This window comes from Neltuma alba, unplaced genomic scaffold (genome assembly GCF_004799145.2).
Source record: "Neltuma alba isolate B1F8T4 unplaced genomic scaffold, ASM479914v2 tig00003442_pilon, whole genome shotgun sequence".
Classification (NCBI taxonomy): domain Eukaryota; kingdom Viridiplantae; phylum Streptophyta; class Magnoliopsida; order Fabales; family Fabaceae; genus Neltuma; species Neltuma alba.
Genome location: NW_021633285.1, coordinates 1 through 62732, shown reverse-complemented (window position 1 = coordinate 62732; position 62732 = coordinate 1). Strand labels below are relative to the sequence as shown.

At 37.6% G+C, this 62732-nt stretch overlaps 8 protein-coding genes, 1 long non-coding RNA gene, 1 other non-coding gene and 1 pseudogene across 10 annotated transcripts; 3 read left to right on the top strand and 8 right to left on the bottom strand.

The window, feature by feature from the left end:
- Positions 1–2040: 2040 nt before the first annotated feature.
- On the bottom strand, positions 2041–3602 carry LOC114741602 (uncharacterized; annotated as a pseudogene).
- Positions 3603–4267: 665 nt separating this feature from the next.
- LOC114741607 (glycine-rich cell wall structural protein 1-like) lies at positions 4268–5151 on the bottom strand. The gene is made up of 2 exons (XM_028929874.1): positions 4641–5151; positions 4268–4557 (listed from the first exon to the last, which is right to left on the bottom strand). The coding sequence occupies exons 1-2, from the start codon at positions 5149–5151 to the stop codon at positions 4268–4270; spliced, it is 801 nt and encodes a 266-aa protein (XP_028785707.1).
- A 6937-nt stretch (positions 5152–12088) lies between these two features.
- Positions 12089–14061, top strand: LOC114741610 (membrane metalloprotease ARASP, chloroplastic-like). Its single transcript, XM_028929876.1, has one exon. The coding sequence runs from the start codon at positions 12317–12319 to the stop codon at positions 13688–13690; it is 1374 nt and encodes a 457-aa protein (XP_028785709.1). The 5' UTR covers positions 12089–12316; the 3' UTR covers positions 13691–14061.
- Positions 14062–20243: 6182 nt separating this feature from the next.
- Positions 20244–22013, bottom strand: LOC114741606 (2-alkenal reductase (NADP(+)-dependent)-like). The gene is made up of 6 exons (XM_028929873.1): positions 21759–22013; positions 21467–21647; positions 21213–21379; positions 20941–21023; positions 20720–20846; positions 20244–20596 (listed from the first exon to the last, which is right to left on the bottom strand). Exons 1-6 carry the CDS (start codon positions 22011–22013, stop codon positions 20393–20395), a joined length of 1017 nt encoding a protein of 338 aa, XP_028785706.1. The 3' UTR covers positions 20244–20392.
- A 1323-nt stretch (positions 22014–23336) lies between these two features.
- LOC114741603 (2-alkenal reductase (NADP(+)-dependent)-like) lies at positions 23337–26125 on the bottom strand. The gene is made up of 6 exons (XM_028929870.1): positions 25815–26125; positions 25517–25697; positions 25208–25374; positions 24050–24132; positions 23824–23950; positions 23337–23731 (listed from the first exon to the last, which is right to left on the bottom strand). The coding sequence occupies exons 1-6, from the start codon at positions 26055–26057 to the stop codon at positions 23471–23473; spliced, it is 1062 nt and encodes a 353-aa protein (XP_028785703.1). The 5' UTR covers positions 26058–26125; the 3' UTR covers positions 23337–23470.
- Positions 26126–28114: 1989 nt separating this feature from the next.
- TRNAN-GUU (transfer RNA asparagine (anticodon GUU)) lies at positions 28115–28188 on the bottom strand. The gene has a single exon. It is a non-coding gene; the product is annotated as a tRNA-Asn (tRNA).
- Positions 28189–29808: 1620 nt separating this feature from the next.
- On the top strand, positions 29809–30993 carry LOC114741605 (uncharacterized). The gene is made up of 2 exons (XM_028929872.1): positions 29809–29931; positions 30449–30993. The coding sequence occupies exon 2, from the start codon at positions 30458–30460 to the stop codon at positions 30740–30742; it is 285 nt and encodes a 94-aa protein (XP_028785705.1). The 5' UTR covers positions 29809–29931; positions 30449–30457; the 3' UTR covers positions 30743–30993.
- A 262-nt stretch (positions 30994–31255) lies between these two features.
- On the bottom strand, positions 31256–33415 carry LOC114741604 (autophagy-related protein 8d). Its single transcript, XM_028929871.1, has 6 exons — positions 33300–33415; positions 33121–33167; positions 32463–32518; positions 32329–32381; positions 31721–31839; positions 31256–31623 (listed from the first exon to the last, which is right to left on the bottom strand). The coding sequence occupies exons 2-6, from the start codon at positions 33155–33157 to the stop codon at positions 31526–31528; spliced, it is 363 nt and encodes a 120-aa protein (XP_028785704.1). The 5' UTR covers positions 33158–33167; positions 33300–33415; the 3' UTR covers positions 31256–31525.
- A 7911-nt stretch (positions 33416–41326) lies between these two features.
- Positions 41327–45632, bottom strand: LOC114741601 (probable beta-1,3-galactosyltransferase 2). Its single transcript, XM_028929869.1, has 11 exons — positions 45204–45632; positions 43995–44091; positions 43710–43783; positions 43410–43621; positions 43212–43275; positions 42832–42904; positions 42537–42657; positions 42164–42251; positions 41951–42076; positions 41740–41849; positions 41327–41610 (listed from the first exon to the last, which is right to left on the bottom strand). The coding sequence occupies exons 1-11, from the start codon at positions 45311–45313 to the stop codon at positions 41462–41464; spliced, it is 1224 nt and encodes a 407-aa protein (XP_028785702.1). The 5' UTR covers positions 45314–45632; the 3' UTR covers positions 41327–41461.
- Positions 45633–51582: 5950 nt separating this feature from the next.
- Positions 51583–57258, bottom strand: LOC114741608 (NEDD8-activating enzyme E1 regulatory subunit AXR1-like). The gene is given in 16 exon segments (XM_028929875.1): positions 51583–51886; positions 51973–52070; positions 52351–52531; positions 52630–52713; positions 52820–52905; positions 53413–53575; positions 53661–53734; positions 54023–54111; positions 54815–54908; positions 54992–55142; positions 55299–55378; positions 55761–55871; positions 55978–56010; positions 56013–56143; positions 56216–56388; positions 57108–57258. Coding segments are annotated over 15 exon segments (1572 nt in total). The 5' UTR covers positions 57146–57258; the 3' UTR covers positions 51583–51886; positions 51973–51986.
- Positions 56777–61025, top strand: LOC114741609 (uncharacterized). Its single transcript, XR_003739789.1, has 3 exons — positions 56777–56849; positions 58688–58690; positions 61013–61025. It is a non-coding gene; the product is annotated as an uncharacterized LOC114741609 (long non-coding RNA).
- The last annotated feature ends 1707 nt before the right edge of the window (positions 61026–62732 follow it).

Here is a 62732-nt window from a genome sequence, read left to right as displayed (position 1 = left end):
AATTTTTGTTTCTGACTCAGATAGTAGGGGTCTATATCATAACTTGTCCTCATATAAGACAGAGTTTCCTACATCACACTTGTGTTTACCATTTTATGGTCTCACTGATTGTTAATCGTTCTTGCCTACCTTGGTGTCCTCTGTTACGTTGGATGCACGAAAATGGGTTTGAACTTCTGTTAAATAACATCTCTAAATTCGTATTATCATGTTTGACAAAACAAAATCTTTCCTCCGCATGATTTGTCTTTAAATTTTTTAGTTTTAACCCATTCAAGTGAACAACGGAGAAATTGATCTAGAAACCTGTAGCTCTTGAACATTCTAGTTTAATCTTGTATTTTATTGAATTCCATTTCCACATGATCAGCTCTAAAATATACCATATACTGCACTCAAGACTATTTTTGTTAGAAACACACTTTACTGGTGTATTAAGCTGTCAGAAACGGCAAATAAATCTCAGGTCTTAGCATCAATCATGAGTGTACGTCTAAAAATGTATATCATGTGTCACGTGAAAGAAACACCAAGTGTGTTGTTAGTACAAATCCCCAAAAGCAATCAGTTAGTCTATGAAAATTTAAATAGTGAACTTTTTCTTACTACTTAAAGACACCCCATGTCAATATAATGTCGCAAATGGTAAAATTCTCTCAATTGGATTATGGTATGCAAAAGAGTTGGTATTTGAATTCAGCAACTTGTTTTAAGTTCGCTCTAATTTTGGGTTAAACATTATCAAACAACATAGGGGATGGTGAAAGATTATTGATTTATATTTGTCTTCTTTACCTTTTGAGGTTGAAGAAAAGAAAAAGAGTGACATGATAAGTGCAGTAGCAGATGCCAAACTTGAAACTACAGAAGATCAACCTATTAAAATGACAAATACCATGATCATATTCATATATTGGACTCGAACCCTCAAAACAGTAAAATGATGAAGGATTTAGTCATACGCACGTCCACGTTTCACATTACTATATAAAGACTAAGATGATATTCAAAAGGCATTGAAATTTAATGACCATCAGAAGAATTGGAGCAAAGTAATAGACAAGCGGACGATAGAGTAAGTAGTATTGGGATCATAGTATATAAGTCTCCAACGCAGCGTATCCCCTGGCAAAGCGAAACCTGCCAGTCCCTGAAACCACAGAAACCTCTCTGTAATTCTCACTTTGACGGCTAACGCCTTGAATCTGCAAAGTGCTCCCATTATACTGCAAATTGGTGAACACAATTGAGAGAAAGATGTTCACATTAGACCCATCCAAAGCACCTGTTTGCAAGCAGACCCTGAGCCCCTCCCAACTGGGGCTGAGTTCCTATTAGGACCCGCTGTTACGAGATCATCAACCGCATAAATGGTTCCAAATGTGTTATAGGAACCCTTCCTTACCTTTTACTACGCGCCGGCCACTGGGGCCACTGTTGCGTTAGGTCCTATTGACACATCTTGCAGGAAGAACACCAGGTTCTGTTTGTTCTCCACTGCCTTCCCAAGGGTTCAGAGCTAAGTTTTATGAGAGGAGCAATGAGAAGGAAATGATCTTGGATGGTTTTTGGAAATGTAGAGCCATTATGAATTACCAACAATGAAAGGAGATGAATTTGGTCTGTAAATGGCTTCTCTATTTATAGCTGTTCGAGTGGCAGGGTCGACGGTTAAAGCAAGACATTATAATGATCTTTTTAGTCGTTAAGTACTTCATTTTTACAAGTATCAATGTAGTTATCACGTGAATTTGACAGTTTTAAAAAACACGAACGCTTCAACTGGTAACTGATAAGCTTCAAGGGGAAGGTCAGTGTGACTACTGCACTTTTATCAAACAAGAAAAAAAGGCCAGTTTTAGTTTACTGAGATCACGAAGAGAATCAGTCTAAAATCTTTATACACATAAAAATATAACTCCATCGATGACCTCCCCATTCTGGGTTTGGAAACCTGAACGTTTCAACAGGACGAAATCTGATAAAACTGAAAGGAAAAATTAACTGGTTTGCAATGTATTTGTTTGTTGTTATCACTTATCAGGCCTCCAGCTGAGACCGGAGATTCTGATTGTCTGCCAGAGTTTATTGTATTCCACGAGTAATCCCTCAGATTGCTTCTTAAGAGACTCTACTTCAACTTCCAAAGCCTTAGCCTTGCCATCTTTTCACCTCACATTCAGATTCCAGCTGCTTAACTTTGGGCCTCAATACGGCTACCTCTCTTCAACCAATGGTTTTTCCTCTTCAGTACTCACTTTTTACCATCCTGGACACTTCGAATTTGCTTCTTAGCCGCCTCCATGCTGTTCCTCAGCGTCCGAAGCTCTCTTATGTAATTGTGGAATCTATCAATCATCAGAGAGAGGCACAGTGCAAACCCTGAAAATATCAAATTCGCCATATAACATACACAACACACACATATATGTACGGTATTCGATCTGAGATATACTAACAGAAGAACAAATTGCTTATGCAAGGAGAAACAAGATATTGACACAGAACCAATTTTGTTGCATGAAATATAATCTTATCCAGTATAAAGAAAACTATAGGGGTTTACAGCAAACTGCCTGTAAACAATGAATAATATGCAATACCAAAATCCTGCCATGAGAGGGTAAATCTATAATCAAAGAATATTTTAAAATCCCTTCCAGCATCCCAAACAAGAAATCCCTATATTACAGTGATTTGAACTAGATACTTAACCAAGGCAAGCATTACTGTGATACATATGCGTAAGAAACTTGTATCACTTTTCTCTGCTCATTCTTTTCCAATTATGCACTCCTCACATTCCGCAGTTCAAATGATGAACTAACACTTAGAAGCTGAATGATCTAATGTCCAAAAAGCCAGAATGAACTAATTGTCACATCATAATTATATCTTTGTCGACTTTTCCAATTCCTTCAAAATGTTCAATTCCTATCAAAACAATTTACCTTTCGCAGTGTTTTTCGTTTAGCGTCATCATTTTTCCAGAGATAATGTTGCGTTTTTAAAATTCGTTTTATCAAAATGGAATTTGACTTGGCTGAGAGACGTTATAACAACTGCGAACGTTCACATGGGGCATGACGCTGCTTTCATTAGTTCAGATATGAAGAGAGCAAGGCCCAATGCTCTCCTATATGGGCTTAAACTTGTTGGTTCATTCTTTTAGATGGGCCAGAAGCCCAATAAGATAACTACGATATGGCCATTGTCATGCTCAGTTTTGGCGGGGATGAAATTGTCGATCAGGGTAGGATGGTCAGATTGAGAGGATGGTAAAAAGAAAGAAGAGGGAGGGAGATGGAAAATCACCGATGGCAGAAGCTTCGAGCAAATGCTTATACATAAGGAACTGATCGGTGGGGTTGACGGCGGTAGAGTCGCTAACGCTGCGCTGGTGGATGGAGACGACGTTATAGAGGCTGGAAGCAAAGAGCACGAAGAGTGTGCCGTCCACAGTCCTTAACGACGACGGGGCCCCGACCCTGCTTCAGCCGATCCAAGCTCATGATCACCACCTGCCTCAGCGCGTCCTTGAATAGCAGAAGCAGTATCACAGTCAACTCCCCAGCTATCACCGAAAACACCGGCACCAACATCTTCTTCTGCAAATAACAATATACGAAACCCTAAGAATGAAGGACGCGAGTGAGCGGCTTGTTTTTGAATCGGCCGGAGTTGCAGACTGTGCTGTGCCTATGCCTTGTACGTGCCAAATAGATGGTTGGTTGGTTAATGACAAAGAAACTCTTGCTTCTCTACGACGTTCAAATGTGAAACTTGATAAAGACCGCAGTTAGTCATTCCCATCTTATTTTTGATGTCCGCAGCATGTTAGTTAATTTATTTCTCCAGCATTTTTCCTGGCCATTTAGTTTAGCTGCAGATGCGCCTCTCCACTCATTTTCCGGTTTCCTATTTTTGGTATGCAACATTCTTTTTCCAAAGGCTCCCAAATGCATTTGACTTTCTCAACTCCTTTAAACTGTCCGCCTTTCTAGAATAATTTGCCTTTGAAAAAACTATCGTTAATCTCCCATGCAATATAATCTGCACTCTTAGACTGCATGTAATGTCCGTCAAATATCAAGGGTTAGATATTTTGATGGAATTTTTATAATATTTATTAATGATAATAACAACATGACCTGTCTTCGCCCCAAAACGACCGCTCAAAATGAAGCAGTGGCTAAATAGAAGTCGGGCCAAACCAGCGATATGGAAAAAATACGTGAACTGCAACAAGGGAATAACAACATTAAGCTTAATGTCGACCGCCGCCGCCACTGCCAGAGCCCGTGCCAGATCCATGGCCATTGCCAGCTCCTACTCCTATTCCAATCCCGATTCCTATTCCAAATCCTCCCCCTCCTCCTATTCCTCTGCCCCTACCATCCCCTACTCCTCTCCCACCACCACCACCTAAGCCCCCTGCGCCTCCACCAACACCACCCCCAGCTCCAAAGCCTCCTCCATGTCCTGAACCGCCACCCAACCCACCACCGCCACCTCCCCCTCCTCCCCCACCACCTCCTGTGCCTTCAGAACCTCCACCTATACCACCTCCAGCTCCCAAAGCCTCCACCACGCCCCAACCGCCACCCACACCCCCCCACCACCTCCTCCCCCTCCCCCACCTCCACCCCCACCCCCCGTGCCTCCAGAACCTCCACCTATACCACCTCCAGCTCCAAAGCCTCCACCATGTCCTGAACTGCCACCCAATCCTCCCCCGCCGCCTCCACCTCCTCCCCCACCGCCACCACCTATGCCTCCAGAACCTCCCCCGACACCACCTCCAGCTCCAAAGCCTCCACCGTGTCCTGAACCCCCACCCCCACCGCCACCTCCTCTACCCCCACCTCCACCAGCACCAATGCCTCCTCCGCCACCAAAACCCCCTCCTCCTCCTCCGACTTCTCCCCGAGGACCACCACCAAATCCACCTCCTCCACCGCGAGGGCCGCGAGGCCCACGAGGACCAAACCAACCTCTGCAGCGTGGTCCAGGTCCAAATCGGCAGCCACCGTCTCTGAACCTAGCCTCCTCAAGCCTGCTATTATCTCCAACAGTAATCCAACTTAATTGAAGAACAATGCAGAGAACGAGAACAGCCGTCAAGAGCGATTTTCGACAGAAACCTGCCATTGCTTCTTCTCACGAAAGTGTCTAAAGGAAGGCAAAGCAATGTGTATGAGCTTGCAGTTCCTTGCTATCAGTCTATGCCTTTTATAGGCTTCGTCCGCTAGCCTCCATGACTGTTCCATTGGGCAACCATTAATTGGTGCATGTTCTGAACCGTTGGGGAGTGGCCCTAACATTTAATGTTGTGACGAAACAAGGAAATTCAAATATACATGCAATGGTAGATATAATGCACTTCAATCCACTACGAATAACTTCCATGGTGCATTAGCGGCACATCAGAAAATGACTATATAGTTTAGCAGACGCAGTGCTAAGATCATCCCAGAGGACGCATGCTCTGATCGATCATCAAAGACATTTTAAAGTTTCTCGAACTTCTGTGTGTGGGTGTTAACCTTTAAGAAGCTGCTCAATTTTTCGTCGTCTCTTAGCCTTTGTTAAACTGCATGTCGTCCTGAACTCAGAAATATTTTGCAAGTTGAGGAACAAGTGGATAAGAAGTCAAACGCGGAGTAATTACTAATTTAGACAAAGCAGTATGTATGGAAGGGCAGCACCCTTACTTCTGCATGAAGTAGATGGATGTTGTTGAGTTAATTTGAGCTGGTCAACTCTGCCAACGCGCCTTCATTTGCTAACGCTCTGTGTGGAATTAAATTGCGGACGGTTCTGAATGGGCATATCAGAAAATTAACTCAGAGCAAAGTGGTAGGTTTCAATGATCATTCTTTGCCGATATTGGACTTTCAATTCACCTTATATATATATATATCACCATCCCGTCGACCTATTTTCTTTTTCAGCGGAGGCTTGTAAAGCGGTACTATTTTGATAATCATTTCAATCAATATAGGAAGGCACCATGTTTGAACAAAAACTAAACAGAACAGAATAAATTCCATTACCGTCCAAAGTACAAACCAGCTAATTACGACGTTATGGCTGATCTGGGCACAATACTGAGTTAAGTGACTCAAACGGCTAACAAGTGGGCATGCCTATTATCGATGATCGATCCATTTGGAGAAGTTGACGAGGTCCATGAAAAGTGGGCCCAGAGATGGGAAGCAAGGACAAGACTCAGCCCAGCATACAGTAGACCCTTAATTGGGTATCATTGCTTCGGCCCGAACTCCTTCCCCTCATACGATATTTCTCCTCCCCATTCGTACAATTATAAATTATTCCAATAATCAGTTTTAGGTTCGTATATTGTTTTAGTTCTAAAATTAAAAAATTTAGTTGAAAATTGTAGACAATACAGTTGCAAACTATAGAGGTATTTTGGTGCAACTGATTTCCTATCAGCCAAGGACTTGAGTGTTTTCTTTTAATGTCGTTTTTAGGATGTAAGGTCTTTAAATGTCATTATCTTTCGGCGGACTTTAATTTGTCATTTTTCAAAGGAAAAAAAAAATCACGCTTCGCACTTCTCAAATAGCTTTATGCTCAAACCCATAAAATTAAATTACAATATAGCATTTTTTTTTCACCCAAAAATGTTTTGGACTATATTGAACTTATTCATGCATTCATAATAACTAGGACACATTTTTCATGTATACATTACATAAAGTGCGCAAGAACGGAGCACAGCTCACGAGTCCGCTATAGGGATTTTGTTAATATATCATTATTTATGATTTTCATTTTAAGTATTTCTTCACTTTTTAAAGTATTTAAAAACATGGTACTTGAGTTGCTGCTTCCTTTGTTAGATGTAAAAGGAATATGTACCATGGTGGTATCAGGAATCGAGTTCAACATTGAGGTACGTGAATAAAAATGACTTGAACATCACACGTATTCTTCAAAGTCAGAGCTGGAAGAAAAAAATATAAAAGAAAAAGAATACAAAAAGAACTCGAACTGGGAAAATTGTGGAGGACGAGAATCCAGGAAAGGGGATCAAGGTTTAAAAGAGGAAAATATAGATCAGACATGGATTTCCTAAACGTCCTTTCAGTTTATTCCTGCGCAAGTACTCGGTTGGAATAACAATAAATATAATTTTCGCTTTAATTTGCATTATTATGTTTGGTCGAGTTAGCTCAATTTGCACTTGTTATCATCCATAAATTGTTAGTTTCTAAGCCGAGAAATAATGATGACTTATATTAGGAGCTAGATTCACTATAAAGAGAAAATCAGCATAACTAGCATGTAATTTATACCTCTCTGATCCCTATAAAAAGAATATCACAAGAGGCAGTACCACTTTTGGCCTTCCAAAATAAAAACTAAGCAGTATGTAGCAGCCACTAAATGGAATCCTAAGATGAAAAGCAACAAGACGGAGGATCTGCGATTAACAATAATGAAAACAGTCGCAGAGGAAGTCAAAGCAGAAAGAGACGGATAGTGATTGACCTATCAAGAATCTGCAAGGTGTTTATGAATGGGACATATCTAAATCCACAATGCAATATACAAAGAGAGAATAGGGCTTTAATTTCCAAGAGTTAGGTGAGTAGGTGTTTCCCCAAGAGATTTGTGACAGTATGAAAATTGAGCAATTTGCGGGTCTCCCCATTCTTGGCTGGTCCGTGACTACCCCACTGCCCCAAGGGAAAAAACAGACACAGAGAGGGAGAGAGTCCATTCTCACAGTACAAATTATACATGCTCTTTTAATTTACAGATAGTTAAATACGCTGGATTTCTTAAAACGAATGAAGTGGTTTTTTCTTGGAACTCATGGCTAACCTAATAAGATAGGAGGAAGGGATATCATAATTGATATATATGGTATGTGTAAGAGAATCATAAGTTCGGAAAACTTGATGATGGCATACTACATATGTATATTCTCTAACAGTTAGAAAACGATGTATATCAATTTTAGTGGTCCACAATGTTGGGTAAATTTTATGACAATTTAAATAAAAAAATAAAGAGGAGGAACTATGGACATCAGCTCTACTTCCCAATACCATAGGCATCTATGTCCAGTTATACAGTAATGATCTTGTTTAAATTATTTTACACGTCAAAATAAGAAGTGTTGTCTCTCCTGGAAAGGTGAGGACTAGCATACTAGGCACAATATGTCGATATATTTGGAGAATTCATTATATTATTTATCCTGGAATCTTGAGTTTTAATTGAAAAGAGGCTTCTAGTTAATTTGATTCGAACAGAAGCCAAACTTGATGCGGGGAGAGGCATCAATCATAAATCATGGTGGATGCCATACCACTAGGTGACCTAGCTATGTATATAGTAAATAGGAAACAGTGTAGAATGAGGAAAAGAAGTGGTAATGCACTGAAAATAAGGAGCCAAAAAAACCAGAACAGACCAATGAAAGCAAAAGGAAAACTGGTCCCTACGTGGAGATGGGGGAGAAAAAAGGTCAGTCAAATAGTGCAAACGTACATAACCACACATAAGCAGTGTTTGATTATTCTTTCGGCTTTTTGGCGCGGATCTCACCAAGAGAATCGCTGCTGTACCCATTAAAAGCCACTCGACTCTTCTGTAAAGCTTCCATATCATGAGCATCTATCTCCCATTATTGCTTTCTATCTTTTCTTGGCTGAAGAATATGTCTGTGTGTACTGTGCACGGTGCTTTTGGATTCCGAGAGGTGATGGGGAAGGGGGAAGCATGAATAAAAGGTATTGGCGCGCCTCAATTTGAAGACATGGTTATATGTGAAGAAGAAGCCATGTAGTTTAATTGAGCCGCGTCAATATCTCATTTTGCACTTCTCTTCCCTCCAACTACATATATAAATATCACATGTCGACTACTTCTGCAGGTATGTTCATTTATTCTCTGCTAAGTCATATTCTCTTTTCTTTTCCTTCTTTCCCTCTCATTCATTCCTCTGTTCTTGTCCTTTATTTTCTCTTTTCTCTTTTTCTTTTGATTCCTATGCAAAGAATGTTACTTTTCTTCCGCTTGCCAATATATCCGCCGAGTTCATTTGTGTTATGTGTAGATAACAGATAGAAAGCTTGCAGATCGCATTTACAGTCATATTAGATTTAATTAGTTCAGTTACTGGTTTAGTAACTGTGCTACTACCTCCGGTCCTAATTATAAGAGTTAATTGACTAATTTGAGGAGATTAAGAAAAGAAGTTAAGTTAGTTATTTGTCATAAAGAAGTGTTATCTTTCCTAAAATATCCTTACTAATCAAGTTTATTGGCTAGAACTACCATTATTAAAAGGACTATTTTGAAAAAGAATGCATAAATATTAGACACAAAGTGAATTAGGGTCTTATATTTAGGACCAAAATAAGAGTCAAACGAGATCCTATATTAAGAACTGAAAGTAGTATTTTGAACTCCAGCAAAAGCAATAAATATAATATATATCAAACCCAAAGCTTGCAGTTATTGGAATAAGCCATGGTGTAAAAGTGAGTACTGAAGACATTAAATTAAGCAAAAGACGTATATATTAATGCAGGATTTCGTAATATTTAAGCATAAAAGGATGTCAAGACTGAACATGCTTATCGGTGCTTCTGTCGGATAGGAAGTGTGTGTGTGGTCTATTTGATCTCTGACTAGCTACCAAGTTTTCTTATTTTTTCTTCAATTCCTGTCTAGATAGATCTGTCTTGTATAGACTTGTCGTCTCTCTTTCATCTCCTGCATATTGTTTTTTCAGAGGAAAAAAAAAAAAGAAATGTCAATACATCAAATCATTAATAATTGCAATTACATATCCTTGAGCTTGAGGTACGGCCTGAGCTATCTAGCTAGAGATAAGGAGCGCTATATATTGCGTAGCCTAACAATCATGCATACAAACGATGAGAAAGCCACAAAAACCAAGATAAGATATATATAATTGGATCAGCCTCTCAGTTGGAGTGGGTAAAAAATGGCTTATCATGTTGGCCATCACAGCTTGCACCAACAGTTTATCTTTTTTTATTGTCAACAAGAGATATGGATGTCAAAAGAAAAGATGTGGAAAGACAAAGAAATAGAGCTCCGCCTTTAAATATGGTGGAATTGACGCGATTGAGATTCTGATTTGATTGTCCTAAAGCAGTTTGAGATATATACTGAGAGAAAATAGAGTCTCCGCACTAGCCAGTTCATCAGAATTATTGTTGGATTAATTAATTTCCAAATGACTGGCCCATGTGTTTGTATGCTTAAAATGCTATCCTCATTCCATACGCTTGATATGGAAGCCGCGTGGGACTCAGAAGAAAAATGATGGTGATGAGAGTCATTTCATTTGCAAGGTAATGAAGGGAATCCTTCAGGAGCTTGCTAGTATTAAGACCACTCGAAGCTCCAATAATTCAGGCGTGTGCTTTCTGTATTGATTTGCTTTAACTACTTCCATCAGATTCATGATCTCGTGTACATGTAATACATACAGGTACAAGCAGGTATGTTATTTAATTATGTTTCATTACCAGTTACTAGTAATATATCTTCTTCCATGTATGATTTTATTTTTGTAAATTATTTGCACAGAAAATTGCAGAGGAGGGGTGTGATTTCAGCATTCAGGAAGAGTTAGCAAGTGACCAGCACGAGAGAAGGTACATGGAGAAACCCTTATCACATAATGGACACACAAACTTTTAACCCCGTAGATTCATACCAAAATAGTTAAAAGTTGAAACTTTATTTTTTTGGAATCTGTCAATTCAAATGCAGTGATCGCATGCGTTTTATTTCAAGAAAACCTTTTTAAGGGTGTTTGGATAGAAACCAAACCATGTTTCAGAAGTGCTTTTACGGATTACGAAGTAAATATGAGGAGATTATTTCGTTTTGCGGAAAAGTGCTTCTGAAACCATTGGGTTCCCAAACACTCCCTAAGTCGATGATTCCCATTGATGTTCCACCACGCAAACTCAGACCTTTTTGTCTTGACATCTACATATAATAAAAAATCAATATATAGCCTCTCCCTAATATCCCGTTTTTAATTTGTAGTAATCACAACCCCTTTTGGTTGGCTCTTTTTAAGGCTTGGAACTTGCAATAATAATGCATAAGAAAACTGGTTCAACTTTAATTTCCATGTCACCTTCAAAAGTTGAAGGTATTAAATTTATGAGTTATTTCATTTATATACTTATTTTAGTCTCATACCATTTAACATACGACTTCTTTATTTCTCCCCATTATAAAAAGGGACAGTATGAAAAATAATGAACAGTATAATTTTATTCCTCAAACTTCATATAACACACACACACACATATAAAAAATGTAATCGTTTACCCAGTCACAGTAACTCTATTATTTAGTTGCATAATATCAAGTAATAATAATGCTAAAGGGGGTGATACAAATGTGATGAGAAGTCAATGATATAATCTTTCTGCATGTTTTTATAAGGGATCCCCATCTAATTATATTTAAAGACTAGCCCATATCCTTCCCCTCGCACGCGCTCGAATTCAACTGCGCCGACGTAACAGTAATATTTATCAATATCATATATATAATTTAAAGTGTTTTTTTAAAAATTAACGTAATTAATATGATATATATCAATCACCATTAAACTCTCTCTTGCCTATATACCATGCAAAAATAAAAATATGAAAGCCCTATTAACATTTGTAAAATGTAAAATATGAAGGCAAAATTAGTGAAAACTGTATATTTTATAAGTACATATAGTTTCTTTTAATTTTTAATTTAGTATTTATACATTTTTTTTAGTTAAAGCATTTACTTTATTAATACCGTTATTCCTGTATAAGGGTTAACGGTATTCACAAAACAGCATCATAAGGCTGATAATGTTGAAACAATAAAATTACAGGATTTAATGAAAAATAATAATATAAATGCAAAATTAATTAAAAATTATTGGAAAGTATCTTGCAAAATAACACATGCGCGCATGATTGGACGGCTCAAGAAGAGCCGCGTATTCATTTTTGGTCTTTTGGTTTTTTCTCATAAGATGCCCAACGGAATCAGACAGGATCCAGTAGTTTGAGCGAGATGAGCCGCTAGTTTCACACGAGCTCACGGCTTTGGGCTGCCTTTTGTGGATAACAAATACGGATTCATGCAATCCAACTTGTGGAAAATTAGAGGGAGACATCTCTCTCGCTTCTCCTCCACAGGTCCCAAGAAATGAAAAAGGTGCTGTATTATCCGATCCCGCTGTCCATGCCTTTCCTTCTTCCCTCGTCACTCCTTTACTATCTCAGAAGCCATGGTTATAAACCTTTCCCCCTCTCCTCCCTCTTATTCCAGTTCCATCATTAGATTAGCCAATTGTAAGTCCCCTATCTCAGAACGTTCTTTGAACCTCAATATCCACTTTCCAAAACCTCATTCTTCCCGCTCTTCTATATGCTGCTCATTTGCTTCCCCACACATTAATTTCACTTGCAAGAAGCGGTTTTTGTTTGAGAAGAGTAGGTGTACACATGGAAATAGGGTGGATTTCAGAACTTGGGCCATCCCTGGGTTTGATTATGGGAATTTCGAAGGCCCTCAGTCTGTACTGGAGGCTGCTGCTGTTTTAACAGCGATTATTATTGTTCACGAGAGCGGTCACTTCCTTGCTGCCTGTCTTCAAGGCATCCATGTAAGTAAATTTGCAATTGGGTTTGGTCCTATTTTAGCTAAATTCAATTCAAAAAATGTAGAATACTCTATTAGAGCTTTTCCTCTTGGTGGTTTTGTGGGGTTTCCTGATAATGATCCAGACAGCAACATTCCGGTTGATGATGAAAATTTGCTGAAGAACAGGCCAATATTGGACAGAGTAATTGTAGTTTCAGCTGGTGTGATTGCTAATACAATTTTCGCCTTCCTTATTATCTTTGCTCAAGTCCTGTCCGTTGGTTTGCCTGTGCAAGAGGTCTTTCCTGGTGTCTCTGTACCTGAGGTTCGACCCTTTTCGGCTGCTTCTCGAGACGGCTTGCTTCCTGGTGATGTCATTCTCGAGGTTAATGGAAACGATTTGCCTAAACCTGGCCCCAATTCTGTTACCGAGGTTGTTGACGTCATCAAGAAGAACCCGAAAAAATACGTGTTGCTCAAGGTTAACAGGGGAGGACAAAACCTTGATATTGGAGTCACGCCAGATGAAAATTATGATGGAACTGGTAAGATTGGAGTGCAGTTATCACCAAATGTAAAGATAGAAAAGATTATACCGAAAAATCTGTTGGAAGCTATAAACTTTTCAGGAAAAGAATTTTGGGGTCTGGCTTCTAATGTTCTAGATGGGTTAAAGCAGACATTTTTAAACTTCTCACAGACAGCTGGTAAGGTTTCTGGTCCTGTGGCTATTATTGCTGTTGGGGCAGAAGTTGCAAGATCCAACATTGATGGTCTCTACCAATTTGCTGCCATACTCAATCTTAACCTAGCTGTTATAAACCTGCTGCCTTTACCTGCTTTAGATGGCGGTACATTGGCTTTGATACTGATTGAGGCAGCCAGGGGCGGGAGGAAGCTCCCTCTGGAAGTGGAGCAACGGATCATGTCATCAGGAATTATGCTTGTCATTCTTCTGGGTCTATTTCTTATAGTTCGTGATACGTTAAATCTTGATATCATCAAAGACATGTTGTGACTGGTTGGGAGTTTAATGGTCAGTGGACTTCCAAAAATGTTTCATCTGAAGATGCTATTGGACTGGTTTGGTAGCCTGTGATTTATCGAAAGAGGAGGAATGATCTATTCGGGATGCCATAGTGGGTTGTCTGTGTTTCTTATTCATTGGTCTAATCAAGATCGTCCCTGTGATACCATATATAAGTTCACAAGTTACGAATACTGGTTTCGTTTACGATATTAGATTCTTCCCTGCCTGCACTTCTATACAATTCATGAAGTTACTGATTAGCCATTTATTATTCAGTCTTAGTCCCGTACGTTTTTGTTAGTTGCAGTGTGATGGAAATCCTGTCTTTGCAAATATGATCTGATTTAGTTATGCTTCTTTGTAACATTCTAAATACTTGGCAAATTTGCGATAACAAATGAAGGGAACTGTGAAGAAGGCCTCATCTTTAATAAAACCCCTCATCTCATATCTGTTTGATAGTGTGCTTAGTGATATTTTTGGAGCTTTAAAAAAAAAAAAGGAGAGGAGAAGAATCATTGCCCGTACTCTATCTAGCATATTTCAGCTATGAATTTTTGGGGACATGATTTAATTATGTCTGAAGTATTCTTCTCTTCAGAACGAGACCTCCTAATTAACAACATATCTAAGGATTGGGTTGTTGACAGAGCACGATAGCGTCGTATGATTCATGTAGCCGACCCCACCTAGTGGGATAAGGCTTGTTGTTGTTGTTGTTGTTGTATTCTTCTCTTCAAAAGAGCTGTCAGCTGTGGCATAACGTGCCATTTCGTCAACCAACAACGAAGTGATGAGTTGTCGTCTTAAAGACGGGACCTTCTTCACAGTTCCCTTCATTTGTTAAGGCTATGGAAAAATCGAAAGAAAAGAAAATTGAGAGGCGGGATGACGCTATTGCTGCTGCTATTTCAACTGAGAGCGAAACTGGGAAGTATTAATATTTATCTAAGTTCACAAGAATATTGAAACAGAGGATTGTTCGTAATTTGCTTCGTGGCAAAATCTGGAGATGTGCATCACAAATTTCTATGTCGAGCATTATCTTGTCTCTTTTCCTTTGCGCTCATATTCGCATTTTTCTTTTATGGGTTTGGCTGCTGAAATGCCTAGCTGCCTCTCATACAGCTGCCATCACCTTGCTGGCTTCCAAATATTGCCATTTTCAATTTAACTATACGTTCAATGTTGTGCTTTTCTTTTGGTGAGATTGTGTTTTCCCTTTGAAATTACGTTATCAATCTTAAGCCCGGGCTCGTCACTACGTAATAGATTAATTCTTTGATAAAATTCTCTCTGCCCTTTTCTTTGTTTGATGTAAAATTGTAAATAGCTTAGGTAGAAATCGAGACCATGAACCCACGATTAGTTTCCTTTGATTTTTGACTAATTCTCATATGTATAACGCAGGATACCAATCAATTAGACAATTATTCAGATTCTGTTCATTTTCTAGCGCCGAAATATAGGGGGGGAAAACTTATGTTTATTTCACTAATGGAACTCTAGGTCGAGGAACAAGATGACTTGTGGACTTGGGAGGCCCAAACAGAGAACCGTTACTAAATTAGCCTGAAAGAGAATGTGTTGCATTTTACTCAACCGGTTTTCATTGAAAGAATAAATTTATTGTCTCGCTTGTCTTTTTATAAACAGAAAATCTTCAGGTTGGCCCCAAAAAAAAAAAGTTCTGCAGGTCCAAAAATTAAATTCGATCCTTACAGGAGGATTTGCACATAGCATCCGAAGAGACATTCAAGCTTACTCCATCTGGATCACCGGTTCACCACTCACTAGCCCACCCTAAAACCAGTTCTTATCCTTTTTTTAAAAAAAAAAAATTGCGGAGGATCGAGTCGAGGGGAACCTTTTTTTTTTTTTTTAAATATTTTTTCTTTGTCCCCCCCCCCCCCAACCAGTATTTGACATCACCCTAGCTGTCTAATAGAACCTCTAAGCCAGATATGACTTTAATCCCAAGTCCCAACCTACATTACAATCAGGCTGATTTCTTTCTCTGTCTTTGGTTTTTTAGAAAGAGCTATGTATGCGCTCTAATCTTTGATCCTGTACGATGAAGCTTACCCTACACATACATATACATACATACATGCATATTATATATATAGTAGCTTGTACTCTCTTGTTGCAGATGCTGAGCAAGCAATTTAGCACACTGGAGGCAGGTTGCTCCGGAGATTTCCAAGATCCCAAGGAAATTCCTGAGCAGCAGGGCCAGGAAAAGCGCTTGATTGGCCTTCCCCTCCACACGAATCAAGCATTGGCATTTCTGATGAAAAACTGCCAAGCAAGCTTGACAAGTCATGGTCCTCCCCCACTGCATCCTCATCGGCACTCTGTCTATTCACCCCTGTGAATTCACATACAACAACATGGTGCACCAGTTTAACTTAACGTTAACACGAGTTGTGATCAATTAATTAATGAGTGAAAAAAGGAGCCAAATACATGCGTAACGCATAAAAAAAGAACGCCGGCGTACCCGTGGATGATGGGAAAGAGAGAGAATCATGCCTGTGGTTAGATAAGTCACTTGGTATGGTTGAGTCGTCGTTGTGAGGAAGTGCAAGAGCCTGACCAAGAAGATCCTCCCGCAGGCCGTTGTCTGGTTGAGGTGGTAATAATGGCGCCGCTTGAGAGTAATCATTCAGAGCGATGGTTGAAGCAGGAGATGGGGACGCCGTTGGCGGAATTTGGGAGGGACACATGTCAGTATTGCAGGCATTCGAACAAGGAAGGGATTTAAGAGGACAACCAATGATGCTAAGACTGGGCAGGGAGGGCATTGGAGAACCAAGAGTTGAGAGAAGACCCTCCAGACTTGCAGCAAGCTGAGCGGTGCTGAGATGAGGAAAACTGGTGGTGTTATGGAGAGGAAGGTTGGGGAAGGGATCAGGAGAAGAGGGAGAGGAGGAAGAAGGAGGGACGTTGATGGGTTGAAGTGAAGGAGGATAAAGAGGCGCGCCATCTTTCAGGCATCTTTTCGTCCTCGTATTCCAGAAATTCTTTATCTCGATCGTTGTCGGTTCTTCCACGTAACTGCAACTCCAGGGAACATATAAGTGCAATAGAAAGGAAATATTAAAATATGGGACAAGTAACTGAAAGCGTTTGATTCTGTGCAAGATTAGGAGCTATAGTGGATAAATATTAAAAAAAGAACGGCAACAATAATTTGATGGACGCATGATGAAGGTTCAAATAGTTGGCAAAACATTGACTCCCAAAGGAGGAGGGAATAGGGTAGGGAAAAATGAAGGAATTAATGAAGGGCAAGCAATGCAAATAACACAGAAAAATGGACAAAGTGGGGAGGGGGAAAGGGGGGAAGAGAGAGAATATTCATGAACTATATGCCAGATTCATATTAAAAACCAACATCCGGAAAACTGATAGGCCCAGGAAACATCACCATTCACCATCATCAGAACAGTTGGTGTCAGATTATGCCGAAAAAGAAGACAATTACAGCAGATTGGGAGGGACAATGAAATCATGGACAGGACCAAACATAAAAAAACCAGTCGATGAATGAAGCAGTTACCAGAGAGGCAATGCGAGACCATTTGTTACCGATCTTGGAGTGCATGTAGATGATCATATCTTGCTCGTCTGGAGAAAAAGAGCCTTTCTTGAGGTTAGGCCGAAGATGATTTGTCCATCGGAGCCTGCAACTTTTGCCGCTACGAGCCAGCCCCGTGTTGTTGTGCACCTTGTTCCAGTTTCCTTCGCCATGCTTCTTCACGTATTCTATCAACATCGCATCTTCTATCCTCTTCCAGGGTCCCTTCTTCATCTTCTTTGCGCCTCACAGCACACTTTGTTTCTTTGAGGGTGTTTCTGGGAATGCGATTCATCAAGAACAAGCTGGTTATATATATAGAGTTTTGTTTGTCTCTCTCGAGACGATCGCCAGAAAATGAGAAGAGAGATGGAGGGAAAATTTGTGAAGATTTTGTCTTTTCAGGCCAAGACAGAGACTGCAACAGAAAGGAACATTTTAGAAGCTTTGATTCATGGTAGAGACAGAGAGGTGTGGGACCAAGGAGTGAGGGGAGAAGGAGGGAGAGGGAACTATACTTACAATAAGAGCAAGGGTGGCCAACTGTCTTTCCTGCTGTTTGAAATATCATGGATGTTACGTTGAGTTCTTGATTTCAAAGTTCTTCTTGGAGAGTTAAGAGGGGAACAGTGACAAAACCGGAAAAAGAAGCGGGCAAGAGATTTTTTTCCCCTTGAAATTGATTCCAAAACTTCACTATCAAAGTTGAAAAATTCCAAACTCTATTTTTTTTCCCCCAAAGTGCAACCAACACTTAATATTAATTGATTTCAAAGTATATTAAAGTTAATTTATTTTTGTCCCATGTCATTGATTAAAGTCAAGTGTTTTAATTGCGTATCGTAGGCAATAAATTCAGAAGTCTTTATTAAACGTCTTTCGCATATTAGTTATGAAATCAAATCTTTATTCTGTTACACAAACCATAACAACACGTGTCAAGAAACAAAATGTAAAAATTTTAAGTATTTTATTATATATTTATATGATGATCAGGGGATAGGATCGTTGTATTTTGAAAGAGGATCGTCGTATCTATCTCATCAATATTTAGTGCTAATTCATAAAATAAGTATAAAAGATGTATTTTGGGGAAAAAAAACATATCAAACTAAAAGAACATAATAATAAGACGTGCTGTGTACACACACCTTGGCATAATGGAGACGATCCAATTTAGACAATTTGAGAGCCATGTTACGCATATCACTTTCATGTGGATCCAATATGATCACTTTGCCTCCACCATTTCAGATGTCCTTACTATGCTCTTATTATCACCTGCTCATATTGTTTATTTAGCTCACTGATTAAGTGAGTTAACCTGTTTAACTAACACAATATATTTTTAAAAAATCCCAAATAAAAATACGTCCCAAAATATAAATTAACATATAAAATCAAAAGACAATTCTAAATAAAATCTTCCAAAAACTCCAAAGTCTCTAGACGTTTTGCATTAAACGTTTCCAATGAAAACTAACCTCGCACCATCTCCCTCTCATTTCAAAACTGGCTTTGACGGTCGTATGTCGTCATCTCACCGTTTCACTGTTAATTTTTTTCTAACCACACATTGTTTGCTAAGCTCTCAAAAAAAATTGAAGAAGAAAGAGAGAGAGAGAAATAAATTAAACCTTGATGGTCGTACATGGCTCCTTGACCAAAAGCGGTAGGCCCTACCACAAAATTAGCTTCGCCAGCACACACATAAGCCCACGTTAATTATAAAAGGCTGCTAAATGTGAGACGAAGTTAGAAGCAAAGAAAACACCGATGCTTATTTGGTCAACACGATTTGTCTTTGCATAAATTTTTATTTATTTTGGCCTAAAAATTCCTACGTGTGTATTAGTAAAGCGAAGAATGAGAACAGAAATCAAAACAGACCGCTAGGCGCTAGCCCCATAGAATTCACGTTGGGAAAACAAAAATGGCGGAAATAATCCCTATGAACGGACTCTTTCTGAAAGAGGACCCATGTAAGATGAGATTCAGCTAGAGCTGGAAAAATGGACCAAATCCGTCGAGCCGGCCCATTTAGCCTTTGAAATTATAAGAAGTGGGCTTGATATTTTTCTTTTCAAATAGGAAATAAGCCTTGGAGGGCCAAGGGCTTAAAAGGACCGGCCCTTTTAAGTCTTTTTATAATTTTTTTTTGTTTTTTAAATTTTTTTATATAATTCTAATGTTATTAATTTTTTACATTATTAATAATATTTCAAATATTTAGTTATTATTATCATTTTAAAATTAAATTTAGTGTTAGACAATAATTTATCCAATTAAATTTTTAAAAAATGGGTTAATTTGGACTTTAATAATGATTTGATTTATATTATATACGTTGATATTTTTAAACTATATATATATATATTTGATAATAGAGTATTTTTATACTTATATATTTGTGATTCTATAATTTGAATTAGAAATTTATGAGTTTCAACAACAATGTTTCTCACATTAAAGTAAAATAATAGTTAGATTGTAAAATTTAAAAGTAAAATTCCTATAAAGAAGAAAAATTTGATATTTTTGTTATGAAAAAAAAGCATATTTATGAAGAAGAGTAATTAATTATAGTGATGATGAAGTTTCAAAAAATTAATGATAGTATTTATTTATTGCACTATAGATAAAACTTTTGGATGTTGTTATTTTCTTAATGAATGTTTTAGATGTTCTTAGATGTTGATGGATATTTATATATGATGATATTTTATATTTGTGACTTAATTTTATTCATATTTATGTCTTTTTTTAATAATTTCATTGGTTTATTTTTATTGTTTTATAAAAAATATGATAAATATAAAAAATAGTATTTTTTTTTTTAAACGGGCCAAAAACCCGCGGGCCGGCCCTGAGCCCTGTAGTTTAAGGGTCGAGCCTAGTAAATTGGGGTATTTTTTAAATTTTAGTCCTAGAGGACCGGTCCTGATTTCCACCTCTTGATTCAGCAGGAAAAAAACACACCATCGTTAATTACTTTCAAATCAGGTAAGTTTCATAGAAGGACATAAATAAGACAGTGTTCAAAACACTTTACAAGCTGAATCTGAAGCTTTAGACCGTCACAAACACGACATGAATCATATCTCGAATTATGGCTTCACCTGAACAACAACTTTGCCAACATTGGAGCTTGTGAATAAGGAGGCTAAGCTCTCTAAAAAGCTCTCGATCTCCATTACTTCAGCGAATTCTACAAATCGATGAGAATATGAAGCCAGCATAAAACCCTCCATCCTCACTTCCTTCCCCACCATGTTCAGCAGATTCCTCACCCCTTCCCTTTCTGTCCAAACCTGCATTTTCACATACATTCACATTCATACTTGACATTGCACTGTATTTAGAATTATAGCAAGCCAAAAAAAAAAAAAGTCACAGATTATTTAATACTGGAGCTTTATTGGTTGATTGATTACCTTGTTGTACTGGGATATCATTCCGCAAAGTGGTATGCGTGCGTACTTGTTGACATGATTAAGCACAGCTTCAAGCATCCTGCCCCCAACATTATCAAGGTAAACATCTATACCGTTTGGGAAATACCTGCATAATTCAACGTCCAACTCAAATGATGGAGTAATGAGGCGAAGGGTAAAAGACTGAAGTTGAACGAAGGCATAAGATTAATGAGGGACACCTGCTTAAAGCAGCGTCATAATCTGTTTCCTTGTGGTAATTGAATCCGTCATCATACCCAAATTCCTCTTTCATAAGCTTTATCTGTGAAACTCGCTCATTGGGTAATGAAATTTTTTATGGTAGGATAATCGCAATGAACAGAAGTACAGTGTCTATTTTTGGGTAGGGATGCCCAATTATTTTTATCCCTTAAATTAAAGTGGCTGAAAAGGAAATTAGCGAACGAAATGGAAGCAATGGATGATGTTGGTGTTGGGTGGAGCAGAGTACCTTATCATCAGAGCCAGTACTTCCAATGACCCTGCAACCTCGAAGCTTAGCAAGCTGGCCAGCATACATTCCCACAGCTCCAGAAGCAGCAGAGACGAACACATTTGATCCTGGCTTTGGATCTCCCAGCACCTCTATGCCCACCCATGCCGCAAACCCTGGTACTCCTGAATCCAAACAAGCCAACCCATTCCGATGTTTATTTTACTGTATTCTCTTCTCAAAAGGAAGAAAAATTGACATTAAAAACCAACCCATGGAGCTTATGTAGTCAGGCAACGATATTCCAGAGTTTGGATCGAACTTTCTGAGCATCAAAGAGGACGTGACGCAGTACTCAGCAATGGGACAATTCGGATGAACCACAATATCACCCTCTTCATACTTACTGTCCTTGGATCGGATCACCCTTCCAATCCCAAAAGCTGATATCACCTGCACAAACACACACACACACACACACAGAGATATATCTTCAGTTGAAGAATCTGGGTTCATCTTAGTTCATTTGTCAATTAAAGAGTGGAGTGGAAGAAACAGGTGTACGTGGTTAAGTTCAAATTGGACGGGGTCGCGAGAGCCACTCATTCTGGTGCGAAGGTATGGATCCACCGAAACAAAGAGGAGCTCCAGGGCAACATGGCCATCGGGGATTGAATCGGCGGCCACAGATAGCTTCACCGTTCGGAGTTTCAGATGATCGGAGGTCGGAACCCCCTCCGCTGCATAAGCTGCCATGTACCATTCTCTGCTTTCCAATTCCACCTCTGTTTTCGCTTCATTTCCACCACCACCTCCCATTCTGTTCGTTGCTTTACCTGTTTCTTGGGATGTGTCTCCTTGTTCTAATGATCATAATCAACCATTATCATCCATTCGTTCTAACTTCTAATCTCCATTTTCATTTCATTAATTATTATCATCATTATTCTTCCCGCTGCTTTACCTGTGGATATGATCAAGAGCAACTTTTTTGACAAGTGCTGATGTGATTCACGTTTCACATCTGAATAAATCACATATTTTTTTAATTTTACAACAGTTTAGTTATATATTTTTTATTTAAAAATTTTGAATGTCGTTTTCCGAAGATTAGAAGATACTGATACTTTAACCCCCCCCCCCAAAAAAAAAAACGAAAACGGTAGAATCATCATTATATTTATTACTTTTACAAAAAGGTGAATTTAAAAAAGAGATGGATGCATGAAAAAGACAAAACTGTGAATTGGACATTCCAAACGGGCCCTTACTTTGGGAAGGTTATGCAGCTGGCCTGGTGCTGTGTGGGGGGTCTATCAAAAATCAAAATTAAAAAGAAAAAGAAACCTTTATGCGCCATTGTCCAGCAGAATATGACATCTTAAATGGCTATGCTGTGGGTCCCACGATGGTTTACAAATAATGCAATGGTCTATTATTAGATGTAACATTAATTAGTATTTGTTTTTTTTTCCACTTAATTTATTTAAATACCGCAGTAGTATATTCAGTGGATTTTATCTAATTATTTAACAAGAATGTGTTGAACAAAGCATTTCAATTGACTTGAGTGAGCTGCATATATTTGTATAAAGATTAGGATGACCAATGCTCTTTCCACTCATCAACAATGTAATTTGTTACAGTTTTAATTTCATACATACGTTAATGACAATGATTTAATCATAAAATGTTGTACCATATATGCATAAACACGTACGCATATTTCGAAAAGATCCAATCACAACGAAATAATGAACTGCTTTTTATCCAATCTGGTAATTATCTAATGTATACTTAATAATAAATATTTATATAAATATGAATTTCATCATCTATTGGAGCATGCAATTTCAAAACGCCGAAAAAATGCGGGAATTGTTTGTTTTATATAAATATACAAGCGTGTACTTTTAATCTTTATCTTTTTTCATTTTTCGTGATTTGATATAAAAAGGAAGTGAATTAAAAGACTGCTCAATACAAAATACATATTAGTAAAACTACGATCAGCACGTAAGCATATTATTTGGCTAAAAAAAAATTAAGTTGAAAGGCTTAACATAGATCTTCTGTTCGTGCTCCTCGATCGACTTTGAACAAGTAAAATGCATAATGCTGTTAGTTTTCATAGTTTTGTAATTAACCACATGTTTTGATATTATTGAAAACAACAAAAGTCAACCACAAATACAAAAGTCTGGTTCACAAAAGTCAGATAATTAAGTTTCATACATAAACAGGAGGCGTGATTAATTAAACAGAAATGGGATTAACTAAACACGTGGCTTAACCTGAATAATCACTTTGCCATCATTGGAGCTTGAGAAGACAGAGGCTAGGCTGTCTAAAAAGCTGTGAATGCCCAGGTTGATTTTATTCCTGGACTTCACTTTCCCTTGTTTCATGTAACCTTCCATTGCCGCAGCGAACTCTCCAAAACGATGCAAATGGGAGCGAACCATAAAACCCTCCATCCTCACTTCCTTCCCCACCATGTTCAGCAAATTCCTCACCCCTTCTCTTTCCCTCCAGACCTGCATTAAATATGAACAGGATTATTCGATAATTACACACACACACACACACATATGTACTGCAGTTTTATTGATTAATTGAAATGGATTACCTTATTGTATTGAGATATCATTCCGCAAAGCGGTATGCGTGCAAACTTGTTGACGTGGTTAAGTACAGCTTCCAGCATCTTGCCTCCCACATTGTCCACGTAAACATCTATACCATTTGGGAAATACCTGCAAATATCTCATTTTAATTCCCAACTTAGTTAATCATGTACGCCTGCTAATCAAAACAGAGAGAGAAAAAGATGAAGCAGGCATATACATATATACCTGCTTAAAGCAGCATCGTAATCTGTTTCCTTGTGGTAGTTGAATCCGTCGTCGTAACCAAACTCCTCTTTTATCAGCTTCACCTGCCAATTCGTTCGATTATTATACTCATCAACTGCTACTTGTTTTATTTTCAACTATGATTTTAGGAGTAATTTTTATATTTTAGCCATATATAACTATAGCAGTTTAATTGAAGACTAAAATTAACGAAGCAAATAATCGAAGAATCAAAGAAGTAGCCCTCCTTTTTCTCTCTTAGCTATGTTGGCTCTTGAATCTTGCCCTGACACGATGCGTTTAAATGTGTGTGTGAATCGTTTGTGTATGTTATACACTTAGTACATTTTGATATGTTTCAATTTTAAAAGATGCTGAATATATAGTAAACATGACCTTTTAATCGGCAGCTATATATTTAAAAGAATAATGATTTGTGACAAAATTATAGTCTTCGTATATTATGAAGAGGCTAAAACTCACATCATGCTAACTCTCCGTACATAGATCGAGAGGCGTTGTTATTTAATGATTTTTTTTTTTTTTTGTGGTTCAAAAGCTGTTGATATGATATTATGATTTGAGAAATCATGTTCTTGGCCATGCATTAAGATTTCCGACACAGGGGCCAACTTTTGCGCACATATCTGGATTTTCATTGCACCTCTCCTTGAGATGTGACAACCCAACAAATCTCCACCAGCTTATTTTCTCATTTTCCTACTGACTTTTGTAAATATCTGTCCCATGACCTGGTATGCCACTAATAATCCAATTTAAACCATCATTATTGTGCGAGAATTGTCCGCGTGTTTGGTGAACTGTGCATGAAAAACCATCTGACTCATGTATCAGGAGAATAGCACAAACTACCTCACAAAAACCATCATTACGATGTATGATCAAAAAGCGCAGCTCATGAGGCGTATTATTTTTTTTTTTTCGTGATACCATGAGTGCGTATTAAAATATAGAGATAATTACAATCAAGTCCTAAAAAAATATAATTATTAAAAATTCTTCATAACAATCTAAAAAACTTATGATGAAAACTTTTAAAATAGAAAATAATAATTTTTTAGACTTATTTTGTAATTATCTTTTAAAAAAAAACGTATTGTAATTCTCCCAAAAATATACGAGTGTCTGTGTAAGTACCTTGTCATCGGAGCCAGTGCTGCCAATAACCCGGCAGCCGCGGAGCTTGGCGAGTTGGCCGGCAAACATTCCCACACCACCGGACGCAGCAGAGATGAAGACATTGGATCCTGGCTTTGGTTCCGCCAGCACCTCTATACCCACCCACGCTGCAAACCCTGGCACTCCTGCGTCCAACCATAGCTTTCATGCTCAACTTATTTCCCAACATGTTTAAGTAATTTTGCGTTATATGGTAAAGTGCAACAATAATTTTTTTTTTTAGGTTGTATCCAAACCAGCAATAAATATTATCATCCTGAAACCTACCCAAGCAGCTTAGGAAATCAGGCAATGAAATGGCAGTGTTGGGATCAATTTTTTTGAACATGTGGGACTTCACCACGCAGTACTCTGCTACGGGTATAAATGGATGAAGCACAATGTCGCCCTCCTCAAACTCACTGTTCTTGGATCGTACCACCTTCCCAATCCCAAAAGCCGTGATCACCTGCATACATACGCACATGTATATATAAATCAAAATCTGCAGGGTTCTTTTTTTTTTTTTTTTGGACCAGCAAGGGTTCTCGTTTATTTTAAGTATCAAATAATTGCCAGAGCGTACCTGGTTGAGTTGGTACGGGTCAGAGTGGAGGCCGTCGAGGAGGCCGGTCATTCTGGAGCGAAGATATGGGTCGATGGAAACGAAGAGGAGCTCGAGGGCGAGGTGGCCGTCCGGGATGGCGTCGGCGGCTAGCGATAGCCGGACTGTTCGGAGCTTGAGATGATCGGAGGTGGGAACACCCTCCGATGCATACGATGCCAAGTACCATTCTCTGCTCTCAACCTCATCACATATCTCTCCCATTCTTCCACTTTTTTCCTTCTTTGGCCACCAGACGCTTCTTCCACTTTAATACTCTCTCGCAAAGCAGAGGTACTCACATGGCCTATTTTTTATAATTATATCGTATAAAAAAGAAAAGAGAGAGTGGTATCAAAAAGTAATCACCGCAACACACACGAGACACTAATTTATAGGGAAAAAAAAAATACAAGGCAACATATAAAAACTATAAAATGATACTACCGCCATCTTTGAGCACGAGTAAGACTGAGATTACAAGCCTATGCTCGCATCCCTTATTTCCACCGTCAGGTCCCTTCCCTGTTAGACAGAAGATAATGCATTCACATAGATAAAGACTGGCAGTAATCAATTTTAAAATATATAAATAATATGTATGCAAATGAGGATACAATTTTTTTTATTATATTTGCTAAAACAAAATTGGAAAATAATTTAAAGATATGAACCTAAGCTATTATGTACCTAGTCTTAAAAACTAATATGATAGAGACATTTTATGTTCATCTTTCTAATTTCTACTGCACAATAATATTTATGACTTTTTCTGGAGTGCGATATTCTGTTTCCTAGTATGCCCACCATGCGGAACAGTGAACGCAGCGAAGACAGTGATTTTCGTTTTTTTTTTTTTTTTCAAAACGGGACTCCACGAAGTTCAGGGCTGGAGCCCACACACATTATTTTTGATAATTTCCTTTCCAGCTAAATGGCGGGAGACGTCTGATCATCCAGATGTTAAGAGGTAGACAGTGGATATCACGAGAGTAAACTCTTTTTACGTACGCCAACCCGTCGTACGTAGTTCATACTTCGTAGGCGTGAAACAACCAAGTTTCATACAAAGGTACAGAAGAAATAAGGTTCGAACATTATATGAATAAAAAGCATGTATTAATCAAATGCCGGGCTTAACCTGAACAATCACTTTGCCAACTTTCTTTCAATTCCCAGTTAGTTGACTCTACTATATTGTTGGACCACACTTTCCCCTCTTCGACGCGTCCTTCCATTGCGGCAGCCGAGTCCCCAGAGCCATGAAACAAGAAGCAAGCATAAGGCCCTCCATATCCTCACCGGTCCCCATTCGGTGCTCCTTAGGTGATGACCTGATGAGCAATCTAGAGATCTGAACGGTTCAGATTTAATATTATTAAATAATTATTTTAAAATAAAAAAATTATATTTTTAAAGAATGATAGTTAAGAGATTATTTTTATTTTTTATCCTCTACCTATTAAAATAATTATTTTTAAAAAATAAAAATAAAAATAAATCTGGAGGGTCCAAATCTGATGAGCATTGGGTGCTCATCAAAACTGATGAGCACCCAATGTAAATCGTATCCTTACCACCTTCTACACCATGTCCGCCAGATTCCTCGATCATTCCCTCTCTTTCTGTCCGCACATTCGTTTTCACACTGTAAATTAGTGTTACTTGAAACTGTTGCAGGAAGAGGAAAGAAACGCAGGTTGGTGATACAGCAGATATGAATGGAGATTCATGAATATTGTTACCTTATCATATTGAGATATCATTCCGCAAAGAGGAGTGCGTGCGTGCGTACTTGTTGGCATGATTAAGTACAGCTTCAAGCATCTTCCCACCAACACTGTTCAGATACTTGGGAAGTACCTGCAAATTGAAGTCATTATAATTTCCAATTCATTTAATCAGTCTGGTAAAATTAAAAAATTGAAAGGGACGCATTGGTGAGAGAAAAAGATGAACTATATAGGGATACCTCTGTATCAATTAATAGCCAAGCTCAGAAAACTGGTAATGGGAACTATCGCAAGTTAGTTGCCGAATGGTGTGAACTACACAGGAGCGCAGGTGCATTGCGGCTTGCCCCAAAGGAAGATATCATGTGAGCAGGCGACCTTGCCAGTCTGCCCAATAAAATTTGACAGGCAGCTGCGAGAGAAGGAGCCTTGTCTGAGACTTGGCACTTTGTCCGTTGCGGAGAAGGTCATTGTGAAGCAGGCATTTTTTCATCCTTAACTGTGGCCCCCTGGTTGAAAAATGAAGATGCGAAAAATGCATTAATAAATCGCTAGAAGGAGGGCTTGAACCTCCGACCTTGTGGTTAACAGCCACACGCTCTAACCAACTGAGCTATTCCAGCAGCTGATACCCCGAATCATCAGTTCTATAGATAAAGAGTAACTTGGGATTTTTTTTCCCCGCAGCTTAACACAACTAAGAAATTAAATATTAATTAAATGTGATTTTAATTCCAATATAGAGCTTATAAATTCAATTTGAAAAAGAAAACAACAAGAGGATAAGCATTTTACATTTTTAAGTTATGGATACATATTTTTTAATTGTGAAAATATAAATCTCTGTGATTATTTTTTTAGGATTTGAAATTTGAATTATATTGTTTTTTCCGATCATGTTGGTTGAAATATAACCTTATACATTATCGATGATTGAGTCGATAACAAAAGGGGAATATATCGGAAATATTATGAGTGATTTCTTTTAAAAATAAGAAATTTGACGTCTCAGACTTTTCTTTGGGGCCAAATTTGACGTATAAAACTGGACGTTCAATTCGAATTTTCGTTTCGGCCATATTTTTTGGACTAACAATGTTATTATCTTTTCTCCCCTTGAAATTAGATAAGAGATAAAATCTATATACACGGTATTTAATATAAGATTAGTTAATTAATTAAACAAATTTAAAAAATTAATTAATTAGTTATTTGTAATAAATAGGTACTATTTTTTCTAAGATATCTCTATTAATTACACATATTAGTTAGAACTACATGGATAAAATTTTAACATATACAACAACTATAAAAATTAAGGACTACCTTAAAAAAAAAAAAGACACAAAGTAGATTGTAATCTTATTTAAAACTAAATTAAATATCAAACTTAGTCTTATACTTAAAACTAATTCTAACTCTTATATGAAGAAATCAAACTAGAATTAAAATTGAAGATGAAAAAAGTGTTACCATGATGAGGGTTTTTTTCTTTTTTGGCGAATAAAAGTTTAGATAATTGGTCTCGGAGACTTATCAGAATCAGAAATGTCTCTTATAAGATATGAACTGATTTCTTATTAACCACACCAATTCTTATTAGTGTTACACTGAGGAGTTGAGGGAACAGGAAAATTAAAATGAGAGGATTTTTTTTTTTTGGGAAGAAAAAAGAAACCATTACTAAAAATAATCATATTGACGTGACAGGCGTGTATATTATATATATATATATATATATATATCTTTCTCTCTCTCTGCGAGGACCAAAGATTTGCATCTAGAAGATTAATTAGAAGAGAATCAGGGGAAATCAAAGATCTGCATTTAAAAAAAAAAAACTATATAAGCAATATTTTTATCAGCCAAAAAATTCTATCGGATAGTGATATTTATCGATTTTTAATATTTACTGGAAAAGGGTTAATTGAATGTATTCATTATCTTTTTGGGATTTATTCATCCATAGATAATTTTTTTAGATGAAATAATATCTAAATACAAAGGGAGTAAATGGCGTTTGAATTACATTACTGGTCAAAAAACTGGCGATATGAATTATTATGAAATAGACAAAATCAGAGAAAGAGAGAGATGGCGTGGTGGAAGAGGAATCCTCTTTTCCGCTCGCACACGTAAGGCAGTGAAACTGTGAAAGTGATCCCACCGCGTGCTGACCTGTGCCCATTTATTATTATCTATATATTTACCAGCGCAAGTCTTTTTCCCTCGCACGCGCCAAACTCCAAATCTACCTGCACCCATCCTCTCAAATCAATCAATCTTCCCAGTTCCTTCATTTGCTGTCGGAGCTTCTTTGGGCCCTCCGCCACCCTCCTCCTTCCTCCAGATCATCCCCACCAAAGGTATATATTCACCGTTTGTTTTATCTCTTCTCTCTCCTTATTTACCCCTCTCTCTTCTGTTCATTCCCCGCTCTTGATTTTTCTGGATTCTGGACTCCTCCGTCTCACTTGTTCCCTCTTTTCTAACCACGTCGTAATTCCTTTTTCCCTTCACCCTCGCCAATGTTTTCAAGCACGAATCCATCATGCAATCCACCGAATGGTATATTGGCCTTTGGGTGAATAGATCCCACTTTGAAAACCCAAGAAATCTTCCCCAACATAAACCCTCGATTTCTCTGTTGGCTGTGGCCAGCTTTTATAAACAAATCTCGTTGATTTCTCATATCGGATGTCACAATCCACTCCCCCAGGCTTGGACTAGGTGTTTTTGACTGAATTTATTGCTACCTGCACTCCAAATAAGCTAATGAATGATTATTTACTCAATTTCCTTTGATATTCTATTGTTAGTTGTCCATAGTCTTCAATTAGCATGCATAATTATTGATTAGCTTTTTATTTTTTGGAATCGAAGAAGAACCTAATGGGAAGCAAAGCTCCGAATTGGGCAGACCAGTGGGGAGCGGGTGGGTTCGGGAGTGAGGACGAGAATGAGCAGGTGAAGAAGCGAAGCGGCAGCAGCAAGATGGCCGATGCGAAAGCAAAAGCATCGGCGGGAATGGACAAAGCCAAAGCGGCGGCAGTGGTGGGCGCTGACAAAGCCAAGGAAGCGGCAGTAGTGGGAGCCATGAAACTCAAGAGCGGCACCTCCGCTGGTCTCAAATGGGTCAAGAATCAATATCAAAAGAGGGCTTCTTCCTCCAAGTGAACCTTCCCCATTCTCTCCCTCCACCTTCCGACACTGTGATTCCACCATACCTATAATTTCATCCTCCTCCGACTGTCTTTTGTTCTTTCTTATAGCTTTTACTGGCCTTTCCATATGCACTAGAGATCTAATTTTGCTTCAGACTTTACTTGAACATGAACGTATTTTTTCTTATTTTACCTGAATACTTTGCATTTCGAATGTCATATCCTTGATTAATTAATCTTTTAATTCAAGTTGCATCGGTAGCACTTCTCCACTTTGCCATCCCTTGACTTTTTAACGGCTTTCAACGCCGGCAGAACTCGCCTTCGTGCACTACTTTCCCAATCAAATTAAATACAAACCATAGCGTGTTTCAACCAAGTATCATTTATTCGCATCTAATTTATTTTTCTCTTTTTTTTTTTTTGCCAACTTTCTCTTTTTGGTAGGTATTCAGATGTAATTTACTAATTTCTGTTAAGGGCTTACGCAACTTTCTCAATAATGAACATGATGAGCAATGACATGTTTTTAACATATTAAAATTAAATAAATTCATAAATTGTCGCACAGGACTTAATGCGAATAGTACCCCTTCAGCATAATCTTACATCTGAATGCAATTGCAAGCCTATATTCAATATCCTGTTACAGTCGTTTCAGAAAAAGCCGCAGTATTCATAAAGAAAAACAAAGTTAAAAATACAGAAGAATTTACAACCATACTAGCTTCTTCCCACAGCTTATTTATTTTCTTTTTGGGAAGACGTATTTACATGGATTGCTGCACGCCATAATTCAGATCAAAGTCCCAAATGTGTTTTCCCCGCTGTAAGTCATATACAGGAATCCATCTTCATCCTTATTTTCCTCGTAAACCGCAGACATAATAGCAGCTACATGGACAGAAACCACTTTATCAGATCACAAATTACCAACAAAAATACCCACCACTCAAACAAAATGAATACAGAAAAGTCCTGTTTAATTTACCAGTTGGAGGTAAAATGTTCTTGACAAAAATGAAGATGGCTTTCTCAGGACTCAACTTGATTCTCTTCCGAACTACATACACAAACTGGCCAACAGTCAAATCAGCCGGAACCAGATACCTACAGGGGAAAAAGTTTTATACAATAAATAAAATTGAAAAGGGAGTGAAACAAGATATATAAAAGGTGAACGTAGGTCATCCTGATCCTAACATCCATAGCAGAACATAGAACACTCAGGATTGATTGCCAAGAGAATTCAAAGCATCTATGAGAGATAATACTAAAAGAATACTATTTCTTCCATGCTTAAAAAAGGCTGTAGAACATTTGGTTGGATTAAGTCAAAGATCAATTGCGATGCTTCATTCATTTCTAGGAAGGACCCTATGTTAAGAGGTCTAACAATTAGAGGGAAGATCCATTAAGAGTTAAGATCAGTGCAGGCGAAAACTAGTAAGACCAGATTTGGACATTCTGACCAAACTGCTGAGAGCAAAGCTCCTTGCATTGAACACCATGAGAACGCTGTCAAATCAGTGCACGCTTACAAAACATCAGATCATGCAATAGGCCATGTTAAAGAGTAAAACAGAGGCAGAAACTAACTTTTTCTTGTCAATCTCAGGAACATCGCTCTTTTCAGCCCTTTCAACAATCACCTATGCCAAAATATCAACCAATTTAATAAGCAATAAGTAAGAATACAATGACAAATTCACACAACTGAAATGAAATCTCACTGGTATTCTATCTGGATACTTCTCTCTAATTCGAGCCGCTTCAGCCTGTCTCCTTTCTGCCACATAATATTTGTATATTTAATACTGAACAGAAGTTGGACAAACAGAGAGGGGGGGTTTGAAAGCCTTAACGAAGCTAGGGATGACGTTTATTCGATACAGACTTTTAGAAAGCTTCATATGGATAAAAACACGATGACATATATATCAAAACACCAGTAAGCAATAAAATGGTATAACCCACACCTTAACAACCGACCCCATTCAAAACTATTTCGGGCACCAAGTATATATATTTCAATGCACAAACTCAACATTTCTGCCCAAGGTAGATGGAACCAGCGCGGGGAAAGAAACCCTCGATTGATTAAAACTTTGTATCTTTTTTTTCCCCAGAAAGGGACGAGCACTGGGATTCCAAAATACTAAGTCTCGCAAATGAAATTTCGCACTTTAATACATATATTTTGGATAATTATGAGATAGAAACAAAATTTCATATTTTAACAAATTCCAACAAGGAAATAAAAAGGCCGATGTCTACAAACTGGCTCGAACAAAATACAGGTTTCTCATATACGAAATCCTATCCAACAATCTAAAAAACATAACCAAAATTAAAGAAACGGGAACCAAAAAAAAAAAGATAAAAACAAACCAAGGGGATGCTCCATCTTGAACGAACTCTTTGCCATGGCAATGGTTCTGCGAGAATGAAAACAGGTAAAGACCTTATAACTGAGTTAGGGTTTTCTATGAATGGAGCGATTGATCAATCAAAGGAAGGAAGGAAGAGCAAATTAACTTAAAACACAAGGGTGAACCAGTAATGCTAACCAGACGAAAAAAGAACGGCAACGAGAGAGAAAACGAGTAGAGCTGGAGGAACTCCAGAATAATCACATCGAGCGAACGCCCAGAGGACGAATTCGACTGCAAGTTAAGGAAAAGCTTGTTAATTACGTTCCGACTTCCGTCTTGCATACGCTGCCTGTGCGCGCGCGAGCGCCTTTTTCTTTTTGGGCCTGAGCCGCTGTGGCCTGTGGTTATTGGAGGTCCATTTTAATCCATCATTCCCGGGGTGCTTTCTGGGGGAGTGGGGGGACTATAAATCATTAAATTGTACTGCAAAATGTAAGAAAATAAACTTATATGCATTATATATATTTAAATTACAGAATTGAAATACCCTACTAAATATATGTATAATTTATAATAATAATAATAATAAAACATGCGTATACTTTTTATAATTTTTAGTTCAGTTATTGATTCTTTATCTTTTAAATATAGTGTTTTTTTATTAAAACAGTAACAATACAGCGCGTTATTTTTAAGCAAATAATTCGGTGTTGAATTTAAAAATAAATTTTGTAGGAATGAGACAAATAGGTATTGATTCTATTGGAACGAGTGACTCTATATTAGTAGATCTTTAAGCATCAACTTTTAGGTTAAATTTCATGTGAATGTAAAAAAGCCTTGAGCAAATCTACTTTGATTGGATCTAAGAATAATGGAATGTAATCCAAGAGTTGTGGAAATACGATATGGTATTAAAAAATTAGGAGGAAAAAAAACTAAAAATATTTTTAATTAGAAGAATAGACATTAACTACCTAAAAATACAAGAAAGATCAAACTGGTGATCTTCATGTGACTAGTCATAAGAGGTGGGCCCAAAAAGAGACAGAGAGTATGCGAGTGTGGGCCTTGTGGTGACGGGTCGTGAGGTTGGGTCGCCCCTTCTAAACCGACCCTTCACCGCCCTTTGCTCCTTCACGCTTTACCGTACTTAGCTTCATGTTGGCATGGCTTGTTTTAATCTCACGCCACGCTTTTCACAATCTTCCCATTTCTCTCTTTATATATAGAAGCCTGGGCTGGACGAGGCCTCCATCTCGTAGTAACATGGGAAGGTGTTTGTGCTCCCAAAGACGAGAAGGTGATGAGCAGCAATATTACAGCAGAGGATCCTGCGGGGAGACATGTTTGATGAGAACCCTAAAGGAGTATAGGGGCCGCTTTTACATAATCCGTAGATGCCTCCTTTTCTTACTCTGCTCCCACAAGTATGCCCCCTCTCTCCCTCTCTCTCTCTCTCTCTCTCTATATATATATATATAGCATCTCTCAACTTACTTCGATTTCATGCAAGTAAAAACGTTTAGCTTCCTAGTCTTTAATCGCCCCTCCCCCTGAAAAAAGAAAAACAGAAGAAACGTAGCTATTATAGGTGGACAGTCCTGATTTGTTCAGGCTGCTGGGACCTTGCTACAAATGGACACACACATACATCAAAGCCTTCTTTAGTCCTGAGTTTTGACGCGGTTTAGTAATAAATGTCTGGCTTTCTCTTGCTGGTAGTTTTAGTGGGTGAACCCCCCATGCTCCTCTTTTTTTTAACTAAACCCTCATTCTGCTCCCTAATGGAATGCTAATTTACTGCCAAGTCATCGTTTTCTATTTTCATCTCCGACTATACTTTTCTGAATCTTCTTCTATGATCGAGGTTACCATTTCCATTTTAGTAATGGTGCTATGCCAATGAGGAGGTGAAATTTACGCATCTGCACATATGATTGGCAGAAACTAGGCCTTGCTATTCCTCAGGATCTAAGTTTTTAAAAAAAAACTCGTACAAGCAAATTAAAACCAAGTCAAAGTAGAAAATGAAACCAACTCCATGTGGGCAAACAAGAAGCAAGGAATGTTTATCTACCCTGAGAGTAAGAATTGCCTAATTTAGTATCTTGAAAAGGTTGTAGCGCTCAAAGAGAAATTTGTGCGTTTTATGCGCATCCGTCTAATCATGAAACTCCATAATAGACGATGGTGGCTGCTCACTTGCCCCCTTCCACAACTGATACTTTCTTCATCGGTTAATCCCAAACCACGACATTAATTGGAACCTAAATAGGTTTTGCTGATAACTATCTGCATATTTCATTTTTCTTTACAAAACTTATTTATTTGTACATAGCTATACAGTGTACATAAATCATGTTCAGATTTATAGATATTATATAGTCAAGGTTTTAAAAAAAAAAAAAAAAATCTGCAAGTAAGTATAGCTGATATGCCCCACCCCTGAACAGCTGGTCAATGGAACCTGGTCAATGGTATAGTAATATCCTAAAAGATAATTATTTTTTATAGAAGATATCGTATGCGCAATTTGAAGGTTTTTACTTCAAATCTTTCCTTTTTTCCAATATTTGTGACAAATTATTTAATATATTGACCAATTTTTATTTGATTAGGTCATATTTCTGTTAAATAGAAGTTTTATAGCATGATTTTTTTAAAAAAAATTTGTCAAAGATTACTTAAATTGACAACAAGCCGGAGGCTTTTCTCTGGAGCAGGAAGATTCGGTCAGGTCATTGATATCCAATTCCAAAACCAACAAAATATAAAATACAGTAAGCCGAAAGAAATTATAACTCAGCTAGTTTTAGCAGAACTCGTGGACATGCCTAGCTAGTTCTTATTATTCCACACTTTTTACAAGAAAACAATTACGGGCAACGGAGAGGCATTTCGGAAAACTTACACGGATGTAAGCTCATCAGTCCTGTACTTTATATCTTCATTTACTGCTTGAGACAATTATTTGTGGTCTTTCTGAAACATGTGAAGAAATTAAATCAGAGATATAGTAAATGTTGTGCAAGCTTTCCGACCCGTTCCTGTGCCTGTTCAATTAAGGCCAAGCTTGAGAAAATGATCAATTAGTCAACCAATATCGAAAGCTCTAATGGAACCTACCAAATGCCTTGTCAGAGAGGAGGCGATCAGGGTGATTGATGACAATTGAGTTGCAAAAACCAAAACCCATAAAGCAAAAGGTTGTTTGTTGCGTTATGGTATTTTCATTTTGAATTTGAAATTGGAGAGTTTGATCCATAATTCCATATAGAGGGCATGGTGATGAAGTGATGAACCGAACCAACATCCCTCTCACTCTCTCCCAGGACCCATAAATGCAGGCATTAAAAGCTCCAGATTCGTCTGCTCTAACCCATATCACGATTCCTGTACTCCTTAAATTAATATTCCAACTTCCTTAGTTGTGAGGTGGTTGGGAATTTAATGCATCTCCTTCAATGCTCCCATCACCTGCCATGTTTCGTGCTCTCTTATGTTGGCCCCTACCCTCTTCCTTTAAAACCTCCACTCATCCCTGCTCCCTTCCTCTCTCCCTTCCTCTCTCTCTCTCTACCTCTCTGTTCTGTTCTGTACATCAAACTCCTCAACCTCCATGCTGTGATTCTTCTCCATTCATACTTCGCTGTCATTCCCATCCCCACCCTTACGATGGTACGTGAATTCCCACTTCTCAGAGAAGGCCTTTTATGAGCTTTTCATCAAAACATTGATGCTTGAATTGAGTCTGTGATTATCTATCTGGAACAGTGAAAACTTGCATGGCGAGGAGGAGAGGAGGGGGGTGAAGGATAGGCTTCACGGGATATTGGTGCGGTTCAATAAGAAAGCAATGCTCTAGATGGTGAGGGGGCTCTGCTTTTTGATTGAGCCGTGCCAATATCACGTGCCACTGCTCCCCCGGCCACCTCGGCGCCTGTTCTTCTGGTATTCTTTTTCTTGTTTTACGTTGTCTGTTGGTTTCATGTTAATGTCATTACTTCACTGCGATTTCCTGGCAATAAACGAATTCTTTTCAAGCGATGAATCACCTTTCTGGAAAGAAACTGGTGGAAGTTAAATGAAAGGAACACCAAAGTTCTGTTCAAGTTTCATGTTGAGTCCAAGCAACATCTTGGCTAAGTGCCTTGTGCGGTTCTTTATCCATTGGCACTCTCTTCTCCCTTCCTCTGCATATAGTATTCACACATTTTATTTTATCTTATGGGTAGTGTTGCCTTCTTCTCTATATAGACCAACACTTCAAGAATTGAGGATGCTTTCGTAATGACAACCTTGAATACTGAACTCACACAAGCCATTTTTAAATCTGTGATTTTTTTTCTTTTATATTTGTATTTAACTTATAGTCAGTTCTAAGTTTTTTTTTTTTTTTTGGTGTCTATATGTTTCACATGTTATGGCTAGATTGACCCGTGTAGAAAAGAAATTGATTAAGCGATATCCCATATTTTGGCTGTGATTTGTTTTGAATTTTGAATGACTCGATAGCTGAGGCCACTTGAACATTCTGTTGTTTATTGTGGGCAAAAACTAAAATTTGATGAACTAGTTGAATCTCAAGATATAAATAAGATAACTATTTCATGTTTGTCCGATTAAGGAGGAAAACTATTGAATGCAACGCAATTGTGATGTGCGTTTTCATTGACTTAACTTGCCTCGCAAATAGGGAATGTCAGATATGAAGATAATGGAGGAAAGATAAAATTTTAACGAGTAAAATACTGAAAAAGTAAGGTTATAAAATTTTAATATAGAAAAAATAAAAGAATGAAAAAATTAATTAAAAATATTTAAATTTATTTCTAAATTAAATTTATAAAAATTTATCATGCTAAAAATCAGACCAGTTGAGGTAGGGTTAGGGATGATCGGTTGAGGCAGGGTTAGGTTTTAGATCGGAGTCAACCGTCAAACTGATGAAAAAAATAAAAAATAAAAAATAATTTAAATTTTCATATCATATGGATTAAATATTAGTTTATTAACTTGAATCACTAATAAAACAATTATATACTAACAATATTTTTCCAATCTTCCATACAACTCTTTTGGCAAATTAAAATCATAATATTATGCAACAAAATTACTAAATATTCATCTTAGTAAAATATTAAAATAAATCTACGATAACAAAATATTCAAACAATTTTTTAATCACTAAATTATAATTATCAACTAGCTAACCCAGTAAATTGGTTTTTTAGCCAGGCTGTTTTCGGGTTGGTTGAGTCACGTCAGGTCATCTTGAGCCAAGTTTTCCCCATTCATATGGGCTGACCTCTCACCTGATGACGTTTGATGAGTTGTTGAGCTTTCTTGGAGTTGATGACTGAAGAACAAAAAGTGAAGTTTCTTAAATATTACTCTTTCAATCTTTACTATTAAACTTAATTAAATTAGTTAATATAATTTTTTTAAAACATCTTAAATATTATTTTTAATTTTCTCCCTCACTCCTATACTTAATTATTAAATAAGATTTATATATATGATTAATATTAATCTTTTAGCTTATATTAAGGACGGTGTACATTATTTTAGTCTGTAATTTTATTTTTCTAGAACAGTGCTTTGAGTACGATTTGTGGGACATAAGCAGTTGATGATTCCTCAAACGCATGCCATGGAGATGTGCCCTTGTTAAATATTCCCGACGGTGCATGCCCTGCTATTTACGGCAATAAATATGTACCATCCCCCCCCCCCCAATGGAAAGCCATCTCAACCTATTTTTCCTTTTTGTACCTTCGTCGTCTTTGTTTCCTGTAACTTGGCATAGCTTACATTATGACAGTGCTTAATCCCTTGACCAAAGGGATATTAATATCACGTTTAGTATTACTTCTGCTTCTTAATATAAAATCTTGTTTGATTTTTATTTTGTTCCTAAATATAAATATAAGGCTTTAATCTATTTTGTTTTTTATATTTAAGTATTTTTTTTTAAGATAATCTTTTTAACAATAGTTGTTCTAACCAATACACTTGATTAGTAAAGGTATTTTAGAAAAGATAACATTTATTTATTACAAATAATTAGTTTAACTTATTTTTTTTAATCTTTTTAAATTAATCAACTGAAAACCGGAGGTAGTATGAAACATTAAAAAAGATAAATAAGACTTGGGATTGTAACTATAAAATTATGTTAAAAAGGCGTTTAGTACTAGTGCTCGTGGTATTAAACATATCCATGTACATGAGATTAGAAAACATTACAAAGAGAGGTAGTATTCTCCAATCCTATCTATATAAAATTATCTAATCTTATATAATCAAAAGTTACTCATACTAAACATTTTTTCATAACTTTTCTCAAACCCAATTATAATCTTAATCTTTATCTTTTATTTTTAATGTTTCATATTAAACTGAGATCGGACCTTTCTCACCATACCCAACATCGTAATTCCAAATTTCAAAATTTCCTTTTTTTTTTTTTTTTAAAAAAAAAGATCGTCCGGTCTTAGGCGTGCATTTTTCAGCAACTTTCAGATTCACTCATTAGTAGAGCCGGGAATCAGGGCCGGCCCTTCAGGGCTGGCGGGCTTAAAAGGGCCGGCCCTCCAGGGCTGAAATTTTAAAAATACCTCAATTTGCTAAGCCCGGCCCTTAAGCTACAGGGCCAGGGCCGGCCCGCGGGCTTTTGGCCCGTTTAAGGAAAAATACTATTTTTTATATTTATCAAAAAAATTTATAAAAATATAAAAATAAACCAATGAAATTATTAATAAAAGACATAAATATGAATAAAATTAAGTCACAAATATAAAATATCATCATATATAAATATTCATCAACATCTAAGAACATCTAAAACATTCATTAACAAGATAACAATATCTAAAAGTTTTATCTATAATGCAATTGTGCAATAAATAAACACTATCATTAATCTTTTGAAACTTCATCATCACTATAATTAATTACTTTTCTTCATAAGTATGCTTTTCTTTCGTAACAAAAATATCAAGTTTTTCTTCTTTATAAGAATTTTATTTTTGAATTTTGCAATCTAACAATTATTTTACTTTAATGTGAGAAACATTGTTGTTGAAACTCATGAATTTCTAATTCAAATTATAGAATCACAAGTTATATAAGTATAAAAATATTCTATTATCAAATATATATATAGTTTAAAAATATCAACGCATATAATATAAATCAAATCATTATTAAAGTCTAAATTAACCGATTTTTTAAAAATTTAATTGGATAAATTATTGTCTAAAACTAAATTTAATTTTAAAATGATAATAATAACTAAATATTTGAAATATTATTAACAATGTAAAAAATTAATAACATTAATATTATATAAAAAAATTATAAAAGGGTTTAAAAGGGCCGGCCCGCGGCCTTCCAGGGCCGGCCCTTTTAAGCCCTCGGCCCTCCAGGGCCAGCCCTCCAGGGCTTGTTTATCATTTTAAGAGAAAAATATCAAGCCCAGCCCTCGTAATTTCAGGGCCTAAACGGGCTGGCCCGATGGGCTCGGCCCGTTTTCCCGGCTCTACTCATTAGGCTGTCTTTGTTGACCTGTTATCATGCCCTAACATAGAAAAGGTCCAAAGAAAAAAGGGGATTGTATCATATGTCCTAACTCCGGAGGGAGGTTCGAAGAATTTTAGGCTTGCATTAACTCGGTGTCAGAAAAAGCGGACGGGCACATTGTATCTGTCCAAAGATCTTAGCCTTGCGTTGCCATAATCGTCCTGAGATTCTATGAAGGACTTGCAATGCTTACTGAAGAGTGTACCGAACATGAAAGCTCAAGCAATATATGTTCTGCAGTGGAATTATCCTTTTAGTGGTTCAGTACGCTGGGAGGGTAAATCCAAGTAATGGAAGAAGACTGACACGCAAATGTAACGGAAAGATCGTTAAGATTAACTTGGAAGAGTTTGTAGGTAGACAGAAAGATCAGATTAAGGCAGAAGGAGAGGCAGCCACTCCCAGCCAAATATATCTCTGCATTTATTAGGAGCTTGATTAGCCTTGCAACTATTAACATAGGAGGTGGCCCCTCAAGCATCAAAGAATTGTTGGTGTGAGTGTTGACTACATCAATACCCTTTTCTGGCCGCTACCATGGTCAATCTCTCGTATTAAAATGCAGAATGTCCATGGGACGCGCCCTCTCTCTCTCTCTCTCTCTCTCTCTCTCTCTCTCTCTCTCTCTCTCTCTCGTAAGATGATATTTTAATTTCACTGACAAAAAATAGAGGGGGAAAAAGAAAAAAAGAAAAATCTTGCAGCCACGATTCATAGCCGTGGACCGTGGTGATAATCTTCCTGAGTTAGGAAGAACTGCAAGTTGCCTCCTAGAAAGAGGCTTTCCACAGCGCCTTCTCACCTTCTCCACATCGCCTATGAATCTCTTTGATCCTCTCGGCAGACCTGCAAATTCCACTGCAGGTCCAATCAAATGAAGCAACACATGCATTGCCTGCTTGGGCCTTCCACTCACAATCTGCAAAAGGAACCAACTCAGTAATTCAAAACTCCATTCTTCTCGTAAGAACCTCGAACCAGATAAAGACTGATGCGATCCAATTATTTACTGATCACAGAAAAGTGTACAGTCAACAAAAATATTCACCTGGAGGTGTGCCACAGCAAAGTCTTCGATCATCTATATGCTCCACGTCAAGTCCAATAAACCAAGCTCCCAGTGAGACATCCTCATTAGCATACTTGTGAAGAACTTGCCTGAGACAATCATAATTTCAAACCCCTTCAGCTCAAAATTTTGATTCCACTTACATTTTCTTCATTTTCACATCTCACAAGCTTGGTGGAGTAGGACTTACTGGTTATTTGATATATATGTAGCCAAATCTTTTGAAATGGCATACAACTGTCCCGTGGCATGACGGAAGTATTTGTTTCCGTTCTCACCAAATTTCCAATATTCGGGCTCATGGTACCTCACACCTCTGTGCAACAGACAAGGCAGGTAAGAACTTAGAAATTGAATCTATCCTTCCACAAATAGCAAAAGATAAAAGGCAAGTTGTTCTCACTTTTGAGAAAGGACGGGGCCAGATTTCATGCAACCAATGTATATCCGTGGTTTTGGACGGTGTCTAACTAGAGTTTCTCCTAGTGTTCCTGAAACAGATTAAATACAGCTTTAAGATAAAGATCTCATCAAGCACAAATGATGCATGCATACAAGGGAAGCATAAACCCACGGGAATCAGGAACGGATCTTGTAGATTTATGGAAGTGTATTTATTTGCTTAGTTGGTAGATATGTTCAATAAGCTTCGTTGGTGGATATGTTCAATAAGCCAAGAGCTTCAATTTGTTATGAATCACGGCTCACGACTCACAAACTAAGAAAAACAAGGGAACATAAATCCAGGTTATTGAAGCTTGTAAAGGTTTATATACCTATATTTACATGAACATCATCATCGACTTTGACATAGAAATCAGCATCCCATAACTTAACAGCAGTCGCAAAGTATGTCTTCGTCTTTGCGGACAATTCTAGGTATCCCTCAACATGGTCCTGCGGGGACAAAGTACACAGATTTGTAAATCTGTGGCTGTCTGTCTTCTCTTGAAAATGACATAGATGATAGTAGTACTAGCTTGGCAAGAGATTATGCAAGTAACAAAGGGGAGAGGAGTAGAATCTGGATGGTAAGTAGCAATGAGTCAAAAGGGGGGGCATAATAAATACCAGTCTCAAGAAATCTCCATGCTTGTTGTCCTCTGCTTCAATGGCTCTGTCTAGGATACCCCCCGAAGTAGCACTACATAAAGAAGGGCAAAAACCAGGTTAAATTTATTATTCATTCAGCATACTTTACGAATGATGTAATGATGGCTTATTTCATCCATTTGAAGACATCACAAAGACACCGGAATTGCACAAGTCGCAATCGACAGATACAGATGAGCATGATTAGCAAACTGGAAATCTGAATACTAAAGATGTAGCTGGAAGGAATAGTGATCCAGCTAATGTCTTTTATGCTGATGTTAGACTGAAATTGAAACAAAAACACGAAGTAATTCAATCATGCCGCAACATCCTAGACATAAAGATATAGTAGCTACCTGTGACCAATCACAAAGCGGACAACAATGCCCTTCTCTTTCTCTAGCTTCCTTCTTTTATCACCTATCCTCCAGGTTGGCACAAGAATAATCATCAGAAAACACACCCAATACTGCGTACAGACCGATCTGAGGAGCTTTGCCCCAATTAAAAAAAGCATGAAGAGAAGATCAGAAAACAGGCTTCAAATTACAAACCTTGCGGCATCCATGTGGCACGAACTGAATCTCTTCTTTTCCTGCTGCTAAAAGCAGTATTTACTCCTATGACCATCAGGTACCTTCTCTTACCAGGTGATTCAGCTCTCTTAAGATCTTCTGATACAGGAGTACCATTTCTAATAGACTCCTGAGCTGCTCTTGCAGCAGCTAATTCCATCTCTAGGTTTGAAATTGTTTTATTCAAAGTTCTGCATTTAATAATACAGCCGAATAAGTCTAGCGGACCAAGTAACAAAAATTTTTGGACTTGGAACAACATCATGTTATTCAACTTACTGTATGGCATTATTAGTCTTGGAAACTTCCTTATATGTGTTTTTAGCGTCACGCTTCACTTCCTTCTCTTGCAACTGAAGGGAGGCCAACAGATAATACATAAATTTTAGAAGGATGAACATAAAGTGCTAGATTTAAAGGTACTACATACTGATTAAGGCTATGCTGCTTAGGAGTGGAAATGGCCATACAGGCAGGTGGGAAATAAATCCCATTTTCCCTCCTAGTAAGCATAACTTGAGTGTAATCAAGAGAAGTAAACGAAAGTGATGCTTAATTGCTTACAATTCTTGAATTACAACCCTCAGAGACCACATTCAATGTTTCTGCTTCCGTAGCTGTTGTTCTTGCAAGCCCTCTAGGTTCGGGAATAGTCCACATCCTGACACATTTACATTTTTCATCAGACAAGTACCAGAAAAACCGACTTATAAATCAGTCGCCGTGTTAACGTTTAATCTGATACAATGAAGTATAGTACAAGTTTTTAACACCTCCTCACCAATATTTACGACTTTGTTTTAAAACTGTTCGGTGTGTTGAAAAAGAAAATTAATACACCTCCAAAGACGTTGGACTGTGATTAATTAATAACTAACTACCATGGTCCAAAAATTTGAAGTTCATCTTTTAAACTAATAAAATCGAAATTAACGGCTTAAGTTGCAAACAGCTGAAGACTAACTGAAAATGAAAATTAATAAATTGATATTGAGGTGCCTTCCTCATGAAGGAGATGAGGGAATGGAGAATAATGGAGGGTTACCAGATAAGTGAAGTAATTCAACAATTTCTTTCCTTTTTTTTTTTCCAATCTTTATACTTATTCAATTAATTTATTTCATTTTAATTAATGAGCGGTATTTGAGCTTGCACATGGCTCCCTAAATATCACTAGTGACAACTGAACGAAGACTTCAATTATCACGAAATTAAGCGGAGCTGACCAGAGTCGACTGGTTTTAAAGTCAACTACCGAATTAGCAAAGGAATGCATCTCAAGCCCAAGAATTTACGTGTGTATGAATAATACATGCCAATCCATATCAGATCTATCCTCACTTCTGCTATGAATTGAGATGCACCTATAATGACAAGTTATAAAACAGAGCTGACTCCGAAATAAGAAGTTTCAGATATTAAAAGAGGTAGGGGAACTGAATACATATAAGTTGGAAGGACTCAAAATCAAACTTCTCAAGCTGAGGTCGGCCCAAAAAAAAAAAATCCTCCAAATTGAGAAGCATCCAGAACTCGGAATTCTTGCAAGACAATCAATGAAACGCTTGAAAACCCAGTATCATACAAGTTATAAGAATGAATGAAGTATTATGATCTGAGAACACGAATTATATAAGAGACTGCCCTCAGTAGGCTTCCCATGAAAGAATTGCTGGAATACATTTTCAGAAACAGTTAATAAAATTGTGAAAAGACCAGAAGAGATTACGTTTGGAAAAATTGAACAAAACAAAGTATAGAGAAGTTCGAGACCTGTTGGTGAAGAGCATCCCAGCACAGAAACTTGCCAGACAAAGAAAAAGAGCCCCTTTCTTCGACACAAGGCTCCTGGAAGGTTGCTCACCTCTGCTTTTCCAAGTCATTGTTTCTTCCGGGAGGCTGAAATTACGTTCCAACTTCGGACTCAATAGAGAAAAGCCATGTGAAAGGTGCAGCGACCGAATCAAAATCAGAGGAAGTCAAATCGAAGGAAGGGGAGGATAAGAAGCACAAGCAATCAAAGAACGCAGGGGAGAAAGCAAATACGAAAACGAAACCGTCAGAACGATGAAGAGAGAGGGACAGAAAGGCCTAGAAACCAGAGAGAAGAAGTTGTGAGTTGATGTTCGTTCCTCTCTTTATCCTTATGTTCCAACACTTTCTGGTCTCTCTCTCCCTCTCTTCCTTTCTCTCTCTCACACACTTTGCAGGTAAGGGACGTTGAACAGAAGGGAGGAGACTGACTAACCGCCCTCCCTCGTTTTGTATTTTCTCATTTTACCAAACTGTCGTTATCGCCACCACCAATCGCTTAAATGATCCCCCCCCACCGTAACAGTTTATTGTGATTACATTTATACCCTTCCTCCCTTGTCATTATTCCATACTCAGTCTTCCAACCACGTGTCCACGTTCCCCCTCTGCTATTTTATTTGTAGCGTTCAACTCAACAACCCGGCTTCTCTTTCATCTCAATCAATACATCTTTTGAATTTGTAATCAGAAACCCAACAAGCATAAATAAGTAAAACCATCCCTGACAAGCATATGTATGTAGATATCTATGGTGGAGCCAGTGGCTTTATGCTTAGCAGCACATGAAAGCTCTCTGCAAGTGAAAAAATCATGGGTTCCTAAAAGAAAAAAGAAGATATCCATAGTGGAATTTGTGGATCTTTTGCATGAGAATGGAATAAAATGAGAATACAGAACAGTAAAAGATGGAGAGTGACACATCTAGAAAGGTTCCTTGCTCCACTTGAGGGTAGCCAAGTCAAGATCACCTCCCTTTCTTTCTCCCTCTCTGTGTTTTTTTTTTTTTAATTCCTCTTTTGTCGTTAAGTCAGGCGCCTTCCAATTCGATTTGTTTACATAAGTTCAGGATTAAAAATTCGTTGAAGAAATGAAATGAAGATAAATAAATGTTGAGAACTAAATTGGAGTGCAAAACAGGAATGGAATCAGCGACAGACAAGCACTGCGTGAAAACAGAGTCGGCAACGTGTAAGATACTATAATTCACTTATTCTCATTGCTTGGGAGTGACAGAAAGGAATCTCACCACCCCACTAATTGTAATTAATTAGTAAGTTCCCTAATTAAATAGGCCCATTTATTCTTCTTCAGCCACGTAGTCCGCCATTGAAGGTAATTCGTAACAGGGTTCTGTTCTTTTGTCGTCAGAACTTGCATGTAATTGAGGTTTCACTCTTTTCAAGTTCGTTTTTTTTTCCCTCCAAAAAACAAAACTTTATCACTCAATCCAACGATGCAAGAATTTATATTGTCGTTTACAGTAATTACAATTCTGTTTTTCCTATTCAGTAGTGTGGATGTAGATGCGTGCGAGCTACCCGAACCATGTCCCAAAATCAGAGGAGACTTGCTACTTACCAACGCTGATAATAGAGTGGGGTCAAATTGTTGCACATTTAAAAGCTATATTCCCATCCAAGAGACAAATGATTTCATACAAAAATCCAACGCATACGCTTTACTGCTCAGTAAATAATCCAAGTTTCCCCAACAGGGTGAAAAACAAAGATTGAAGAGAGAGAGAGAGAGAAACTGAGAGTGGGTTGGTTGCTTGAAACAGAGGATATTGCTGGTGATGTTAGAGATTCATTCTGTCTTGAAGCCAACACAAGGCTGCCATTTTAACAGATCTTCTATAACCACTATGCACTTCATTGCTTTGCCCATACACTCTTCAATGGCTTCCTTCTCACACTCCGCCCCTGCTTTTCTCCTCCTTCGCACAGAAATCGTACAGTCAAAAAAGGATCTTGTTCATTTGTGTTTAAAAAAAAAAATGCCTCTCTGAAATTTCGGGGGCCACCATTGTTCCTCTCTTCCAGTAACATAATGACGCTTTTTAAAGCAAATACTAATTGGGGGTTATCATTAGAGCATGATTGACCCCCTCATGGCTTTAATCAGATTTTTTTAACCTTTTTAAGAACACGACAGATTACACTGTTAATGATAGCTTCCTCCACTTGCATGAGTTGGAATGTTGGATCTTAGGCCCCACTCAACTTCCTTTCCATCCCTTCCTTTTCCTAAGATTTGCTCATTACTCTAATCCCATGAAGAAAACCAACCTCCACTGCTTTCGCATCTTCACTTTCATCCGCAAGATCTAACCTAACTTGCACACAATTCCCTCTCTACTTTCCTGGATTTAATTATTTAAATCAACTAATCAAGCCACCCCAGAAAATAACAAAAAGAAAAAACTAACAGAATCCTCTTTATTGTGTTACTTCTCGCTACAAATTTCTTCTTTTATTTCCTCATTTGGTTGGACTTTTCTTTTTTTTTTCCGTGGGAAATATTTATTGCCCGCCAAGCCAATATGACAATATGGTGACAGGTCCAGACACTAAGGGCAGTGTGACCCACAGTCGTTATTGAATTTGGGCCTTTCATAAATGACAGAAATGAATGCCCTTATCAACGACGCCATGTCCTTCTGCCATTAACACCATATGGGACGACCCTTCCATTTCAATTTTCAATGATTCCCCACACATTTAATTTTTTGAGGCAGTGTCCTAGTTTGGAGGATCCTGATTAGGGGGGCAGCATGGACATTTACTCAGTTTGGGAATAATAAATGAAGAAGTGAGTGAAAAGTGATGTCATTATCAGTCACTGGCACCCAAGTGTTTGAGTAATTTTCAGGAATGAACTCTCAGTCTCTCGCAACCACGCATTTCTCTTGCATAGCACGGGAAATAAAGCACCTTTCTTAGTTCTTACCGTCACCCAATCATGGGAGTTAAGTTTTAAGGTCTCTGTATAGCCTTCTTTCTCTAATATCGATAATCATTTCTCAGTTCTCTATCATTACGTTCCTTGTCATGCTCAATATATTGTCCTCTTCCTCTCTGTTCTTGACTTCTCTCAAGTATGAAAAACAGGACCACGAAATATTTTATAAATGCGAGAGGAATTTCTCTTTCTTACTTTCTTTTTTGGGTGATTCACTTCAGTTTCCTTTGCATGTCCTGGACTTTCAATTTTCGAGTATAAAACAACACTTGGTGACCATGTAGACTGCAGTGTCTGATTACTCGAACCACTAATCAAACCTTCGAACATGAATAACTTTTATTCTAAATATAATAGTTAGCCAAGAGTTATCTTGGATGATAGATATAATATTTTAATTTATTTTGTTTTTCAAATTTATAAACTTTTTTTTTAAATTCTCCATATTGATTGCATATACTAAATGGAGTTTTTATTAATGAGATAATGGCTAGAAGAAGTCATTTAAGAAAATTAAAACACAATTATTATAAATAACTAACTTAATTTTTTTTAATATTTATATGCTAGCCAGTTAACTTCTATACTTAGGGTAGGAGGAGTAGTAATTAATGAGATTTAGATGGTACTAATGGAAAATAGTTGAGGCATAACACTTTCTTCATTCACAAGGGTGTTTGAGACGTGGGCAGGTAGTTTAATGAGGAGTGAAGGCTGCTATTTCTGTGCAAGAGTGGTCAAAGCAAAATCTTTCATTTGGAGAAGGAGGCATGTGCCGACAAAATACAAAGAAGGGCTTTCTGGTCACTAACTTTGCAGTGGTGCGTAACCCGAAGAGTCATATTCTCTAAACAGGACGAAAGTGACATTTTAATTATAATAATAAAAAGAATGGAACCATGAACATCTCTATCAATGTTCCTAGCTTACTAAGAAGTCATCGTTTCGGTGACTTCCAGACGTGGTCCTGATGTTTACTTGTGCTCTCAGAATCAACTCTCGACGGAGAACAATGCCTCTCTGAAATTACTTCAAATTCCATTATGGTAATGGTTTCTACAGAATAAGGCTTCTGCAAGAGAAGAAAAGTAAAATAATTTTAAGCCACTGGCTTTTCTTTTTCCCCACTCTGGGCTTTTCATCATTATAGACAAGGTGCGTCAAACTCAGACTCTCCTTTTTATCGCTATCAAATACACGTGATAGATATAGCAAGAGAAGCAGTCAAACATAATGGCTATTCACCATTTTTCGATCACTCGCCAGCAAGAGAAGGTTAATATGTGGGAACCAAAAAAATTATAAGTTAATTAAGGAGGGAAATAGGCATATTATCATGCGGAGAATTGTAATAAATCGGCTATAAATTGACCAACAAATGGCTGTGGTGGTCGAATCTCTCAATATGATCGTCTTGGATTGCACAATGGTAATGTCGCGTCTGGATGGCCGAAACATTTGACTAATTCGACTATACTTTAATTTCATTTCGACCCCAACATTCATTGATCGTCTTTTTCTTACTTCTAATCTTATCCCCATTATCTCGTAGAAATAATTATTGGGTCCACTGCACTAACCAGAATCAAGTTGACAAAAGCCTGCATCACGGGGAATTGCCGGACTGGCGAGGGGACTTCAACCTGTTATTATATGCCAAAATCCTTAATTAGTGTCAAGTTCAATTTCTGATATATGGTCCATTTCTTAAAAGACCATTATTTTCCTGAAACACAGAAAGACCAGAATATGAAATCTGATAAGTGAACGGTGGCATGGGTTACGGTGAGTCGGTGACCAATGATGAATGTGTAGATCGCAGGGGAGGAAGGAGCAGGCGCAGAGTGATGCGATGATAACTTGAGAAAGAGCCACATAAATAATTGGCGACATTAATGCCTTGGGAAATCGGGACCACACATTAGAAGATCTGCATGAAAACCACCCTCAATGTAACTCATCAGGGCCATTGAAACCTGCCCCAAATTGAAAGGGAAGGAATGCAAAGTTGTTCACTTTTTCCAGGTCCAACTTGGTAGGCCGTAAGCATATCTCTCTTCATTTTATTTCGTTGTCACAACTTTCAAAGGTTCATTCTAACTACCTTCTTTCACTTTCCCGGATGAGGCCGTGGATCTCGTGATTCTATTTCAAGTTGGCTTTGATTCGCTATCGTTCCTCAAGCCTTGTGAGCTTTTCCCCTGTTCCATTTCTAACTTTCCTTCTACCATTTTTTTGGGATCAACATCTAACTTTTGCTAATAGAGCAACCGTTGCTCCCAGTGGGCCTAGTTCAAAGGACCAACATTGGGCTTTTGATTCTGAGGCCCATAATCCCGGAGAGGTGTCCATGTGTAAATTTACCACCGCGCACCCTAAGGCCCTGTTTGGTACATGGGAATGAGAGGCTGGGATTGGGATTGGGACAGGGAATGACTCAATTTGATATGTTTGGTACAAAGTACTTGTCAATACTTAGGATTGCACAATGCCACGCTCATGGGATTGACCAGTACCACCCTCCCCCCGGTATTGCAATTTTAATCCTGGGATTGAAAGTTTACTTACTAAAATAGCCTCCTAAAATTTGCTTAATTACACCCCATCAACTACTTAGTCCCGATGCCCTTCTTCTCCCTCAGCAACCATTAAAGTTCGGCGACGTCCTCCCCTTATCATCTTTATCCTCCTGTGAGATTCCATCAGCAACCTTGTTCTCCAGCAACATCCTCCCCTGTCATCACCACCCTTCATCGCGATTCCATTAACTCCGTCCTCTGCCGCATTTTGTCAGCAACCTTCTTCCTCAGCAAGTCGTCTCTCCGTCATCTCCCTCCCTTCCTTGCGATTCCGTCATCTCTATTCCCGATGTTAAAACTAGATTTGGCGAGCATGAAGATGTCCAAATCTGCAAGCGACACTCTCCTCCTGCAGGATCGTTGATCTGTTCGAAAAAGCATGAATTCAAGTTCAATTTGGTTTCCTTATTTCCTTTGTGCTTGAATCTGGATATTTCTTCTTAATCTTGATTGCTTCTTTGGATTAAAGATGGATTTCAATGTGATATTTAATATGTGTTTCATTCTTGGTATTCGATTTTCCATCTTCATGTTCGATCAAGGCCGCAGTCGCAACAACAATGGAATATGTGGGCAATTTTGTCTTTTAGCTAATTTTTGTTAGATATCGGCCTTGTTGGGTTTTTTTAAATCCCACGTCACACCAAACACGATTTTAGAAATAAATCTCATTCCCAATCCCATGCCCAATGCCATTTCCAATCCCATGCCCAGTGCCCCAAAATTCAGTACCTCATACCAAACGGGACCTAATATGCTTGTTCATAGCAGGACAAGGAAATTTATCTGAGATGACATTCAATCTTCTTCGATTGATTGATATCTCCTTGGAGAAGAAAGGCGTCATTTAACAGAATAAGGCGAATACCTCAATTTCATACGCAGTGGCCTAAAAAAATATATCATGTCCAAAAATCAATCTTCTCTATTCTTGTTTATATCTGAGATCCACGTCCGTAACAAGTTACAAAACTCCCGTATCGAACAAGAACAAATCCGTTCCACCTAACAAACCCACAAATGCCTCAAAGGGGCACCACTATATCGGATGCAAGGAGACCACAGTTACAGGCGAATGCCACTCCATTGGACCCCGGAAATCTGCCAATCGAAATCAACATCAGCCCCATTTGATATTGTAAGGCTAGAAGCATCCCAGAGGCTATTGAATAATTGTAAAGCATTACCATTGAATAAAAAATTACAGTGACAGTAGCTGTGACTTGTGATCAATGCCATTGAAGATGAAGGTACCAGACATAGGAACAAATTGCCTTGTTATTAGCTGCAAAGGAAAACGCAATTTAAGTTCCACATCCAAGATTTTTCTTTTTTCTATTTTTGGCTGAGTGAATAACACGCTCACACACACACGCGCGCGGCAATCTTTCCTGAAAGGACAAGGCTCCCCCCCCCCCCCCCCAAAAAAAAGAGAGAGAGAGCAATCTTTCCTGAAAGGACCAAGCTTTCAGTGTTCGCTTAGATTAGTTATCCCAGATCACATTACTTTCGACACCATGAACATAAAAGTAGCACTATCACAGGCCAGACGTAGAATTGCAAACCTTGATTACTTCTTGCGATGCAATTCCTCCAACCAAAGCAGCAACAGCATGGAGCTCTGCAGCACCAAATCGGCACATCTCATTTATAAGGTCTTCCGCCAAAGTGGCACCATTGCATCCCAAGTCATTAAGCAGGCCACTAGCTGTACTCTTCAGTCGAGGTATGTCCTCATCCATAGCACTGAAGAACATCAGCCACAAAAGCAAGAAAGAACTTTGATGAAGAATCCCAACATAATATAGCAGAAACATATTTAGAAATTCAGAAGCACGTCTTACCTGTCATATTGCCCAGGAAAACTGTTATAATTAGCAGCAAAACGGTCAACAGCTCGCAGCAAAATATAAATTCCGGCGGCAGTGCTGCACACATATAAAACAGGAAACTAATTTTCAGCATCACAGACTGATTCTTTTTTTTTTTCCCCTTCCCCTGTCCAGAAGCATCAATAATAAAACAAAATATAACCTGTAATCCTCATCAGTTAGATACTTTTGCAACTCAGGTAGGTTTGGAGAATTAAACTCATCTTCAATCAGGCGAAACCTGCAGATCTGCAAAATAAAGATTAGTGTCCACATGAAGACTCTCAAACATTCCTGTGCCCGCAGTTGCTCCCACAAAATTCTCTAACTTCGGTTAATATTAGATAAAAGAACATGTCCAGTTATAACATACTCAACATGCACTGGCCAAAATCAGTAACAAAAACAATAAAAATCTCTGCCAATAACTAACACAAGGAAAGCCTAGAGCATCTTGCATTCATATTGTTTTGTCCCAAACAGTCCACTCCTTATAAATGTTTGTCACATAAACTGAGAAAAGAGAGTGGTGATAAATTTTTCTTTTTCAAATTGAACATTATATGTTCAAATAAGGTTATTGCAACATACAGGTGCAATTGCCAAACACCATATGGAACACTGAGATTTTACATACTTGTACAATAAAGAGCCCGAGAAAACATGGAAATTGGTCATAGAACAAATTTAAGCATCTCAGTTTTCCAATACTTTCATCATTTGCCATCTATAAACAATTTGACTATATGCACTTACTTTGAGCTTTCTGGCGTTTTTGCAGAAGCTTTTGATTGTTGCCCTTGGTATGCTATTTGAATCTCTTCCAATTTTTTTCAAAATACTTCTCACCCGTCGTTCAATTGCAACAAAATCAGCTTCAGCCTTGGCTTGATAGATATTCTGCAAATTCACATACTGCCTACAGAAGGGTAGGTATAATTCTGGTAAATAATTCATCTTCGAGAGAAAATAAAAGTTATCTGACAAGAGATTTCGCTACTAACTCGGTAGAAGATGTCATATCTGGTATAGATCCTTCAAGGGGTGTCCCCCCACCACCTTCATTTGCAATGAATTCCTGCAGAACGATGAAAAGCATTCCATTATGCAACTGAATCTTAAGAAACCAAACAGTCAGGGATATGAATTCCATGAAATAAAGAGAAAAATATATTTCCAGCCTGGCATGTTCAGCAAATTGTGACAAGCTCTTGTAACCAATTTTATTCATCCTCCTAACAGTTTCCCAGGCTTTAAATAAATAACACCTGGCACTGCAACTTATTACGGTATTAACAAGTCATAAAATGTGGCCTTGTCAAGACCCCCCCGGGGGGGTCAAACAAGCAATTCCAGAAGCACCAACCTTCAGAGCTGCCACCAACACCCAAAAATCTGATGAATTAGAGTCCACTTCCGCAGAGTTATCATTGATTATCTGCTGCAAATCTGAACCTGAAAAGTATATGGTCATTGAATTTTAGTCTAATATAAATTCAATTGGAAACAAGGCAGTAAATGTTCAAAACTAGTCAAAAGTTCTGAGTCAAAATCAATTTTTTCAAGGAAAAAAATTTGGAACTTTAAAAGAGTTCATCATGATGACCCTCACCTCCAACAAATGACGGTACATGCTTCCTTAACAAACATTCAAAGTTTAACATTGTTAAAGTTTTTAAGATAGAGAAACAATTTTCTTCATGAAAAAGCCCAGTTCATAAGAAAGCTTAAAAATTAGGAACTCAAAACCTGCATATAAGAGATTTGTCATTTTAAATAGTCCAACTGTTCCTTATTTAGTTCACCTCCTGCCCACACTACTCAAGGACTCTATAAGACTCGAACCTGAGAGTTCACAGAAACAATATTGTCGTGCCATCTGAAACTGTTTTGCATTCTTTGACAATAAATTGAAGGAAATGGAATTGTGGACAAACTATTAAAATGCATCTGACTGAAACTAGAACGTTTTTCAGGAATATAAAAGAAGTAAAAAAGTTAGCCTCTTAAGTCTCAACATTCCAAGGACCACCATAAATATGAAAGATTACTCAAGTAATGTTTGATCGTGTCAATAGATCTTATGCTCCTTCTTAAAAGAAAAGTGTCAGAATATATCGTAAGGCAATATGAGGATGTTACTGCAGCTAATACTTACTGATTCCTTGAGGAGCAAAGACTTTGAAAGAGGCCTCAATAGCTTCTTTATAATTATCTTCATCTTGCCCAAGCATTCTAGCTTTGATAAGCTCCTAAGTCGATCACATTGAAAGCTAATCATATAACTAGAACAACAGCATAACAAATGGCTAAAAAACAGAAGCAAGCAGTGAACCTTAAACTCCCTTTTCTCTTCTCTGGTTGATGAAAGTGCACCTCCATGGCTTTTGGCCCACTCATCAGCCATCTTGACAAGAATAATAACATATGGTATGTGCTTATGGGCCACAGGATCTTTAACATTTAAGTCAATGCTATCTGCAAGGCTACAGTGGGCAAATCATGCAATGAGAATATCAAGAGAAAGGACCATATCTATGCTCTCAGAAAACCCATAGAACTAGGTGGGTAAAAGTTTTAAAGGCTAAAACCAGATGATACAGTAAAAGAGGAAATCTACATCATGAAACAAAGAACTCTACCTCTTGAGCTCAGGCCATGGATTATTTAATCGGAGGTCATCCAGAAAATGCTCAGGCTTTGATTCAATCACCGGATGTTCCTAGTTTTTTTTATTATTTAAAAAAAAAAAACCTTAGTAACACACACACACACACAAGTAAATGTCTCTTTGTGGTACAAATATTTTCAGTTTTCTAGTTTTGACCTTTAACTGGAAAAGCAAGTTACCCGACTTGACAGCACCTGTATTGCTATCCCAGTTTTTATTTCCCTTATTATAAATAAAATCAATTGCATATTGGCCACATTGTTTCTGTTTGCTCTGTCCTTTACATGTCAACTGTCAATATGATAAGAATTATTGCATATTTCCTCATGCAGCTGAGTATCTGACCATCCCCAAACTAGAACATGATGCATTTAATGTTGTGAAGATAGAAACAAAGAAAACGAAGTGTTTCTATTCACCTACAACATAATACCTTCAAACTGATTCGAACAAACCCTGTAAGCCCATAAGAACGAGCAAAGATCAACATAACATTTGCCCCCCTACAAATTCGATCAAGCTTTACCATTGAGTCTTCCACAAGCTGAAATGTTGATTGAAGAGTTCCATTTAATATATTACACTTGACATCAATGACCATAGCAAAATACTCACATAAGCCATAGATTGTAAAAATCATATGAGCATACCTGTGTAGCAACTACCAAAGTAAACTGAGAGAAAAGAATGATGGATTTGTCTCAATTAATTCCTCAGGATACTCCTCAATAAATTTTGCTTTAACTGCGTCATTCAGCTCCTGAAGAAAAGAACATACGCATTTTGCTTTTGACTGCCCGATGCTTGATTCATCCACTACAAGTGAAAAGAGACGATGAGGAGAAGTAGAGATAAAGAACAAAACGAAGTAATAAGATGTTACTGTACCCATAAAATTGTTTCCAAGATCACCCTCTTCGACTTTAGATCCATCAACTACCGTGATGCTCCCAATCCCACCAAGTACAAGATTTTTTAGAGTTTCAGAACCCGTAGGACCACAATTAAGCAAGCAGATACTAGATTTCTCTAGGGCTGCTTGTCCCTGCTCACCCCATATTCTGCATTTAACAAGGTAGAATAATAGAAAGAATGTTGAGATATTTCAACAGAGCACAAAAATACAGGATGATGAGCAGATAGAAATTTAATTTCAAAGTTTGAAGATAATAGTTCCACAAAAAATTAAAACTCGAAACTATTTCATCCTACCGACGCAACGAGCTGGAAATTAATGAGGGAAATCAATTGTGCAAGTGTAGATAAAAGAAAGCACTAAAACAGAGATATGGAAAATCAAGTATTCAGCCTTCTCCGGTAATGGGTACGAAGGACAGCTATTGTCGCAACCATTAAGGATCAGGACATAAATTTTACAAGCAAAGATCCATTACAGTCACCTCATCTCAGCTTGATCATATCATCAACTTATCAAATAACTGATATCTTACCTAATTTAACGAGACAGCAACTAATACTGAACTGACTTCCAGCCAGAAACATTCTACAAAACCGTTACAGTGTTCATGATAAATTTCTTCACTGTTTCTTCCTCAACAAGAACAAACGATAAACGTATCCAAACATAGAAGCCTAAAAAGGCTTAGGTTTACAAAGAAAAAGGAGATTGGAAAAGTTTCACGTGTAGTGTTTCTAAAGAGCGAGGGAAGACAGGAGACGAGGAGTTGATAGCATTGAGTAGGTTCAAGCATAAGAAGTTAGGGCGAAGTGGAAAGCTAACAAAACGTCGGAGGGCCAGAGAGAAAGTGAGAGGCAGCACCTGAGCTGGCGATCGTATTTAACCTTGGGTTCGGCCATTGTTGGGAGCTTATTTTCGCCGGCAAACACTACTTGGCTTACTTACAACGCTGTGCGTGATTGGATTGGAGGAGGACCTGCCCTCCGCGACTGAAAGGGAGCAAGAATTCTCCCCGTACGGTAAAATTAAGCCGGACGTCCGGTTCACTATCTAACGACGTCGTTGTAGTATCACAGTCACACTTTCGACATTTTTTTTTTTTTTGGTTTGGATCGACGACGATGCTTTTGCGGTTTTTACAGACCACTAACCGCGTGGATCCAGTCCTCTGTGAAACACAGCACGAGAGAAGGCGACACGCGGACACGTTGGGCTGAAGGGCTGTGGCTGTGGGACTGTGGACTGGCCTCTCAATTTTTTATGTAAATCATCTTTTTTCTAAGGAAGAGAGAAACTTTCATGGAAAATCCAAGATTCCAGGTCATGGTATGAAGATCCGAAAAACTGATGATGGGTTTGAGGAGATATTTTAATTGGTTGGAAAAATAGAGAAGGAGATCTGAAATTTTTTTTCTTATTTTTATTTTTTTTATATATCCTTTTATTAAATTATTATAACACTATTTATCTATTTCTCTTAAGTCCAACTCATTAATTTATGAAAAATTAATGTGATGCTAAATTTTCAGACTTTAGCAATATTTTTTCATAAAAGAAAAAGAATACTTCAAAAATTTTATCCATGTAATCTCTACTGAATCATGTTTACTGTTTAGCAATTAAAAAGAACGCATGGCTTAAAAATTAAAATCTTTAATCACTTATCCATATACACATTTCTTAATATTGAATTGAGTCAAACAAATAATCAATGTTCATGATTTATATGACCTCATATAAATTTTGTTATATATAGATATATTGATATTTTGATTATTTGTTTAGAAAATTTTGTTCTTTTCTCGTTACTTAGAAGTACAAGGCACGTCAACCTTGAGACCCGATGAGTGCAATAGGGTCTCTTCCTTCTCATTCCTCTTGCAGTCTTGCGCTCGTCCTGGCAAGTTCTATCAAGCATTTAGCATGCACTAGAAACACTACAGCCTATAGTAAGCCTAAAATAAACTATGGTTTATTGGTTGCGGCATGATGCTTAAATCTGGTCAAAACGCTCCTTATAGCCGCTTTCCAAACGGATCATGAAATCAATTATATTAAGAACTTCATGCTTATGAAACAAATTAGCCAATACCAAGATCAGGAGAGGAACACTGCTACAGCTGACATGAAATATGTGCGAAAGGACTGAATACCGAGCACAAGCAGGCTACCAAGTTACTGTTGTTCGTCCTGCAAGAGAATGCATGCTAGTGTATGGTTGCGTAAAATATTTATAGGTTTAAAACTTTCAAGCAAGATGCCAGGCAAAACCGTACATGTTTACCAAAACTTCTTCCACAAGGTAAACTGATTAAAAACAACCCTTGAAACAAATCTTTGGTCATAAGTATCTGTTGCTATGAGAATGATCCCAACAAAATGTCACTCAGGTCACATCTAACACTAGTAGCCATTGTTTACCTTGTAAACCAGTAAAACAGGAAGTTCAAATGATACGTGCATGAGCCACCACAAAAAAAAAAAAAAAAAAAGCTATTTCATATTAGTCTAAAACATGCCAAGAACATAACATAATAATTTAGAAGCAAAACCAGCTAACTTGTTACTGTGTATGTTCAGAGTAAACATTGACCACAGAAGATTTTGCAAAACAAAATTATTTGCATGCCACAACTAACACAGTTGCAAAATATGGTAAGATGTGGTCCTGATAAAAATTATTTATGAAGAAGAAAACTAAACGAGACATGCTGAAAGAATAAGATGCAATTTTGAACCTCTAGTGTGTCAATGAAGCACAAAGATCCTTTCATTTATCAAGTTATGCGTTTACTAAATTCCTGATTCTTAGACATCAGAGTGCCATGTTAAACCATCCGAACAAGAATTAACTTCCCTGCGCTTTCAAAAGTAAACAGTTGAGACCTCCCCAATAAAGAACCGAATGAGCCCCAGATGGGTCTGGAGTTAGTTCATTGAGCGAAGCTATTTTAAACATGTCAGCTGTGACTCCCCGGCAACCTTGATGCGACTACATCAAAATAAGGCTTAATTTTATTTCAGCCTCTCTTATCACCAGCCTGAGCAAAACCAATTATACGATGAAAAATGAGGCAAAAACAAAGTCAAGCAAAGGATTTCGTTGTCAGCATTACAAGCACAGGGCACACGCTTTACAACTTCGAGAGATCACCCGTTTCAACACATAACAACGATAAGTAGCTGGTATATTACATGTAAATGCTCTAAATTGGACATTCAGGCCAAATTTTGGGCGTGCAATTAAAGTAGTGAAAAGGTTAATAAACAATATCATCGTTGCATTTATAATTTTCAAGAACTCTACAAGGATCTAAACTGAAAACCATACCCAAGTTCTTTCCTTTCCCATCTGGAGTATAATCACCCAACCATATGAGAATTTAATTCCAAACGCCAATACTCGTAAATGAACTATGAATAATGCCACAACTCAAAAAGCAATACTTGACATGAAATTGAAGGTTCTTTTTATTAATTGAAGTTTCATCAGGGAAATTTTACTCGCGTCAATGAACAAAGTGCCAAAAAGGGTATGGCCATCTGCACATCTAAACTGCTTTACATTCTACAACAGAATAATCCCAGAATTTTCAACAGAATGTAAACTACATTCAATTAGCGACAAGAATGTCATTGCCAAATGAATCAATAATCAGATCAGGTGAGTCCGGGGCCGGATTCGAGGGCTAGTACTTATATACAAGACGGACTTGACCGCCAAGAGTTTCTTCCTTTGCGGACACGAGACCAAAGATCCTCCCGACGAAGCAAGGAAAACCATCACCGACGACAATCTGAGGTTGACCATCGGTTGAGTGAGGAGAAGGCGGAGGTGTGGCGCGGTGTGGAGAGATCTGGCACTGCGAGTTGAGCCGGTGCGATTTAGCGCTAATCCGCGAATCTCTGATTCGGGCCAGCGCACCGGGTTTAAGGTACTTGTGAAACTGCTCAGCTCTGGCTGAGGGCGACTTGGTGAGGGCTCTGGTTCTACGGTTCATGGTGAAGCGAGGGTCAAGCTGAGAGAGAGATATTGGGGATCGATAATGGAGATGTGGATTGAGCGGGATAGAAATTAGGGATTGCGAGAGCGAGAGTGGTGACAAAAAGAGGCGGGAAGGAAGAGGAGGAGAAAGGATGAGAAATAAAGAGCGGGTTGGGGGAAATTTTCAAAAAACATACTGACTGGTGACTTCCTGAGTTGACATTTGAGACCTTTTGGGCTCCCAGCCCGGCTTTCACCTGCAGCCGACGCGTGTCACGGCATTACAGCATCGGCCCGTTTGCCTTATAGTACTACTACCGCGTTGGCGCAAAAAAAAAAAAAAAAAGCGCCATATGAATGCGTATAAAATCAAAACAAAAAAATATATGCTCGTGAATATTTAAAATGAAAGTTTGCATAATTTTTTCTGCACCTAACATTTGAAGACAGGATGATGCGACTTGTGCTGCAGCATCATCATGGCTATGTATTTTTATATTATTGTCCGTCACTAAAAATTGTTAAAAAAATTTCTGCGGCAAAGTTTATTATCCAATATTATTTAACAGATGTACTGGAACTCTTATTCAACTGTATGTGATATATTCACAATTATATCTAAATGTCTTGGTTTTGCACATGGCATAAGATAAATTACAGACATTTAAAGAGCTGCATCTGCTAAAGACAGGCTATATTTGGATCTTTAATAAATAGATTTTAGGTAGTTTTAAGTAATAAATTTTGCAATAAATAATTTTATAGCATTTCCCTTGTTAAGGAAATTTAACATGTAAAGCAGTAGTATAAAATTTCATGGAGAAATATGCTACTCTCCAGTTACCAAGCACTTAGTGGGCTTCGATTAATTTTCTCTACATATCTCATGTTATCTAGATTTTCTCCTAATAAATTGATCTAACCATCTCTCCCAACATAATCACAGTCGTTTATATGATGTGTTGCATACCCTGCCATGCAATAGTTGCATTATGTAGCGTGTTCTTCTCCGTCTTTAGTCACCCCATGCCATTTCTACCTATGGGCCTGTTTGGGTGACCCTCAAAACTATGGTTTGAGAGGCAAAATCATGGCTTTGGTGAGATGTCACCCAAACAGCATTAATTTTAGGTCAATAATATGAAATCATAGTTTGGGTCAAAACCATAGTTTGGAAATCCAAAACCATGGTTTCAGGAGAAGTGAATTCATTCTGCTTTTGCCCAAATTGGAGAGATGATTGTGCCTGTCAGTAGAGTAGATCTCAACAATAATATGACTTTAAAATTTCTCAAATATTTTTTATAAACATATTTAACATTATATCTTATAAACATATATACACATATTAATTATTATTAATTACATTATCTTATGTATTATTATTATATTATTGGTAAAAAAATATATATTAACAATTTTATTCTTTCACATTAAAATATATCATAAAATTTATCTTTTATATAATTATCATATTAATTTATGTTTTTTTAGTAATTTGTATATATAAAAAGTACTTCTGATAACAACTATCCAAACACTCTCACTTCTCAGAATCATTTTTTTACAAAATCTTCTTCCCATGATCTATTCTCCAAACCATGATTTAGTTTCATCTAAAAACACACCCTATAACATAGTTCAAACTCACGTCTTTGTGCCTAAAAAAAAAAAACTTTAACGGGGGCGCTTGGCTTGGGCTCGCTCGTGAGGTTTATGACGCAGTCTTCTTTCTTTTGAACCCCTCAATTAGAAATTTACTTCCAACTATACTGAATACGCATGGCTTTACGCGACTAATTGAAGACCCTTGAACTAGCCCCAGTCTCCTTCACTTGTCAGGAGTATGTGCCAAATACTACTTCTGATTCTTAATATGAAATCTAGTTGATTAATTTGAAAAATTAAAAAAATTAGTTAAGTTAGTTATTTATTATAAATAGGTGTTGCCTTCTCTATAATACCCTTACTAATTATGTATATTAGCAGTAACTATCATTTGATGAAACATTTAACACATGTAACTACTATAATGACTACTTAGAAAAAAATAAATAAATACGAAAACAAAATAGATTGAGATTTCATATTCAGGATCAAATTAAAAGTCAAACCGATTTTTATAATAAGCACCAGAGGTAGTATTTTTAGTGCCTCTCTCCTGACAAAGTGTTACTTATTAATCGCTTCTTCAACTATCATGAGATTATTTTTTCTTGGTTCTCTTTACAAGTCATTTAATAATCGCATTGTGTGAGTTATTTAAAACACCAATACACTGCTTCTCTTAGGGGGAGTGTTTGGAAGCACTCAAATATGCTTCTTCCATAAACCAAACAGCCTTCTTCACATATTTACTTCATATATTGTAAAAATACTTTTAAAACTATGATTTTGATTCCATCCAAATACTCCCACGTTTACTTTGACGCAGACAAGTTTAACTAGACAAACATTAGACCTGTTTGGGAGGGCTTAGGAAATTCTCTATAAACACGTTT

Excerpts from the sequence above, each read along its gene's own strand:
- LOC114741601 (XM_028929869.1), bottom strand. The coding sequence starts at position 45,313 with ATGACTTGGAAAAGCAGAGGTGAGCAACCTTCCAGGAGCCTTGTGTCG. Across the intron at positions 42,658-42,831 it reads ATGGAGATTTCTTGAGACTG|GACCATGTTGAGGGATACCT; the intron begins GTATTTATTATG and ends TTGTCCCCGCAG. Across the intron at positions 41,611-41,739 it reads TTGCTGTGGCACACCTCCAG|ATTGTGAGTGGAAGGCCCAA; the intron begins GTGAATATTTTT and ends TTCCTTTTGCAG.
- LOC114741606 (XM_028929873.1), bottom strand. The coding sequence starts at position 22,013 with ATGGGAGGTGGTGGTGGAAATGAAGCGAAAACAGAGGTGGAATTGGAA. Across the intron at positions 21,648-21,758 it reads TCCAATTTGAACTTAACCAC|GTGATATCAGCTTTTGGGAT; the intron begins GTACACCTGTTT and ends GTGTTTGTGCAG. Across the intron at positions 21,024-21,212 it reads GTACTGGCTCTGATGATAAG|ATAAAGCTTATGAAAGAGGA; the intron begins GTACTCTGCTCC and ends CGAGTTTCACAG.
- LOC114741607 (XM_028929874.1), bottom strand. The coding sequence starts at position 5,151 with ATGGCAGGTTTCTGTCGAAAATCGCTCTTGACGGCTGTTCTCGTTCTC. Across the intron at positions 4,558-4,640 it reads CACGGGGGGTGGGGGTGGAG|GTGGAGGTTCTGAAGGCACA; the intron begins GTGGGGGAGGGG and ends GAGGTGGTATAG.
- LOC114741605 (XM_028929872.1), top strand. The coding sequence starts at position 30,458 with ATGGGAAGCAAAGCTCCGAATTGGGCAGACCAGTGGGGAGCGGGTGGG.
- LOC114741603 (XM_028929870.1), bottom strand. The coding sequence starts at position 26,057 with ATGGGAGAGATATGTGATGAGGTTGAGAGCAGAGAATGGTACTTGGCA. Across the intron at positions 25,698-25,814 it reads ACCCGTACCAACTCAACCAG|GTGATCACGGCTTTTGGGAT; the intron begins GTACGCTCTGGC and ends GTATGTATGCAG. Across the intron at positions 24,133-25,207 it reads GCACTGGCTCCGATGACAAG|GTGAAGCTGATAAAAGAGGA; the intron begins GTACTTACACAG and ends ACGAATTGGCAG.
- LOC114741604 (XM_028929871.1), bottom strand. The coding sequence starts at position 33,157 with ATGGCAAAGAGTTCGTTCAAGATGGAGCATCCCCTTG. Across the intron at positions 31,840-32,328 it reads CCTGAGATTGACAAGAAAAA|GTATCTGGTTCCGGCTGATT; the intron begins GTTAGTTTCTGC and ends TTTCCCCTGTAG. Across the intron at positions 31,624-31,720 it reads GAACATTTTACCTCCAACTG|CTGCTATTATGTCTGCGGTT; the intron begins GTAAATTAAACA and ends CTGTCCATGTAG.
- LOC114741610 (XM_028929876.1), top strand. The coding sequence starts at position 12,317 with ATGGTTATAAACCTTTCCCCCTCTCCTCCCTCTTATTCCAGTTCCATC.